The following is a 72,089-nucleotide window of genomic DNA, read 5'->3' as shown; positions in this document are numbered from 1 at the left end:
TCGCTAATGCAACTTTTTACAGGTGTACAACTTATTGACAGCAGTTACATTAGTGGGCTGTGCAACCCTACCCTTAATCAAAGTGAGGTCATGCAATATTTGTCCTTTTGTGACTGACTTATTTCACTCAGCATAATGTCTTCAAGCTCCATCCATACTGTAGCATGTATCAAGACTGCTTCTCCTACTGGCTGAGTAGTATTCCATTTTATGTACGTACGTACCACCTTTTGTTTATCCATTCATCTGTTGATGGGCATTTAGGTTGTTTCCCCCTTTGGGCCACTGTGAATAGTGCTGCAATGGACATTGGTGTACAAGACTCTGAGTTTCTCCTTTCAGGTCTTTTGGGTATATCTGTAAGAGTGGAATTGCTGGGCCATATGGTAGTTCTGTTTTTATTTTGAGGAACCAAGCTTGTCTTTTAAAGGCATGATCAGATTATGGGATTTCCCTGCTTCAAACCGTGTCATGACTTCTCGTCACATTCAGAATAAAATCTAGATTCCTTCCCAAGGCCCAGAGGATTCTACATGCTGTGGCCCCTACTTCCCTTTCTACCCTCCTCTCCTCCGTTCTCTCCCATGCTGAGTCCTGTTTAGCCACACTGGCTTTCCTATTGTTTCTTAAACTCGCCAAGCTCGTTCCTTCCTTCCCACTTCCTCTGCCTGGCACACTTTTGCACCACCTCTTCACATCACCAAACTTCCTCTCTTCTTTCAGGTTGCTGTTTGAACACCACTTTCTCATAGAGGCTTTCCACAACCACCTTATTGTCTAAAATAGGTTCGCTCGCAAACCAATCACTGTTCTATTACCTTTATTTAGTTTTCTTCAAAACATGTATCACTTCCTGACGTTTTATTCATTACTTGATTTCTTTGTTACCTGACTCTCCCAATAGAACGTAAGCGCCACGGGAACACAGGATTCTATCTTATTGACCAGTATATCCCCAGCACCTACAGCAGTGCTTAGTCCACAACAGGCACATGATACGTGTCTATCGAAGGTCTGAGTGATGAATAATTCCCTCCACCTGGAGACCTGTGATTTGTAAAACTGTATCAAGTGATTATGGCCGGTCTCCTCTCAGTGTGAACCAGTGAGCTATAAAAATGTTAGAAATATGTCCTCGTCCAGTACCTTTTAGAAATATGTCCTAGTCCAGTACCTTGTGCTTAAGCATTAGATAAAAATTAACTACAGTTATTACAGAACCAGTTTGTCATATGTTACCCAAGCCACAGACCTTCAGACTAGTTCCCCTGGACCCGCGTCATCCACGATAGTGATGAGTTTATCAGACTAGATTACATTCCCTGCAACTTCTGGACCGTGGTTCCTCTCTGGTTGAACACAGGGTATTCCTGGAAACTTGAAATGTATTTCCATTCCTCATACCTTTTTCATCTTTCCCCTTTGTTTGTTAATTCCCTCAATTGCATATCTACCCACAAGCCCTGTAGAATATAATCCAGATTTTGGACCCAAGATTCTACTCATTTAACCGTTTGGAGTGTCTTAGTTATCTAGTGCTACAGGAGTACCACAAGTGGGTGGCATTAAAAAAACAAATTTATTTTCTCATATTTCAGGAGGGTAGAAGTCTGAAATCCCGGTGCCGGATCTAGGGGAATGCTCTCTCTGTTTTTGTCGGCTCTGTGCGAAGGTCCTCGTCTCTTTTCAGCTTCTGATCCTTGGCTCCTTGGTAATCTTCATATGGCTTGGCATCTATCTTTCCCCATCTCTGCTTGCTTCTCTATGTCTAATCTGCTCTTTTTATATCTCAAAACGTGATTGGCCTAAAACACAGCCTACACTGATAAGGCCTCTTAACATAACAAAGAAAACCATTCCCAAATGGGATTATAAGCACAGGTATAGGGGTTAGGATTTACAACACATATTTTTTTGGGGGGGGGCACAATTCAATCCATAACATGAAGGAAAACAAACAAGTGTGAAAGCATTATTCACTCCTTTTGAAGTAGTCTGGAATTACTGGACCAATTAATTTAGGATGGCTGTTCATGACCTCAAGGTTTTCTTATCAGAACATTAATTTTCCACCCAAAACCTAAAGTGATCTGTTTAGAGCAAGGGAAGAACCATGGGTCCAAGGTTTGTAAGTGTTCCAAGATAATACTGCATAGCTTTCTACAGGTAAGTGGGTAGAGGGAAAATACTCCCTTATAGGAACCTTTACAGGGGCTTAGAATTTTAAAGTTCTAGTTCTGTATTTGATTTCCTTGACATTTCTGTTGAGACAGTTGTAGATTCACATGCAGATTTAAAACATAATACATAGAGACCCATGTACGCTTCACCCAGTTTCCTCCAATGCTAGCAGAATATCACAACCAGGATATTGAAATTGACACAGTCCTCCAGTCTTATTTAGATTTCCCGTTTTACTTGTACTCATTTCTGCACGTATGTATGAATTTAGTCTGTTCAATTTCAACACGTGTGGACATTTGTGTATCCACCACCACCATCAAGATACTGAACTGTCCCATTTCCACAAGCATCCCTCCTGGTGCCCTTTTAGAACCACGTACACTTCCCTATCACACGCTCCTTCCAGTCCTGTCACTAACCCATACCAACCACTAATATTGTATATTTCTAAAATGTTTGCCATTTCAAAACTGTTACATAAATGGAATCATAGAATGTATACCTTTTGGGGTTGGCTTTTTTTCATTCAGCCTAATTCCTTGGAGATTCATCCAAGCTGGTACAGATATCAATAGTTCATTCCTTTTAATTACTGAGTAATATTCCATGGTGTAAGTGTAACACAGATTGTTTAAAGATACACTCCTTGAAGGATACCTGTGCTCTCTCCAGGTTTTGGCTATTATGAATAAAGTTGCTGTCAACATTTGTGTACAGTTTTTATGTAAACAAGCTTTTCATTTCTCTGGGATAAATACACAAGAGTGTGCTTGCTGGTTCATATGTTAATTGCATCTTAGTTTTATAAGAAGCTGCCAAACTGTTTCCAGAGTGTCTGTGCCATCTGACGTTCTCATCATCAATGTATGATTGATTGATCCAGTTTTCCCACACCCGGGTCAACATTTTATATCTGTCTTTTTGATTATAACCATCTTAGTTGGAGCCCAGGTGGTGCCGTGGTTAAGAGCTTAGCTGCTTACCAAGAGGTCAGCAGTTCAAATCCACCAGCTGCTCTTTGGAAAGCCTTTTGGGCAGTTGTGTTCTGTCCTATAGGTTCGCTATGAGTCTAAATCAACTCAATGGCAACGGGTTTGGTTTTTTGTTTTGTTTTGTTTTTTTGGTTAGTGGGTGTGAAGTGGTAGCTCATTATGTTTTTGATTTGCTTTTCCGTAATGGCAAACGATGTTCTACATCTTTTCATGTGCTTATTTGCTTCCTGTATATCCTTTCCAGTGAAATGTCTTTTGACCATGTTCTACTTGGATTGTTTGTCTTTTACTATTGAGTTTTGATAGTTTCAAAATATATTTCAGATACTACTCCTTTGTCGGATATGTGGTTTGGATATTGTTTCTCCCAGTAGACTTTTTTTGACCCTCTTCTCAGGGGCTTCTGCAGAGCAAAATTCTTTAATTTTGATGAGGGCCAAGTTTTAATCTTTTCCTACATGGATCATGCTTTTGGTGTCAAGCCTAAGATTTCTGTGCCTACTTCGAGATCTTGAAGATCTTCTCTTATTTTTTTTCTAAAAGTTTAGTAGTTTGACATTTTACATTCAAGTCTGTGAGCCATTTTGAGTTCATTATTATATAAGATGTAATGTTTAGAATAGTGCATTTTTTTTTTGGCCTATGGATATTCAGTTGTTCAGCTCCATTTGTTGAAAAGGGTATCCTTTCTTAAATGAATTGCTTTTGGGCTTTTGTCAGAGATCAGTTGGGCATATTTGTGTGCATCTGTTCCTGACTTCTCTATTCTGTTCCACTGATCTGTTTATCCCTCCATCAATACCACACCGACTTGATTATTGTAGGTGTACAATAAGCCTTAATATCAGGAAGACTGGAACTTGGCACTTTATTCTTGGTCAAGATCATTTTAGCTATTTTAGGACTGGTACTTTTTCATATATAGGAGCCCTGGTGGTACAGCGGTTAAAGTGTTTCACTGCTCGCTGAAGGTGGGTGGTTTGAACTCACCAGCCACTCCATGGAAGAAAGTTGTGGCAGCCTGCTTCCGTAAAGATTTATAGCCTTGGAAACTCGGTGGGGAGTTCTTTTCCTAGAAATTCCATAATAAGCTTACCTATGTCTACAAGAAACTTTTTTTGTGATTTTATGGTAGGAATTACATTAAACCTGTGTGTCAAATTGAGAATCAACATCTTTACTATGTTGACTTCTAATCCATGAGCACTGTATGATTCTCCATTTATTTAGGTCTTTTTCGATTTAGTTCATCAGTTTTTAAAAATCTTTTAAATTTCCAGCACACAGGTCCTCTACATATTTTGTTAAAAGTATGCCTAAGCATTTCATTTTCATCTGAGCGATTATAAATAGTATGTCATTTTTAATATCAGTTTCCACATGTTCATTGTTGGTATGCAGGAACGCCAGCGATGATTGTGTTTTAATATTGTATCCTGTGGTCTTATGGAACTTATTTATTAGTTCTAGGAGTTTTTAGTAATTTTTTGGAATTTTCTCCATAGACAGTCACATCATCTGCAATGCCTTGTATTTCTTTCTCGTATTATTGCAGTGGTTCAGGCTTGCAGTACTCGCCTTGTTCCCTCAATCATAGATAGCAGTTACTCACCCTGTCTTTCAACATTACATATGCTGTTATCTGTACTGTTTTTATGTTCTTAATCAAGTCGGTATAATTCCCTCTATTCCTAACTTGCTGAGAGATTTTATCATGAATTAATGTGGAATTTTGTGAAATGCTTTTTTTGCACAAATCAATATGAGCATATTTTTCTTTGTTAGCTTGTTAATATAGCAGTTTACGTTGATTGATTTTTAAATATTGAACCAGCCTTATATTTCTGCAATAAATCCCACTTGTCCATGGCATGTAATTCTTCTTACACATTTTGTTTTCGTTTTGCCAGTATTTTGTTGATCTAAGTTAAAGTGAGACATTGGTCTGTTGTTTTCTTTTTTGGTACGGTCTGTCTGGTTTTGCTGTATGGGTGATACTATGTTGAATATACCGTGGACTGCCAAAAGAACAAAGAAATCTGCCTTGGAAGAAGCACATCCAGAATGCTCTTTGGAAGCCAGGATGGCAAGACTTTGTCTCACAAAGTTTGGATGTGTAATCAGGAGGGATCAGTCCCTGGAGGAGGATTTCATGCTTGGTAAAGTAGAGGGTCAGCGAAAAAGAGGAAGACCCTCAAGGAGATGGATTGACACGGTGACTGCAGCAATGGGCTCAAGCATAACAATGATGACGAGGATAGTACAGGGCCAAAAGTTTTTTTCATTCTGTTTTATGTAGAATTGCTGTGAGTCGGAACCAGCTGGATGGCTCTTAACAACAACAGCAACAACAAGGAGTCTCTGGGTGTTGCAAATGGTTGATGCATTCACCTGCTTACCGGATATTGTCAGAGGGACTCCATTTGGTTCGGGGGAGAATGAGCCTTCCTGGGCTGCCATCTATTTCTAGTTTGGGGTTGGGAAATACTCGACCTGGGTCACCGTTTTTTGGGTGCTGTTTTATCGTTCCTCCAGTCCTGGAGTTCCAATCCAGGTTGTCTAATTCTTACCACTTTTCAGAGTTCCCTTTTTGTTGTCTCTCATGTTATTCCCCGGGTTTGTACTTGTGCTCAGTTGGAAAGAGTAGGGAGAAACGGTTCTATACCATTTGTCCAGGACAGACCAGAAATATTTTGTTCCTATATTTTTTTAATTCTATCATTATTGAATATTCTCTCCATTCCTGTGGTTTTCTTGCTCTGGGATACAGACGACTGATTCTTGCGTTTATTTCAACAGGATTAAGTCTCAAAAACGACAGTGGAAATGATCAGCCCGTGTTTCCTTATGAGTTAGAAATACAAGCACCAGGAGGCAAAGTATCAAGAAAAGCCAGAGTGAAAGTTCCCCAGAAAATAACAGGCACAGAAAATCGTGGTGGTACACACAGGGTAAGGAAACGGCATCAAAATTTTCCAGGGAAGAAAAGAAAGAAACATTCAACATGTAAACAAGAGCTGCCAAAATGTATGGATCTTCATAGGAAAGACCACACAGGGGAGAAACCTTTCAAATGTCAGGAATGTGGGAAAAGCTTTAGAGTGAGTTCTGACCTTATTAAACACCAGAGAATTCACACTGAAGAGAAACCCTATAAATGTCAACAATGTGATAGGAGATTTAGATGGAGTTCAGATCTTAATAAACATCTAATGACACACCAAGGAATAAAACCCCATAAATGTTCGTGGTGTGGGAAAAGCTTCAGTCATAACACAAATCTCCACACACACCAAAGAATCCACACAGGAGAGAAACCCTTTAAATGTCATGAATGTGGAAAAAGATTCATTCAGAACTCCCATCTTATTAAACACCAGAGAACCCACACAGGTGAGCAGCCCTATACTTGTATCATATGCAAGAGAAACTTTAGCAGGCGGTCAAGCCTTCTTAGACACCAGAAACTCCACAGGGCAAGGGAAGTTGGTCCTGTGTCCCCCGTCTGAATGAAGTCACTATATTGAGCCTGACCCTAGAGAGCGTAAAAGAACATAAAATCATAAATCACCAATGATAGGAATCTCATCAATGAGAAATTTGGGAGGTGCCCATGCCATGCTTCACAGAAAGGAATACACGTTGCCTGTCTTGTCCAGTGTTATATCTTCAGTGCCTAGCACAAATTGACATATAGGGAGTACCTTATCAATAAAATAATGAAAATATATCAAGTGTATCTATCTATTTATCATCGCCATCTATCCATCTACCTGGGTTCCTTGGATCTTTCTCAGACTCAGTGATCTACTTTCTTCAGGTATCAAGCACTTGGCAAATACATGATGGTCCCGAGTCCTGGTCTCATTCTTTACTGGTAGAGATGGAAGAGAAATATATAGTTCCCCAAAAAGAGAAAATTACTTAGTGGGGAGTGCTTTTATGGCTATTGTTCTATGTGGAGGAACATCCAAGCCCAATGTGTAGGGAGCTTTACCCTGGTACAGAAAGAGAGAATTTAATGTGAGCTCCAGGAGAAGCACCTCCATTCTAGTTGCTACTCCCCTCAGAAGCCACTGCCACAATGTCATCTGTCCAGCAATTCTAAGCAGCAAGGGCCTGAATGCCAACACAGACCTTTGGGCCTTGCAAGCACAAAACATCTGTCCTCTTGCTGGTCCTCTCAACACTGGCAAAGCCTTCCTCTAGAAGGGGCCTTTAAAATCTGGTGTGATCAGTGGGTACCAAGCCGGTCCTTAGAAAAGGCTGTTTGTGAGCTGTTAAGAGGCATGCTAAGAAAAAATGAATTCTTAATCGAAGTGAAGTTGGGATCAGTGTGTTAGATAAAATCAGTGTTTCATTACTAGAGGGCTTCTCAGAGCATTTACAGGTAACTGCACAATGTGCAACTAGGGGAGTCAAGGGAGAGGGGTATGACCATGCAGTGTTTTTCAGCATTATTTAGCCATAGGAGCCTTTCTGGTGGGTATGTTTGTCACGCCTAACATATCTGAGAACAGTGTTGTGCAACACCCATTCGGGAATCACTGACCTAGTTAAACCTTTCACCATTATAGGAACCTGAGGCCCAGAGAGGTTACCTGACTTGGTAGAACAAAAATCAGTTCTCGCATCCCCATATTCACACTGAAATGCCCCTTCCTCCACACTACGTGGCTTATCATTAGACATATTAGGAAGAAGGAGGGGCATATCATTAGACATATTAGGAAGCTGAAGAGTAAGAACTTATGGCTGGGCATTGGTGGCAGAGCAAAAGTTGTCACTGAGTGTCCTCAAGTCAATTTCCATTCATTGTGACCCCTTGTGACAGAGTAGAACTGCCCCATAGGGTTTCCTAGGCTGTAATCTTTAGGGGAACAGATTACCAGCTCTTTCTCCTGCAGAGCCACCGGATGGGTTTGAACCGCCAACCTTTCACTTATCAACCGAATACTTAACCATTGTGCCACCGGGGCTTCATAGAGCAAGAGTAACCAAAGAACACCAAATCCGTTGCCATTGAGTCGATTCCAACTCAGCGACCCTATGGGATGGAGCAGAACTGCCCCATAGGGCTTCCAGTGACCAGCTGCTGGATTTGTACTGCTGACCTTTTGGTGAGCAGCCGAGCTCTTAACCATTGTGCCATCAGGGGTCAAGAGCAGAAGTAGAGCCCATGTATTCCCTTTCCAGGAGATGAGGTGGAGAAATCTCTCACCTCAGGGCCCCTCCAGAGGGATTCACTTCTCCAAGGTCATAGCAACCAATTCTGTTTGGAATTTTCTCCCACATCTGGTAGAGCATCCAAGTGTTTTAGCAAGGAGAGTCTCGATAGCTTCCAACAGCAGCTACAGGAAAGAGTAGATAGGAGGATTCAGTCCTGACTGACCTCTAAACTAGACCACGGCTTCCCCAACCGTGTGTAGTGAAGAACCAGTGATGTTTCTTCATTTGCTTAACTTCCAATCTGTTGCAGACTGACATTTTTGTAAAATGCAATAAAATGAATTATTAGAAAAATGGAATAAAAAAGCCAAAGACACACAAAATGCAAGCCCAATTATTTTTAATTATTAAACAGCCATGAAACGACTGTATCAAATTGCTACAAAAGTTTCTAAATGCTTCCTCTGAATTTCCGTATTTATTTTCCTGCAGATGGGTAACAAATACTTCATGGACCAATGCTAGCCCATGGCTCACGCTCTGAATAGCATTGCATAGACTCAAGTGGAGTTTCAGGCCCCCTTTAAATAAATGTCTTATGCTAGGTAAAAAAAAAAAAGGGCAGAGAAGCTGGGGACTGAACACATTTAAAAAAAAAAAAGACAAAAAAACTGATACTAGTCAAGGACCTATTTGGTTTGACCAATCATACATTATAATGGTATATTTGGGAACTGAAAGAAAAGTTATATAAATAAAAGGACCTGAAATGTTATATTGATCGAAAGGATCATAACCTAAACCAAACCCAGTGCCGTCGAGTCGATTCCAACTCATAGCGACCCTATAGGACAGAGTAGAACTGCCCCACAGAGTTTCCAAGGAGTGCCTGGTGGATCCAAACTGCCGACCCTTTGGTTAGCAGCCATAGCACTTAACCGCTACGCCACCAGGGTTTCCAAAAAGGATCATAGGTTTTAGAAATTAAGAAATAGTGCTCTAGGAGGCCCTGAAATTGAAGAATGAGCAGAATAATCTAATGTCTAAGTCTTTTTGCCATTTCTCGGGCTGTTACAAAGACACACAGACTGTGGAACTCAGAATAACCACATACACACACACACACCACGCACTACATCTAAGATAGTTGTAGAAATAAATTCTCATCATCAAAAACGGAATAACTCAATCAGATTGAGAGATGCGGCTAGCTAACATTGCCCCATAGAAATGTTAACATTGGCTTGGTATTTATTTATAAAATTGGAAAACTTTGTGTCCTTCAGTTAAAAGAACGCTTCAGGCAATTATTGTTTAGAGTTACAAAATCAGCTCTTTATTCTCTTTACATGCTGGTGTGCCCACACATCGGCTTTAGTTACATCAGAACCTCCTCTGTGGATGCCTGGTACAGGATAAGATGGTCTGGTATACATAGCAAAGGGTGTGCACTGGGAGGATGGTAGACTGAGCAACATACATCATTACAACTGCTTGGAATCAAATCACCAGGCCTGTCGTCCAGGTGCCTCGGGATGGGTTCGAATGGCCAATCTTTCGGCTAGTAGTCAAGGGCCTAACTCTTTACACCACCCAGGGACACCCTTGGTGCTAAGATGGGGGAAATCATCCTCCTGCACAAGGTGCCACCCTACTTTGTGTGAATCCATTTGGCAGCACCCTGGATAACTGAGACCACACCACCATTCAAGGGACATTTGTGTAGCTTCTGGAAAGAAGGGATTGACTTAAAAATTTATAGGAGAGCTGCATCAAAGGAGCCAGAAGCTTCCTGCCTTCTTGTGAGATTTGACAAAGTCCTAGAAAATAGAGGTTGGCAAAATGGCACTCCACTTTTACAAAGTGCCCACCCGTTATAATACATTTTAGCTTCAAAGCTTGTCTTACATATTCTACCTGGGCATCGTTCCCAGTGGGGATAAAGAGCAGGGATCATGGGTCCCATTTGAGAGATGAGTTATCTGAGGCATATACCAGGAAGTGATTGCCTGAAGATGTGCTGGGGGAAAGGCAGGGAGAAAATTGTGGTTTCCTGGCTTGTGGTTCAGTTACTCCATTGCTGCTCAAATGCAAGGACTCTAGTATAGGAAGCAAATTCTCACCCATGTGGTTAGGGAACAGGATTTTGGAGTCAGGGCTCCTGGCTGAGTCATCAGTATCCATTCTTCCCATTCACTCTTCTGTGAGCTCAGTGTCATCTCTGAGGCCTGCAGCTCCCCAGTACCTGCAGGTCTGCAGCAGCTTGGGTCCCGGAAGCCAAGAGAGGCCTCTGTAGAGATGCAGTCTGAGGAGCTCAGTCCAGGGTTCGCTTGTGCTTGGGGACGCACAAAGACAATCCAAGTTATACCGGGCATGGATAGTTTTAAAAGAATCCATTTCCACAGCCTCAGCTTCTATACATTGTCATTCCTAAAACTCACCTAATGAAAACCTTGATAAAGATTCTCCTTTTCCACCTCCCTCTCACTACCACAGAGCCCTGGTGGCACAGTGCTTAAGAGCTATGGCTGCTAATGAAAAGGCTGGCAGTTCGAATCCACCAGCTGCTTTTGGAAGCCCTATGGGGCAGTTCTACCCTTTCCTATAGGGTCACTATGAGTTGGGATCACTCGATAGCATTGGGTTTAGTTTGTTTGTTTGGTTTCACCACCTCCCTTTTGCCACTGTTACCTGCCCTAATCTTACCATGGTGCATTGCCCTGATGACATTCAAAATCCACCCTACTTGGGCATGATCTAATTAAAATAACAAAACCCCATTTTCCAAACAAGATTCCATCCACAGGTATAAGGGTTAGGATTCGAACATATATTTTGGGGGCACACAATCCATAACAGGGCCTTCCTTGCTTTGAATTTTTATTCCTTTTTTTTATCATTTGATGTCTGTCTTCCCTCTAGAAGCTGAACCTCGTTTCTCTGTATTTCTTAGCACACTACTTGGACTATGGTCAGATTTCTAGCCTCCAGATTTGCGAGAGAATAAATTTCAGTTGTTTTAAGCCACCGAGTTTGTGGTATTCTATTATGGCAGCCCTAGGAAACAAATATAATTATCCGGGTGGGCCTGACGTAATTCCAAGGCCCCTTATGAGTGAAAGAGGGAAACAGGAGAGTTAGTGCCAGAGTGACGCAATAAGAAAAGCACTGAAGCAGCCGTTGCTGGCTTGGAAGATAGAAGAGTGCCATGAGCCAAGGAATAGTGACACAGGGAAGAAATTGGATTGTCCTGTCGAGCTTCTTTAGAGAAAGAAGTGCAGGCCTGCAGACACTTAATTCTAGCCCAGTGAGACCAGTTTCAGACTTCCATCCTCCAGAACTGTAAGATAATACATTTGTGGGTTTTTTGAAGTCACTAAGGATGTGGCGATTTGTTACAACAGCAATAGGAAACTAATACAATGGCAACACTCCCCAAATCGATCTGCAGATTCAACACATTGCCGATAAAATTACAGCTGACCTTTTTGTAGAAATTGACAATTTAGTGCTAAAACTCATCTGTAAATACAGGTTACCCAGAATGGCCAAAACAATCTTGTACAAAGAAGAACAAAGTTGGAGCACTCATACTTTCTGATATCAAAATGTACTACAAAGCTACAGTAATCAAGACAGTGTGGTACTAGCATAAGGATAGACATCACAGATCAATGGAATAGAATTTGGAGTCCAAAAAAAAATTTTTTTTCATACTTACAGTTAATTGATTTTTGACAAGGATGCCAAAAAATTCAGTGGAAAGAATCCTCTTTCCTATAAATGGATATCCGCATGCAAAAGAATGAAGTTAGACTCCTGTCTCACATCACATAAAAAAATTAACTCAAAATCTACCATAGACCTATATCCCAACCCAGTGCCATCGATATCAAAGCTAAACTATAAAACTTTTAGAAGAAGGCATAGGAGTAAATCATTATGATCTTCAGTTAGGCAATGATTTCGTAGATATGACACTGAAAGCATAACTACTAAGGAAAAAAAATATTGAACATAAACATAGAAAAATTTTGTACTTCACCACGAAGAAAGTGAAAAGATATTGTAAGGAACCAAGGAAACCCTTTCCAAATCATATGTTTGAAAATGCACTTGTGTCCAGAACACACGAACAACACTAATAACTCAACAGTAAAAAAAAAAAGTAGTAAGACAAAAATCCCAATTAAAACTTGGGCAAAGGACTTAAATAGAAGTTTCTCCAAAGAAGACGTACACATGGGAAATAAGCACGTGAAAAAGGTGCTCAGCTTCATTATTGGATAGAAAAATGCAAATCAAAACCACAATCAGATATCACTTCACACACACTCCCACTGCCTTAGAGTGGATTCCAAATCATAGTGACCCTATAGGGCAGAGTAGAACTGTCCCATAGTTTCTAAGGCTGTAAATCTTTACAGAAACAGACTGTCACATCTTCCTTCCGAGGAGCAACTGGTGGGTTCAAACCACTGACCTTTTGGTTAGCAGCCGAGCTCTTTAACCACTGTGCCACCAGGGCACCTTCACACTTACTACGATGACAAAAATTAAAAGGACAAGTGTTGTTGAGGATATGGAGAAATTTGAACCACCGAGCATTGCTATTGGGACTGTAAAATGGTGCGGCTGCTTTGTTAAACAGTTTGACAGTTCCTCACAGAGTTAAACATAGAGTTAACCCTATGTCCAAACAATTCCACTCCTAGATGTGCACCCAAGAGAAATGAGAACTTATGTCTGTACAAAAACTTGTACATGAATATTTATAGCAGCATTAGCAATAATAGCCAAACAGTAGAAACAAATCCAGTGTCCAGCAATTGATGAATGGATAAACAAAATGGAATACAGTGGAATAGTATTCGGCCATAAAAAAGAGTGAACATGCTTCAACATGGAGAAACCTGATTACATTATGCCAAATGCAAGAAGCCAGGCTCAAAAGATCACATATTACATAATTTCATTTAAATGATTAAGTATCCAGATTTGGGTAGATTCATAAAAACAGAAACTAGATTACTGGGTACAAGGGGCTGGAGGTAATGACTCCTAGTGGGTATGGTGTTTCTTTTTGGTGTGATGAAAATATTCTAAAATTAGATAACGGTGATGATTTCACAACACTGTGAGTATACTTGTAAAAATGGCATCGTGTCAGAGGTCCTTTAACTTCATGAGGGGGAAGGAGAATCAAGATCAATTTGAGCGCCGATTCCTACGAGGTGGTGGTCAGACATACCCCCACTTTCTAAATTATTAACCAGTTCTGACAACTGCCTTACCTCCCAGGGCACTCTCTACTTCTCTGCTGGATTCAGTAATTCTTTGCGATGGCTACACACAACTCACAGATCATACTCATGATTATGGGATTTATTACGGGACTAACAGGTTACAATTCAGCATCCACTTGGAGGTAACAGGAACAACTCAGGATACAGTTCTTCAGTCAGGACAGGTTCTCCTTGGCTGTTGCCACCGGGTCCTCCTCTTGGCCTGGGCCTTGCACTCTCAGCCTGACCTCTGCCCTTGCTTGGGTCTGGCCTCTGCCCTGCTTAGGCCTGGCCTCTGTCCTGCTCGAGCAAGTGTTAGAAAGCTCTGTGGCTCTGCTGATAGGTGCCCAGAGGCACCCCACTCTACCCGGAAGCCTCCCGAACGAACATGCTCAGCTTGTCACTGTATGGGTCAGAAAGCCTAGCCTGCTGGTCCTGTGTTGCTGCTGCCTTGTACCATCTTCAGTGTTATAGCTCTCTCTGTCTCCTGGGTCTAGGAGAGTCTCAGTGCAAGGACCCCAGCTCCAAAGGACAGACTCTGTTTCTGGCTCATCTTCTTGATGAGCCCCACCCAAGGATTGGCTCCCTTTAAGCCTAGTAGGATGGCAAAACCGACCAATCCCCTGCGAGGGTTACATGGACCTTATTTGCATGGCCCCACCCCCACAATGCTTTCATTCTTTATGCCTATGTATACTTTAATCTCCAAGTGTGACTGTCCATCTAAGACATTAAAGGAAGTGTTTATACTGAATTTGGAGTTTTGCCATATGTCCTCTCCCAAGTTTGCAGTTTTTTGGCTTTGCTGTTTACTCCAGGAGAAAGTGTCTCATCTGCTGGGTTTATTAAGTTAATGTGGTTATCAATCTGATGACAAATAGCATACTCTGCACAGGTCAGAGTGGGGTCTTTTTCCAAAATAATTTTTTTTTAACTGAGTAAGGTATGCTAGGAGTGGCATTGATCCTGATTCCTTGGTAAAGACTCTTTAGCAAAGAGGAAAAGAAAGTTCCACCACCAGTGTATAGTTAAGTGCAATGGTGATAAGCAGTAGTCTGGCCAATCTTAGAAGGGGCTCCTGAGATTTTAAACTGCCCCAATAAGTCTGTCAGTTTGTCGTACTGTAGGTGGGGCTTGCACGTTGCTGTGATGCTGAAAGCTATGCTACCGGTATTCAAACAGCAGCAGGGTCACTGATGGCAGGCAGGTTTCAGCTGAGCTTCCAGACTAAGACAGACTAGGAAGAAGGACCCATCAGTCTACTTCTGAAAAGAATTAGCCCGTGAAAACCTTATGAATAGCAGTGAAACATTGTTTGATATAGTGCCGGAAGATGAGCCCCTCCGATTGGAAGGCACTCAAAAGACGACTGGGGAAGAGCTGCCTCCTCAAAGTAGAATCGACCTTAATGACGTGGATGGAATAAAACTTCCCAGACCTTCACTTGCTGATGTGGCATGACTCAAAATGAGAAGAAACAGCTACAAACATCCATTAATAATTGGAACGTGGAATGTATGAAGTATGAATCTAGGAAAATTGGAAGTCATCAGAAATGAAAGGTGTCATGGATTGATTTTTGGGGGGCCAAAGAGTGGAATGTCATGCATTGAATTATATCCCCACAAAAATGTGTGTATCAGTTTGGCTGGGCCATGATTCCTGTTATTGTGTGAATTTCCTGTACGTTGAAAATCCTGCAACTATGACGTTAATGAGGGAGTGTGGGCGGCAGTTTTTTTAGTGATACAGGACTCAACCTACAGCACTGGATTGTGTCTTGAGGCAATCTCTTGAGATATAAAAGAGAGAAGTGAGCAGAGAGAGAGGGAGACCTCATACCACCAAGAAAGTAGCACCTGGACCAGGGCACGTCCTTTGGACCTGGGGTCCCTGCACCTGAGAAGCTCCTCGACCAGGGGAAGATTGAGGACAAGGACCTTCCTCCAGAGCCGACGGAGAGAGAGAAAGCCTTCCTCTGGAGCCAATGCCCCAATTTTGTACTTTTAGCCTACTTTACTGTGAAGAAATAAACTTCTCTTTGTTAAAGCCACCCACTTGTGGTATTTCTGTCATAGCAGCACTAGATGACTAAAACAAAATGGAACACATAAACATCGATACTCTAGGCATTAGTGAGCTGAAATGGACTGGTATTGGCCATTTTGAATGAGACACACCTTATGGTCTACTATGCTTAGAATGACAACTCAAAGAGGAATGGCATTGCATTCATCATCCAAAAAAAACACAAAACATTTCAAGATCTATTCTGAAGTACAATGCTGTCAGAGATAGGACAATATCCATACACCTACAAGGAAAACCAGTTAATACAACTATTATTCAAACTTACACACCAACCACTAAGGCCAAAGATGAAGAAAATGAAGATTTTTACCAACTTTAGCAGTCTGAAATTAATCGAACATGCAATCGGGATGTGTTGATAGTTGCTGGTGATTTGAATTCAAAATTTGGAAACAAAGATGAAGAACAGATAGTTGGAAAATATGGCCTTTTTTTTTTAGAAACGGTGCTGGAGATTGCATCACAGAATTTTGCAAGACCAATGACTTCTTCGTTGCAAAGATGTATAAATGCTGATTATACATGTGGGCCTCACCAGAGGGACTACACAAGACTCAAATCAACTACATCTGTGGAAAGAGACTATGGAGAAGCTCAATACCATCAGTCAGAACAAGGTCAGGGGCTGACGGTGGAACAGACCATCAATTGCTCATATGCAAGTTCAAGCTGAAACTGAAGAAAATTAGAACAAGTTTACAAGAGCCAAAGTACAACCCTGAGTATATTTGGAAGACAGCTCTCCTAGGCTGGGTTCTCTAGAGAAGCAAACCCAGTAATGTGTATAAATACGTATAGAGAGAGTTATATTAAGGAAACAGCTCATGCGATTGTAGGGGTTGGAACTTCCCAAGACCTTGGATCAGGATATACTTCTTTCCCAATTCACAGAGTTGCAGAAGCTGGTGAACCCAAGATGAGCAGGTTGGAGAGCAGGGATCCTGCTCACAGGTTGTTTTTCTGGGCAGGGTGGTTTAGCAGACACACATGAAGTAATCTCTTCAGATGGGAGTGGTTCTGCTGGCAGGAGTGATTCAATGGAATTTAGGGGCTCAGTGTCCCCAGCTTTCTGATTGTCTGCCCATATGTCCCCACCCCAAATTTCAGGATTCCATTTCTTCTCAATCAATGGCCTTAATTTAACTTCAGACACCTCTCAAGGGTGGCAATTGAGCTGGCATTGTAATTCAGCCACTCTTACAATAAGACTCTGGGTTTGGTTTTCGGCAATATCAGCTCTGTTACTACAAGAAATAAGGCTCCCTTTCAAAGCACAAGTGGAAACTTTGAAGTCATTTATGTAGCACCTGAGCTTTGACTCTGAAGCCATGAGCACATCTCTTTCTTTCACCAGTTCGTCTAGCAAAAGTAGGACCATCCAACCAGCTTCCTTATACTTCTGGTTCTGACAGAACCGTAGAAAGATATCACACATGTGTTCACCCAGAGCCTCACCTTTTGCCAACACCTGATCTATCGGTGGTGATATTTTGCGTATTTGTATCGCTACCTCATGCCATGGACCGTCGATACCCTCTTTACTGCTGGAAGCAGGGTCATCACCATTTTTAAGACTAGCCAGACTTGAGAACCAATTTAGAAAACTCATCCTTACAATTTTGTTTCTCTAGAATCACTCTCAGTACCAAATGCCTTTGGCTGGGTTCTCTAGAGAAGCAAAATCAGTGAAGCGTATAAATATATACAGAGAGACATTTATATCAAAAAATGCCTCACACGATTGTAGGGGCTGGAACGTCCCAAGTCTGTGGATCAGGATCAAGGCTTCTCCTGATTCATGTAGCTGCAGGGGCTGGCAAACCCAAGATCGGCAGGTCAGAGACCAGGACTCTTGCTCACAGGCTGTGAATATCGACGAATCCCAAGGTCGGCAGGCAAGACTGCAAGGCTTCTCCAGATTCGTGTAGCTGCAGGGGCTGGAGAACCCAAGATCGGCAGGAAGGAGAGCAGGGCTCCACTCACAGGCTGTGAAGATTAACAAAACCCGAGATCGGCACATAAGCTGATAGCGCAAGTCCCAAGAATGGGAGGTCAGATGAACAGGAAGACGCAGCTAAAAGCCTGAATGTCTGCTTATATTCGGATGCAGGCAACACCCAAAGGAAACCCCCCTTCAACTGAGTGGATACTTACAGCAGATGCCATCATGGGAGTGATCACATATAAACACTGAGAATCATGGTCCAGCCAAGTTGACACACAATCTTATCCATCACAAAGGGCATCCCAATTGGTAAAAGAAGTATACCTATTTGCAGATGATATGATCTTATATACAGAAAACTCCAAAGAATCTACAAAAAAATTACTGGAACTAATAGAATAATTCAGCAAAGAATCAGGATAGAAGATAAACGTACAAAAATCAGTTGGATTCCTCTACACCAACAAAGAGAGCATCGAAAAGGAAATCACCAAATCAATACCATTTACAATAGCCCCCAAGAAGATAAAATACTTAGGAATAAACATAACCAGAGACGTAAAGGACAAAGAAAACTACAAAACACTACTGCAAGAAACCAAAAGGGACCTACATAAGTGGAAAAACATACCTTGCTCATGAATAGGAAGACTTAACATTGTAAAAATGTCTAATCTACCGAAACTGATCTATAGATACAATCCAATCCCGATCCAAATTCCAGCGACATTTTTTAATGAGATGGAGAAACAAATCACCAACTTCATATGGAAGGGAAAGAGGCCCCAGATAAGTAAAGCATTACTGAAAAAGAAGAAGAAAGTGGGAGGCCTCACTCTACCTGATTTTAGAACCTATTACACTGCCACAGTAGTCAAAACAGCCTCGTGCTGGTACAACAACAGACACATAGACCAATGGAACAGAATTGAGAAGCCAGACATAAATTCATCCACCCATGTGCAGCTGATATTTGACAAAGACCCTGAGTCCATTAATTGGGGGAAAAGACAGCCTCTTTAACAAATGGCGCTGGCATAACTGGATGTCCATCTGCAAAAAAATGTAACAAGACCCATAACTCACACCATGTACAAAAACTAATTCAAAATGGATCAAAGACCTATGTATAAAATCTAAAACAATAAAGATCATGGAAGAAAAAATAGGGACGATGCTAGGAGCCCTAATACACGGCATAAACAGAATACAAACCATAAGTAACAATGCAGAAATTCACGAAGAGAAACTAGGGAACTGGGAGCTCCTAAAAGTCAAACACTTATGCTCACCAGAAGACTTCACCGAAAGAGTAAAGACAACCTACAGACTAGGAAAAAAAATTTAGCTATGACATATCCGATAAGGGTTTAATCTCTAAAGTCTACAAGATACTGTAACACCTCAACAACAAAGATACCCAATTAAAAAATGGGCAAAGGATATGAACAGACACTTCACCAAAGAAGACATTCAGGCAACTAACAGATACATGAGGAAATGCTCACGATCATTAGCCATTAGAGAAATGCAAATCAAAAGTATAATGAGATAGCATCTCAGCCCAACAAGGTCAGCACTAATCCAAAAAACACCAAACAATAAATGTTGGAGAGCTTGTGGAGAGGGTGGACAGACATACAGAAAGACACAGACACACGGACAGACAAACATACAGACACACAGAGACAGACAGACACACAGAGACAGACAGACACACAGGCACACAGACACAGATACACAGACAGACAGATACAGACAGACACACAGACAGACAAACAGACACAGAGACACACACAGACAGACACGCAGACAGACACAGACACACAGAGACAGACACAGACACACAGAGACAGACACACAGACTCAGAGACAGACACACAGATCCACAAAGACAGACACACGCACAGGTAGACAGACACACGCACAGGCAGGCAGACAGACTCACAGGTAGGCAGGCAGACGCACAGATGGACAGATGCACAGACAGACACACGCACAGAGACACACGCACACACACACACAAACACATGCACACACACACAAACACATGCACACACAGACACACACATGAAGAGAATCTTTTTTCAGCAACATTTTTCAACTATTTTTTTCTAGAAGAAAATATGTATCGGTAATATTTCTCTCACGAGTGTTGGCTTTTCATGTAAATTCAATTTTTTAAATTTCCAAAATCAACAGTTAAATTGATAAATTCTTCCTGAAATGATACTAGCCTGAGAATGAACTTAAACAAGAAAACGCAGACCATCATATAAGTTCTTCTGTTACTTGACAAGATATATACTTGTCATATTTAAAACAATAAATGATTTATTAATATCTTACGAAACATTGCATTGCGGGGGAATAGGAGTTCTTTTTCCCCCCTAGGCAAACTCTCTATTTTTTTTTTAATTTTTATTGTGCTTTAAGTGAAAGTTTACAAATCAAGTCAGTCTCTCACACAAAAACTTATATACACCTTGCTACATACTCCCAACTGTTCTCCCCCTAATGAGACAGCCCACTCCCTCCCTCCACTCTCTCTTTTCCTGTCCATTTCGCCAGCTTCTAAAGCCCTCTACCCTCTCATCTCCCTTCCAGGCAAGAGATGCAAATATAGTCTCAAGTGTCCACCTGATCCAAGAAGCTCAATCCTCACCAGCATCCCTCTCCATCCCATTGTCCGGTCCAATCCCTGTCTGAAGAGTTGGCTTTGGGAATGGTTCCTGTCCTGGGCCAGCAGAAGCTCTGGGGGCCATGACCACCGGGGTCCTTCTAGTCTCAGTCAGACCATTAAGCCTGGTCTATTTACGAGCATTTGGGGTCTGTATCCCACTGCTTTCCTGCTCCCTCAGGGGTTCTCTGTTGTGTTCTCTGTCAGGGCAGTCATGGGCTGTAACCGGGCACCATCTAGTTCTTCTGGTCTCAGGCTGTTGTAGTCTCTGGTTTACGTGGCCCTTTCTGTCTCTTGGGCTCGTAATTACCTTGTGTCCTTGGTGTTCTTCATTCTCCTTTGATCTAGGTGGGTTGAGACCAATTGATCCATCTTAGATGGCCGCTTGCTAGCGTTTAAGACCGCAGATGCTAGGGTGTGGGGCTATTCTTGATCCCTTGTGGTAAAACAGTCCAGCAATATTGAGTCTTAGTTCCTGAGGTGGGATCCTCCCACTCAAAAGCAAATACCTCTTGGGACTTTCTTACAGAGGGACACAAGAAAAAGCATCTTTCCAGTCTAGAACCGTAAACCATGCACAATCCGCTGGAAAGAGTGTCAGCAGAGTGTATGGATTGGGTACCACTGGGTGAATGAATATCCTCTGCTATCTGAGTCATGGCCCGTAGGTCTTGTACAAATTGATACTCTTCAGTGCCTGGCTTTATTATGGGTAGAATAGGGGTGTTGTAAACAGACTTGCAGGAACGGATAAGTCCATGTGCCAAGAAGGTTTTGATTAAATGTTGTAGGCCTTGTTTAGCCTCCTGCTTCAAGGGGTACTGCTTGAAATGTGGAATGGTGTGGTTTGGTTTAAGCCTTACCTGGACTGGGGTTGCTGTCTTTGCCTTACCAGGGATTCTGGTGGTCCAGACCTGGGGTTTAACTTGATCCTGAAAGTGCTGGGGTAGGAGTAGAGATTCCGTAGGGGTGGCCACCTGCAAAAGGGCTGCTTGAAGAGCACAGGCTTTATCCGGTTCTACTCCTACTTGAAGTTGACCTGCTGAAAAGGTGGCTTGAGCATTTAACTTGGTTAACAACTCCCTTCCCAAAAGGCAGATGGGACATTCAGGCACATACAAGAAACTATGAGTCAGCTCTGTACCTCCGACTTGACAGTCCATCTGTTGAAGGAATGGTTTATTGATAGGTTTTCCTGACACTGCAGTAATGGTCATGTTTCTTTTAGAAAGAAGGCCCTTCAGGGTATTTAAAACCAAGTAGGTTGTGCCTGTGTTCACTAAGAATTCAGCAGGATGTCCTCCCACTGTTATTGCAAGCTAGGGCTCCTTGTGGGAGATTAAGATTGGCTGGGTGGGTGGGAGGGGAGCCCCTGGGCTCCGTCAGTCCAAGCTATTGGCTGAGTTTTGGTAGCTGGGTTATGGGTTTCTTCTTAGGCTCTTGCATGGACTGGGTTGGCTGCGAGGGGCACTCCTGTTTCCAGTGGACTTCTTGTTTGCAGTAGGCACACCACCTGGGGTCTAGCTTTAGGGGCCTTTGGGTTGGCCACAGGCCCTTTTGGGGCCCGTAAGAATTTACCTACGAGGTCTACTTGGGTGGTGAGTTACCTCCAAGAGCTGCTGCCAGAAGCGTGGCCTGTTTCATTTTTTTATTTTCCTTTTTTTCTCATACCTGGTCCTGATTATTGAAGACCTTAGAGGCAATCTCAACAAGTTGTGAAGTATCCATTCCTAGACCTCTTTCTAACATTTCAAGTTTCCTCCTGATGTCGGGGGTTCTTTGGCTGGTGAAAGTCATGTTGATTAACCTAACATTCTCTGGGTCTTCAGGGTTTATATCAGTCAACTGCCGGTATGCTTCATACACCAGTTCTAAGAAACTAGAGGGATTTTCCTTGGGGCCTGGTTGTACATCCTGAAATTTTCTAAGGCTCTTCTCTTTTGGGGTCCTTTGCTGCCAACCGACTATCAAACAGTTTTTACAGTGTTCTAGCTGTCCTGCCCCCAGCTGATAACTTGGGTCCCAGTGTGGATCTATGGCAGTCACACCTTGGGCTGCCGGGAGTCTAATACTGTCCTGAGGGTTGAAGTTATGCAACCTGTCATCCTCTTGGCATGCCTTTTCTAAGACCATCCTCCGTTCCTCTGGATTTAGAAGAATATTTAGGAGTGATTGACAGTTGGCCTGATCAGGGTGATGTGCAGCAAAGATGGACACAAACAAAGCTTCTATGCATTTCGGGTCATCTCTATACGCTGGGAGATTATTTTTCCAATTATACAGGTCAGAGGTGGAGAATGGTGTATGGACCCAGATAAAGCCTCTAGGCTGGCCATTGTGATCCAGTCCAGCAGGCATTTGTCTCAGTGGAAATTTCCCTGAGGAGACTCAGGTGGACCCCTGGCCAAATGGCACCCCACTATGGGTGTGTTCTGGGGAGACTATTCCCTGGGCAGGACCGGGAGTTTCTGACTCATGGGGGGCCGGCCAAGCTCCCGCCAAAGGCGTAGCTGTCACCGCAGTAGGCATGAGAGCCACAGTAGCTGGCGCCGGGCCAGGAACCGGGCCTACACCTTCAGGTGGATAAGGAGGAAGGGGCACAAGTGGAGATAAGAGACCGAAGGGGTACAGATTGCCCTCTGAGCCTGGAAGGATTGGGGGCTTCCTATCTCCCATCCCTTTTTTCTCTGCTGCCTGCACCATTAGCTTGCACTGTTTTTGTAGGTTCTTATTCTGCCAGAGAGACATAAAGGTTTGCACATAGGGGGTTTCATCCCAGTTTCCCTCGCTTTTGCAAAACAGATCTAACTGTAAAATGGTAGAATAGTTAAGTGACCCATACTCAGGCCACATTTCACCAGACTCCAACTGGTACTGGGGCTCTCTTTCTTCATAGGCTCATAACTAAAGAAGGGGAACATTTGGGGCCCATATTTAACTCACACACTGACATGCTCACTCAGAAACAGAGGTTTTTATTTAGCCCAAGAAACATCCTTCTCTTTTCTCATAGTTAAGACTCACACACAAACAACCTGAACTTAACTGAACCACCATAAACGAGGTTGCCCATTCTCTGCCATTGGCTAGGGGGAGTGGTGGGGCAAGATAACCAGGATGATCGTAGTAGGGCTTCAATGCCCCCCCCATGGGGATGTCTTAGTCCTATCTCAATCCTCCAGATACCTCCCCACCTCAGAGCCAGAACCGTGGTCAACCAGAAACTAGGGTGCCCATTCTCTGCCGTGTGGCTAGGTGGAGTGGCGGAGTAATGAGGATGGTCTTAGTAGGGTTTCAATCCTTCCTAATGGGGCAGTTCTACTCTGTCCTATAGGGTCACTATGAGTAGGAATCGACTCAATGGCAACGGGTTAATACAAACTTTTACAACTCAACAACAAAAAGACAAACAACCCAATTATGAAAATAGGCAAAGGACTTTGAATAGACATTTCTTCAAAGAAAATATACAAATGGCCAGCAAGCACATGAAAAGATGCTTAATGACATCATCCACTAGGGAAATGCAAATCAAAGCCATGATGAGATACCACGTCACACCCACTGGGATGGCTGTAATAATCATAATAAAAGGAAAATAACAATTGTTGACAAAGATGTGGAGAAATGGGAATCTTCACATATTACTGCTGGGAAAGTAAAATGATGCAGCCACTGTGGAAAATCGTTGAGCAGTTCCTCAATAAGTTAAACATAAACCAAACCAGTTGCCATCGAGTCCGTCCCAACTCATGGAGACCCTTTGCGTGCAGAGTAGAACTGCGCTCCAAAAGGTTCCCAAGACTGTGACTTTTTGGGGGCAGATTAAAAAAAAAAAAGACTGTGACTTTTTGGGGGCAGATTACCAGGCCTTTTTTCTGAGGCACCTCTGGGTGGGCTCAAACCCCCAAACTTTCAGGTATTTGTTGTTATGGATTGAATCCTGTCCCCCAAAAACGTGTGTCAACTTGGCTAGAGCATGATTCCCAGTACTGTGTGATTGTCCATCATTTTTTTTAATTAACTTTTATTGAGCTTCAAGTGAACGTTTACAAATCAAGTCAGTCTGTCACATATAAGTTTACATACATCTTCCTCCGTACTCCCACTTGCTCTCCCCCTAATGAGTCAGCCCTTCCAGTCTCTCGTGACAATTATGCCAGCTTCCAACTCTCTCTATCCTCCCATCTCCCCTCCAGACAGGAGATGCCAACACAGTCTCAAGTGTCCACCTGATATAATTAGCTCACTCTTCTTCAGCATCTCTCTCCTACCCACTGTCCGGTCCCTTTCATGTCTGATGAGTTGTCTTCGGGGGTGGTTCCTGTCCTGTGCCAACAGAAGGTTTGGGGACCATGCCCGCCGGGATTCCTCTAGTCACAGTCAGACCATTAAGTATGGTATTTTTATGAGAATTTGGGGTCTGCATCCCACTGATCTCCTGTTCCCTCAGGGGTTCTCTATTGTGCTCCCTGTCAGGGCAGTCATCGGTTGTAGCTGGGCACCATCTAGTTTTTCTGGTCTCAGGATGATGTAGTCGCTGGTTCATATGGCTCCTTCTGTCTCTTGGGCTCGTAAGCGCCTTGCGTCCTTGGTGTTCTTCATTCTCCTTTGATCCAGGTGGGTTGAGACCAATTGATGCATCTTAGATGGCTGCTTGCTAGCGTTTAAGACACCAGACACCACTCTTCAAAGTGGGATGCAGAATGTTTTCTTAATAGATTTTATTATGCAAATTGACTTAGATGTCCCCTGAAACCATGGTCTTCAGACCCCTGCCCCTACTACGCTGGCCTTCGAAGCATTCAGTTTATTCAGGAAACTTCTTTGCTTTTGGTTTAGTCCAATTGCGCTGACCTCCCCTGTATTGTGTGCTGTCTTTCCCTTCACCTCAAGTAGTTCTTATCTACTATCTAATTAGTGAATACTCCTCTCTCACCCTTCCTCCCTCCCCCGTCTCGTAACCAGGAAAGAATGTTTTCTTCTCAGTTTAAACTATTTCTCAAGTTCTTATAATAGTGGTCTTATACAATATTTGTCCTTTTGCAACTGACTAATTTCACTCAGCATAATGCCTTCCAGGTTCCTCCATGTTATGAAATGTTTCACAGATTCCTCATTGTTCTTTATCAATGCGTACTATTCCATTGTGTGAATATACCATAATTTATTTACCCATTCATCCGTTGATGGGCACCTTGGTTGCTTCCATCTTTTTGCTGTTGTAAACAGTGCTGCAATAATCATGGGTATGCATATATCTGTTCGTGTAAAGGCTCTTATTTCTCTAGGATATATTCCAAGTTGTGGGATTGCTGGATTGTACGGGAGTTCTATTTCTAGCTTTTTAAGGAAACGCCAAATCGATTTCCAAAGTGGTTGTAGCATTTTACATTGCCACCAGCATGTTTACGTCTTCCAATCTCTCCACAGCCTCTCCAACATTTATTATTTTGTGTGTTTTGGATTAATGCCAGCCTTGTTGGCGTGAGATGAAATCTCATTGTCCTTTTGATCTGCATTTCTCTAATGGCTAATGATCGTGAATATTTCCTCATATATCTGTTAGCTGCCTGAATGTCTTCTTTAGTGAAGTGTCTATTCATATCTTTTGCCCATTTTTAAATTGGGTTATTTGTCTTTTTGCAGTTGAGTTTTTGCAGTATCATGTAGATTTTAGAGATCAGGCGCTGATCAGAAATGTCATAGCTAAAAACTGTTTCCCAGTCTGTAGGTAGTCTTTTTACTCTTTTGGTGAAGTCTTTGGATGAGCATAGCTGTTTGATTTTTAGGAGCTCCCAGTTATCCAGTTTTTCTTCTACATTCTTTATAATGTTTTGTATACTGTTTATGCCATGTATTAGGGCTCCTAGCATTGTCCCTATTTTTTCTTCCATGATCTTTATCCTTTTAGATTTTATATTTAGGTCTGTTTATCTGGAAATGTCTTAATTTCACCTTCATATTTAAGACACAGTTTTGCTGGATATATGATTCTTGGCAGGCAATTTTTTTCCTTCAATTTTTTACATATGTCATCCCATTGCCTTCTTGCCTGCACGGTTTCTGCCGAGCAGTCCGAGCTTATTCTTATTGGCTCTCCTTTGCAGGCGACTTTTCGTTTATCCCTCACTGCTCTTATAATTCTCTCTTTATCTTTGGTTTTGGCAAGCTTGATTATAATATGTCTCGGTGACTTTCTTTTAAGATCTACCTTATGTGTCCAGCATTTTTTATCTGATGTGATTTTCCTATGTGTTGTAAATCCTACCTCTATGACGTTAATGAGGTGGGACTAGCAGCAGTTATGTTAACAAGGAAGGACTCGATCTATAAGATTAGGTTGTGTCTTAAGCCAATCTCCTTTGAGATATAAAAGAGAGAAGTGAGCAGAGAGAAGGGGGGGCCTCATACCACCAAGAAAGTAGTGCCAGGAGCAGAGCGTGTCCTTTGGACCCAGGGTCCCTGCACTGAGAAGCTCCTAGTCCAGGGACAGATAAATGACAAGGATCTTCCTCTAGAGCCGTTAGAGAAAGAAAGCCTTCTCTTGGAGCTGATGCCCTGAATTTGGACTTCTAGCTTACTTGGCTGTGAGAGAATAAACCTCTGTTTGTTGAAGCCATCCACTTGTGGTATTTCTGTTAGAGCAGCACGAGATGACCAAAACAGTTGTCAAGTGCTTGACCAACTGCACCACCCAGGTGTTCCCAAGTTAAACACAGTTTTACCATATTACCTGGAATTCCACTCCTAGGATATCCCGAAAAGAATTGAAAACAGTGTTCGAACAAAAACTTGTACACGAATGTTCATAGCAGCACCATTCACAATAGCAAAAAGGCAGAAACAACCTAAAAGTCCATCAACAGGCGAAAGGATAAACAAAGTTTGATATATCCATACAATGGAATATCATTTAGCACTAAAATAGGAATGAAGTAATGATGCATGCTATAACAACGAACGTTGGAAACATGCTAAGCCACACACATAAATGTTGTAAGCTGACCTTACTAATGCCAGTAAATTTCCATTAGTCCTTAAACAGGCCCGAATCAGATTTGGCCTGCACCACATGCACAGAAGGGCCAGCTGTGACCGCTAATTGGCCTGAACAGAGGACACAGCCACAGGAGGAACAAATCAGAAGGAGAATCATCACCCGGACCCTATTTCAAAGCAAGAGGTCCGACAAGAACCACATCACCTCCTGTTTCCGGGCTACCTTCTAGAGTTTTCACTCCACAGAACACCTGCATGGCTGCCATCTTGCTGCTCAAATCACATATAAGCCCTGCTTTGCCGTAGCTTCCTGACCCCGATCAGAGGAACTTCCTCCTGGCTCCTTGCTCTGTGCATTGCAAAAAAGTTACTTTCTCTTTTTCAAAGACTGGTGTCCAGATAATTGGCAAGTCTGAGCACGTGGGACAAGGACCCTCCTTTCCAGGTTTGGTAACAATTTTGGTGCCTGTAGGGTAATGCTATTCAGCTATATACATCCCCTCCCTAATGGAATCAGCTTTGCTCTTCCCCAAAGCATACTGGGGATGAATTCGGGATGGACTTGGGCTAAGGTACAAGGCCGGGAGTGGCATAACTGGGCCAGCAGCCAAGGACGAAGAATGCCTTCATGGCAAGAAGGAAAACATCTGGGCCTGGACCTCAACTCCCTGGGAACGCTAACTACCCAAGGACGTGGGAGAAAAACAATGAGCCTTGGTCCCAACTGGAATGGTATATAAGCTTGTGTCCCTTGCTAGGTGGTTGCGGAAAATACTCCAGCCGGCCGCCACTGGAGAAAGCAGCTGCTTGCCCGTGTAAGCAAGTTTTTCCTGAATAAACGTATGAATGTGGATCACCTTTCTTTGGACTGGGCACAAGTATGCATCTCTTCCAGTCGATTGCCAGCTTGTTGTCTTCCAATTTTCTTGGCATAGATGTGTGAGCACCACCAGTGCTGCATCCATTTGTTGAAACATCTCAACTGGTTTTCTGTCAATACATGGAGGCTTGTTTTTCGCCAGTGCCTTCAGTGTAGCTTGGACTTCTTCCTTCAGTACCGTCGCTTCTTGACCATATGCTACCTCCTGAAATGGCTGAAGGGCAACCAGTTCTTTTTGGTACAGTGTCTGTGTATTTCTTCAATCTTCTTTTGATGTTTTCTGAGTTGTTCAATATTTTGCCCATAGAATCCTTCAGTATTGCACCTCGAGACTTGAATTTTTTCTTCAGTTCTTTCAGCTTGAGAAAGGCCGAGCATGTTCTTCCCTTTTGGTTTTCTATCTCCAGCTCTTTGCACATGTCATTATAATACTTTACTTTGTCTCCTCGAGCTGTCCTTTGAAATCTTCTGTTCAGCTGCTTTACTTTATGATTTCTTCCATTTGCTTTAGCTACTCTATGTTCAAGAGCAAGTTTCAGAGTCTCCTCTGACATCCATTCTGGTATTTTCTTTCTTTTCTGTCTTTTTAATGGCCTTTTGCTTTCTTCATGTATGATGTCCTTGATGTGATCTTACAACTTGTCTGGTTTTTGGTCATTAGTGTTCAACATGTCAAATTTATTCTTGAAATGGTCTTTAAATTGAGATGGGATATACTCAAGGTTGTATTCTGGCTTTCGTGGACTGGTTTTAATTTTCTTCATCTTTAGCTTGGACTTGCATATGAGCAATTGATGTTCTGTTCAGCACTGGGCCCCTGGACTTGTTCTGACTGATGATATGGAGCTTCTCCATTGTTTCTTTCCACAGATGTTCTGGGTTTGATTTCTGTGCTTTCATCTGTTGAGGTCTACGTGTACAGTCGCAATTTATGTTGTTGAGAAAAGATATTAGAAAGGAATAATTCATTATTCTTGCAAAATTCTATCATGTGATCTCCAGCCTCGTTTCTATCATCAAGGCCATATTTTCAAGTAATGATCTTCCTTTGTTTCTAACTTTCACATTCCAATCACCAGTAATTATTTCTGCAGCCTGAAATGGACCAAAGAGGCAATCAAGATGCACGGATGCATTGATAACACTACATGCAAGGTATTTATATTAAATAGATTTGTATCTGAGGATTCTCAGTTGTCATGTGGTTTGTCAGGTCTGACCCTAGGCAAATACAAGACTTACCTAGAAGGCCCCAGCGGGGAAGCTGCCCCTCCCCAACCAGACTTGGTTCACAGCCAATTCATGGCAGTCTCTGAAGGGAGTTGCAGTCAAGAATTCAGCTATGATCCTCTCCCGAACTAGCCATGCTCTTGCATTTCTGCTGCATGGTGGTCTGTCTATGGGAGGCCCTCATACAGGCCTTCCTCAGGGATCTGTGGGAAAATAACAGAAAACCCAACACTCCTTTCTAAGAAATCCCAGAAGGAGAGGAGAAAGAGAGTGGGGCTGAAAGAGAATTGGAAGAAATAATGGGTGAAACTTTCCCATATTTGGTGGCAAAGAAGTTCACCAATACGAGAAGTTGTTGAGACCCCAATCAGGAGAAATACAAAGCAATCTGTGAGTCAGGGTGTCAGAATTTGGCTGAGAATTCGGAAATTTTAAGGACTTCTCCCAAGAAGGTTCCCCACTCAGGGAAGCTACAGTCGCACTGAGCCCTCAGAACACTTGGAATGAAGTTTGCACCTGCTCCCTTACGCTGGGGCGGAAGGGGGAAGAGCCTCACCTGAGTCCAACCCTCGGCCCCACCCATTCCCGCCCTTTGGGCCTGGGGGCGGGGCCGGGTCCGGCGCATTTCCGTTTGCAGTTTGGCGCCCAGAGGAACCCTGAGGGAGCCTCAGCCAATCCTTCCTCGTCATCCACGTGAGTCCCGGGCAGGCGAGCGCGGGCTAGAGAGCTGTGGGCGCTGAGTTAGTGAGTTCTGTGGAGGCCGGAGGGTGTAGCCGACCTTGGGGCACGGGTGGTGGTGTCCAGGCTCCCTCCAGGCCAGGTGCGGACCACGCGAAGCGGCCCTGCCTGTCCTACCCCGGGTGGTCGGGCCTTCCTGGGATTCCTCCAGGGCGGGTGGGCGCCCGGTTCTGAGGCGGCGGGAGGCCACCGAAGAGCGCGCGGGACCGCGCCAGGCAGCAGCGTCCGATCTTAAACCAGATTTCCAACTTTTCCGGGACGTGTGCCGTTCGCCGTCCATCAGGTGCCGTCTCTGCGCACAGTGTTGTATTCCTCGGTCCTGTGAGGGGGTTTGGAGCAGAAAGCACCGGACCCGCGTGAAGGGGACTTTCAGTTCGGAGGGGAAGGAGCCCTGGGAGAGTCCAATCCCTAGTGGACGTGGTCCCCGCAGGCTTGGGTCGGTGAGGGGAGGGCTGGCCAGCTGTGAGGCTGAGCGGGCTAACGGGTGGGTCCACAGCCCAGGTCGGCACAGTTCCGAGATGCCCTCAGGCGACAGTGAGGTGCCTGGGCTTAGGGAGATGGAAGCTTCGGAGGAACAAGCGATAACCTTACTCTGTGCCAGGCAAGCCGCTATTCGCTTCCATGCAATTGCAGCCAGACGGCAAATTTTATGAAGTACATGTTGTTATCGTGCTCATGCTACAGCCTACTGGCACTGCATGTGAGCTAAGTCACTTCCTAGGCCACGCAGCTACCGGGTAACTGAAAGCTGGTTATCGCTCTATCCTTAAAGTTCAGGCTACCTTCATGGAAAGGGCAAAATGGGGGCAGTACGTCGATTTTGGGTGAATAGGTACCGAGAGTCTGGAGCACCTTCCCCACCCCCACACCCACCCCACCCCCACCCCATCCCCCCACCCCACCCCCACCCCATCCCCCACCCCACCCCCACCCCATCCCCCCACCCCACCCCCACACCCCACCCCATCCCCCCACCCCACCCCCACCGCATCCCCGCACCCCACCCCCACCCCACCCCACCCCACCCCCACCCCACCGCCTCGCCCTACCCCCCACCCCCGCCTTGATTTCCACTGGAACAAAGAGGAAAGGTGCACAGAAAGTCATGTCAAATGCAGGTCTTGAGACCTGTTGAGACGTGTGTGACCTGCCTCTATGACCTCAGAGATAGCCCTAAGAATATTTTAATGAAAGCCTCTTGGAGTGTTATTGCAGGGAGTCTGTAAGGAGATGTTAGGGGAACAGCACATACCTGGAGTTGAGAAGAATGAGGGGCTGATGATTTGCTGTTCTTGCAAAGCATTGCTCCAGCTAAGGTCCCTTTGATTGAAGGCTATTAAAGGCTACTTGATGCTAGATGGGGAGCCATAGTGGCACAGTGGTTAAGCGATTAGCTGCTAACCAAAAGGTTAGCACTTTGAATCCACCAGCTGCTCCTTGGAAACAATGTGGGGCAGTTCTACTATGTCCCATAGGGTCGCTATGAGTCTGAATCCACTTGATGGCAATGGGGTTTTAATGCTAGATGGACATTCACATTATTTAAATGTATTGTTAGTATCCCTCCTCCATTTTTTTTTTGAGGCCAATCTATACTCAGAAATGCGAAAGTGTTGGAATTAAATTGGTAGTGGGGATGCAGTCATGTATACGGGGCTCTGGAAGGGCAGGTGTTCTTCACCAGAGGTCCTTGGAATTCTAGAGCAGAGCTACCGAGTAGAACGTTCCAGTGGTGAGCACTTGAGATGTGGCTAGCGTGACTGAGGAACTGAATTTTTATTTTAAATTTTGCCTTAAATCATCACGTGGGTCTTGTGCAGTTCTAAAAGATCCGTGGATCGCCTTGGAGATTTTGTAAACCTTATGGAATTATATGAATGTTTGTAGAGTTGGATATGGAGGTCTGTTTTTTGGGGAAGTGTGTCCACACCTTTCATCAGATTCTGAAAACCACCAGAAAGATGAAGAACTTCTGCTTTAGGGCTTTGGTGAAAAGTAAGGCAAGGGAGTGAGTAAGTATGCCCTCTGGTAACCACTGCTGTTTCTACTTTCTTGTGTTTTCCTGTCCTCAGCTATAGGTGACTCCTGGACTGTTAGATAAATTCTCAGCTGCTGGAAGGGAGCAATGGCTGTGGCCCTGGGCTGTGCAATCCAGGCCTCCTTGAATCATGGCTCCACGCTTAAAGAGTACGATACTGAGTGTGAAGTCTTCCATCAGCGCTTCAGGCAGTTCCAATACCAACAGGCAGCCGGGCCTCGTGAAGCTTTCAACAGCCTCTGGGAGCTTTGCTCTCAGTGGTTGAAGCCAACGATCCATTCTAAGGAAGAAATCCTGGAGCTGCTAGTGTTGGAGCAATTCCTGACTATTCTGCCCTCAGAGATAGAGACCTGGGTAAGGCTGTACCGCCCAGAGAACAGAGAAAGAGTTCTGGCACTGGTAGAAGACTTACAGAGAGAACTTGAGATACCAGAGCAGCAGGTGAGAAAAGAAGGTGGGATCTCTGTTGTCAGAGAAAAAGAAGTAGCAGAGGCAGCTGGGGCCAGCTCAGATGTCTGGTCTTTGTGTTATCCTTCAGCCCCAAGTCCGTTTCACTTTTTTCTTCTGCCAGACTCAGCATATGAGTCAGTGGTTCTGAACTCTCTGACCCAAACCCGGCCTACAACCATTACTTGGTACTGTCCCTTTAGCTATCCTGAAGTGAATTTCAGAGCAAATGTAACCTGTATACATACATGCAATTAAAAAAAAAAAACCCGTTGCTACCGAGTCAATTCCGACTCATAGTGTGACCCTATAGGACAGAGTAGGACTGCCCCATATGGTTTCTAAGGAGCACCTGGTGGATTCGAACTGCTGACCTTTTGGTTAGCAGCCATAGGTCTTAACCACTACGCCACCAGGGTTTTCAATAAAAAAAACATCAATTTAATATGTATTCCAATGCCTTGGGGCCTAATTCAACCCAGGGCCTGTTTTTGTGCAGTCATGAGCTAGGAAGGGTTTTTACCTTTTTAAGTGTTTATTTAAAATAGATATATTTGACAGATTGAATCTGGCCCACAAAGACTGAAATATTTCCTGCCTGGCACTTTCCAGAAAAAAGCTGGACAACGCCTGAGTCAAGAAGATTCGAGCCGAAATCTAAAGCAAGAGTTAAAAAAAAAAAAAAAAACTAGCTTAGTATACACTGATAAAACTAGTTTAGTATACACTGATGGTGTCAGTGTGAGTCGGAATCGACTAGACAGTAACGCCCACCACCAACAGTGTGTATGTCGGTATATACTTGTTTGAGCTTGACTCCGCTGTTAGACCTAATGAAGTTGTCAGATGCTTGCATGTGTGCATAGAATCACTGTGAATGCAACAGGCAGCAATTCAGGCTGATACAGCTCAAATACTATGATCACTGTTGCTGCTGGTCATGTGATTTTCCAAACAAGTCTTGGTAAAATTCTGAGCGAAAATAGTATAGCCTTCCTCTGGTTTTCACAGTAGTGCATTCCTCGAAAATTCAAGTTATGCTAAAAGTATAAAGATATTTCTATTTATATGATGAAGAGAGTGAGGTTCTTGACAGGTCCTTTTCATCTATATGGATGCCTGAGAGGGAGAGTCCAAAGTTGTTTGGGATGTGCGACCATTGTGCATTGTGAATATTATATCCCTGGCCCCCTAGACTCCAATAGCCACCACCTGCCATCACATCCAAGATGTCTCAGAGAGGTGGGGAAGGCAGTGTCCTCTGTTGAGAACCCCCCTGTGAAACCTCTGTCTGGGGAGGCTCCTGGCTGAGCCCAAGCCAGGATCTTTGGGAGAAGCACGCAGTGCTTCTAGGTGGGCGTATGGGGCGCTGCAGCATGTGGGTTGGTGGGGCTGTGCAGTAGCTGTGAGCATCAGGGCAGGTGTCCCGCCCTAACAGGGGTCTTCCGAAGTGCTCTGCTGCCCTAGGAAGGACGGAGTTTGTAGTTCCCCACCTTTCCGTCTCTTCTGGGATTTGCCGATTAATTTAGATTTTAGCATCGTATGGTCTAGACTTGTGCTGCCCGGTACAGTAGCTGCTAGCCACGTGTGGCTCCTGAGCACTTGAAATGTGACCAGTCCACACTGATGTATGTGTAAGTGTAAAATGCACAACAGAGCCCAAAGGCTTAGAATGTAAGATACCTCATTAATAATTTATATTAATTACATGTTGAATTGATGACGTTGTGGATATACTGGGTTAAGTAAAACATGCTATTAAGATTGACCTCTGCTGTTTCTTCCTATTGTTTTTGTATGGCCACTAGAAAATGTAAAATTACATGTGTGGCTCCCATTATACGCCCACTGGGCAGTGCTGGTCTAGACGTCAGAGTGATGGGTTCTGTCATTTCCCCCAGGTTGGTAGGCAGGAAATGCTCTTGGAAGAACTGGCACCAGTGGAAACAGCACACATACCACCAAACATCCAACTGGAGTCACCTGAGCTCCACGTCCTGGGACCTTCCCAGGAGGCCACCGTGGCAGAGGAGCAGATCCCACAGGCAGGGCCACAGTACCCGAGGGATGGTGATGATAGGGAATGCCAGCCCTTTTCCGAGCCAGGTAAGGCAAGGGGCTTATGTTGCTTCTTTTGTTTCTGTTCTGAGAGAGCAAGAGCTCTCCAGGGTTGGGCCTGGGGTTAGAAACAGTGAGCACCCAATGGAAATGGACCTGTCTGAGAAAGAGGAGGAGGAGCAAATGATCTCTGGGAATAGCAGGGAACAAAGCAGTTAGAGAAAATGGGATTAGGAACCCATTAAGCTAAGGACCCTGCTCAGAAGATTCTGCATCAGGAATTTGATACAGGCAAACTGTGTGAAATTGGATACCCTGGCTAAGGACTCATTTCGGGCAGCAAATCTTAAACATTTGGATGTGTGATGTTGTGGATCCTAAGGGCTCTCTGTCACTCTTGGGCCCTCCTCACTTGCTTTTCTGTGATAAGAGCTTCAGCTTAATACTTGGAGCAATATACGCCGTACTCAGAACCTTGAAAGGGGCTTCACTGCTTACAAAGTTATGAAACCCCTTGCTGTTGGGTTGATTCCAACTCATAGCCACCCTATAGGCTTTCCCAGGAGAAGCTGGTAGATTCAGACTGCCGACTTTTTGGTTAGTAGTGGGGCTGTCAACCACCATGAAGGACACAGCTATATCATTAAATGAAAACCTTTGAGAATCGTGTTTCTCAAAGTGCAATAAATGGACTGCCAAGATTCAAATCTCCTGGGGTGCGTGTTTCACAAGGGCACAGGGAATAATCTCACCTCTCAGGGGAGACTCCTCCCTGTGTTTGGCGAGGAGGGCTTGATCCCTTCAGACCTAACTAGAGCTTGTTGGAGACTGAGTGGAAAGCACAAGATGCTGATAGTGGAATAAAAAAGAAAAAAAATTAAAATCATTGAAGAATTCTATTGATTGTGAAAGTTTGGATTGTATTCCCTGTGGGTATATATGTAATGAATATATATGAATATATGTAATGCATATGTGAATATATATGAATATATGTATATAGTCATTGCAAAAGACAGAACAGAGACAAGTATACCTTTTGCATTTTAGGAACACTTTCTGTTAACTAATAACTGACAAAATTGCATACCTATTGATGGACTGCAAACAAAAGTTAAATCCCTTTTTCAAACATGGCATGGTATAAATTAAAATATGACTGAGAACTGCATGTCTGTAAATCACTTTAACAGCCCCTTGAGAAAAGCTTTGCCAGACTTAGACTCCTGTCACTGGGAAAGGAGCTAATGGAGATAATCAAAACAAGGTTGAATAGAGGCAATTGAAGGCAGCTACTGCAATATGAGGGTCTACACTGTTAAAATAATGAATTTGCCTTCAATGAGAGGATAAACAAATGAAACCTTCAAAGAGAGGTCAGAAATGAAGGTCAGATATCAGATAGTATTTGTTTATGCTATTAAAATTGGATTATCACTTTCCTCCTGATCTACAGGGAATACATGTAAGGTAGAAACAAGATCTTGGAAATATTGCAGGATGAAAACTCCTGTCAGGTCAAGGAAATGTTGGAGATGAAAAAAACATATTCAGGAGTTTGCAGGGCTCACTAGCAGGCAACCTATAAAATGTAGAATAGAAAACAAATTTGCATAGTGAAAACAGCAAACTGTGAGAAGGAGCTGAGCTGAATGTTATGAAACCTGTGAAGAAATGTGTTTCTGCAGTGGAATGTGATCTAAGAAAGAGGTAAGCTTAAAAAAAAAACCTTCATTTGAATTCAGACCAGACCTTTCCAGATGCCAGAAGTAGATAATAATATTAACATTTCCATAGGTGTAGTGGTTAAGAGTGGGACTGCTAACCAAAAGGTCAGCAGTTTGAATCTCCCAGCTGCTCTTTGGAAATCCTATGGGCAGTTCTGCTCTGTTCTATAGGGCTGCAATGGCAACAGGTAGGTGTGAAGTGGTATCTTCCTTGCGGGTTTATTTGCATTTTCCTAATGACAACTGATGGTGAGCACCTTTTCATGTGCTTATTGGCCATTTGTATTCTTATTTTGGAAAAATGTGTATTCAGTGTTGGGAGGTTTTGATTATTGATTCAGCCTCGTGTTTTAGGTCTATTGAGATTTTCTATTTGTTCTTGAGTCAATTTATGTAGTTTGTATTTTTTTAGGAAATTGTCCATTTCTTCTAGATTATCTAATTTGTTGGAGTATAGTTGTTCATAGCATTCTTTTACAATCCTTTTTATTTCTGTAAGGTTGATAGTAATGTCCCCAGTTTCCTTTCTGATTTTAGTTGTTTATGTCTTCCCTCTTTTTTCTTCTTCAGTCTATCTGGAGATTTGTCAATTTTATTGATCTTTTTAAAGAACCAACTTTTGTTCTCCTTAATTTTCCCTATTGTTTTTTGTTCTTGTTCTCTACTTCATTTCTCTCTGCTCTAATCTTTATTATTTCCTATCCTTCCAGTACCCTTGGGCTTGGTTTGGTCTTCTCTTTCTAGTTCCTCAAGGTGTAAAGATCGTTTATTGTTATGAGATCTTTGTTTTTTTTTAATGTTGGTGTTTACAGCTATAAATTTCTCTCTGAACACTACTGTCTTGGTTATCTAGTGCTGCTATAACTGAAATACCACAAGTGGATGGTTTTAACAAGGATAAGTTTATTCTGCCACAGTCTAGGAGGCTAGAAGTCCAAATTCAGGGCATCAGCTCAGGGGAAGGCTTTCCCTCTCTGTCGACTCTGGAGGAAGGTCCTTATCCACGTTCCCATGGTCTAGGAGCTTCTCTGCACAAGAACCTCAGGTCCTTGCTGCTTTCTTGGTGGTATGAGGTCCCCCTGTCTCTCTGCTCACTTCTCTCTTTTATATCCCCAAATAAATTGGCTCAAGACACAATCCAATCTTGTAGATTGAGTCCTGCTTCATTAACATAACTGCCGCCTGTGCCCCCTCATTAACATCATAGAGGTAGGATTATAACACATAAGAACATCACATCAGATGAGAAAATGGTAGACAATCATACAATGCTGGAAATGATGGCCTAGCCAAATAGATACACATCTTTTTGAGGGACACAATTCAATTGATGACACTGCCTTCCCTGCATCCCATAAGTTTTGATATGTTGTACTTTCATTTTCATTCATTTCCATGTATTTTCTAATTTCTCCTGTGATTTTTTTCTTTGACCCACTGGTCGTTTAATGGTGTGTTGTTTAATTTACATTTATTTGTGAATTTTTCATTTTTCCTCCTTTTATTGATTTCTGGTTTCGTCCATTGTGTTCGGAGAAGATATTTTATATGATTTCAATCTTTTTAAATTTATTAAGACTTGCTTTGTGACCTAACATATGATCTGTCCTGGGGAATGATCCATGTGACTGGAGAAGAGCGTATATTGTGCTGTTTTTGGGTAGAATGTTTTATATATATCTGGTGGATCTGGTTGATTTATAGTGTTGTTCAGTTCCTCTAGTTCCTTATTGATCTTCTTTCTAGATGTTATGTCTGTTACTGAAAATGGTATATTGTGTACTTCCTATATTTTTATATAGTGTTCTGAAGTTAAAATTTTCCTTCAGATTAACATTAGCCAAATTAATGTTCTAATACTATTTTAATAATGATATTAATCTTTAAAGATTGTCATATATATGGCTCTTAAATCAGTATTTTCCAAACTTATGCCAGAGATAAGGAAGAGGGAGGGATGTGGAAAGAGGATTCAAACTACAACTCCTCTCAATAAGGAGAGAGGTAGTAGGGCACAGGGAGAGAGAAATATTCCTTGAATTTCAAATCAATACCCTTCTGAACTTGAGCTGAATCAAAAATGTGAAGACAGTTTTTGCTGGTTGCCAACCCAGTTTAGTTACCATTTTAATCTGAACATCTCTTAACTGAGTTTTGGAGCCCTGGTGGTGCAGTGGTTAAAGAGTTTTCGGCTGCTAACTAAAAGGTTGGCAGTTTGAACCCACCAGCGGCTCCACAGCAGAAAGATGTGGCAGGCTGCTTCCGTAAAGATTATAGCCTTGGAAATCCTATGAGGCAGTTCTACTCTGTCCTATAGGGTTGCTATATGTTTGGAGTTGACTCAACGGCCATGGGTTTTTAACTGAAATTATTCCAGTAAACCATTTCAAAATTACCACTTCTGCCTCTCTCTCTTCACTTGGTACTGAAGAACACAGTGTTTCTCAGTTTTAATACGCTAAAGCTTTAGGTCAAATTTACTTCATTTTTTTTCTAACCTAAATAGTTGATTATCAAAATAGATATAGAACTAATGCAGTGCATTGATATCAACACGGAATCGATTTACTCCACTTCCATAGATATTGGAAAGGTTCTCTGAGTTGAAGAGGAAAGGATCTTCCCTTCATTTTGGTTTTGTTCTTACAGTTATAAAAACAATTGTCAGGGCCTCCAGATGAAGTAAACCTAATGGTGGAGGTTTAGGTACGGAGAGACTATTTTCTAAGAAATCACCCTGAATTGCAGAGAAACCAGTAGTAACTCAAACCATCATGGCCCCGTCTCTCTTTTGGCCAGAATATCCAATACCAAACCCTGACCTGAGCTTCCCATTGGAATATAGAGAAGAAGATCCACGGGTGAAGGAATTACAGAGCTCCGAAGGAGTGAAACAATTAGGTTTCTCCAAGATAGGTAAGTAATTGCTAATTGAATAAGAAAAATTCAGCTTTAATCAGAGTAATGAACTTTGAGATTCTGTGTAGTGTTTTCTATCTTCCCACTAGTGGTTTACTCTAACACTTTTTATTTTCCTTGGAACACTGTGGCATCTGAAATATCTATTTCTTCTCTCAGATTTTGATATTGGGAGAGAAAATGAAGATTCGTCAGAACAGAATAAACTAGAGAATACATGTGCATTTATTTTTCCTTTTGAGGAGAATATTCTTCGTGGTCCCACTTTACAAAAAGTCTGTGGACAGTTAGAAAATCAATGGGGACATCCCCCAAAGGAGTTACAGTTATCAAAGCTTTTAGATGATCAGAAACACTCTCCAGGAGAGAAATGTGAGAGCAACAATGCGGAAAAACCTCTCAGACTTGGACCCCATCAACAAAAGAATGCAGGAAAGGAACCTCACCGATGTTCTCAGTGTGGAAAATGTTTTGCTCGGAAGTCACAACTTAATGGGCACCAGAAAATTCATTCAGGAGAGGAACGTCACAAGTGCCCTGAATGTGGGAAAAGCTTCCTTCGTAATTCAGACTTGTACAGGCACAAACGATCTCATACAGGGGAGAGGCCCTATGAATGTACGATATGCAAAAAGCGATTCACTCGAAGGTCACACCTTACAGGGCACCAGAGAGCCCATTCTGGAGAAGCAGCATTTAAATGCCTTGAGTGCAGGAAAAGCTTTTGTTATGGACCAAACCTTAAAAGACATCTGAAAACTCATACAGGTGAAAAACCTCATAAGTGTTGTACTTGTGGGAAAGGCTTTATTCAACAGTCAGCTCTTACTTTGCACCAGAGAACTCACACTGGAGAGAAACCTTTTAAATGTAATTACTGTGAGAAAAGCTTTAGACATAAGCCAACTCTAGCTATTCACTTAAGAATTCATACAGGGGAGAAGCCATACAAGTGTAGCCATTGTTCTAAAGTCTTCAGACAGAGATCAGGCCTTATTATGCACCAAGTCTCTCACTTTAGCCAAGAATTCTCTAAGAAATGTTGAGGGAAACAGGTCCTACAGAAAGTGAAACTAACTCATAAAAGTCTTAACCTCCAACAGCTTGTTTGTCTTCAGCGAAAAGTTTTGTTTGAGCTATAGGAACAGCTCTCCCCCCTTTTTTAAACCCATCTTCCAAGGCATATGAGTTCTAGAGTATCCACCTACTTTTGCAACTGTCCTAGAGTTGATTTGTTATGTCTCTAGAGCTCTTATTTCTTCATTGCAATGAAAATTTTTGTGCCCCAAGCCAACCATATCATAGGTGTAATTGTAAAACATATAAATGATGACATTCCTCTCAGGTCTGCAGTCAATATAACATATTCCCAGTAACCGTAGATGTGACCAATTGGTGTGAATCTATGTATTATTTTAATTAAGTGTGACTGTATATGTCCTTCTTGTTTCAATCTCATTAACTAATAGTTTGAACAATTTAGAAGTGCATCCCTGAACTAGCAATAAGCACTGCAGTTGACTCCCCCTACCCCAAGTCAGGGTCAGTTTACTCCTTGCAGCCATGATGCTGTGTTTATTCATTATTTTTCAGCATTTAACACAGTCCATTTTAGCTCGTAGGATTACTTGCAATTATAATATGAGCTGCAACCCCCCAGTCCATATCATAAACACACGTGACTGGGTTTGTGTAGGATCGAGAACATCTATTCGTATCTTCATCTGTTAGCCCCCAAGAAACCTACTGCTGTCAAGTTGATTCGAAGTCATGGCGACCTCATGTGTCACAGAGTAGAACTGCTGCATAAGGTTTTCTTGACTGGAATCTTTACAAAAGCAGATCGCCAGGCCTTTCTTCCACAGCACCGTTGGGTGGGTTCAAACCACCAACCTTTAGGTTAGTAGTCAAGTGCAAACCATATGTGGCACCCAGGGTCATCCATTAATTACGGTGCCCTGTACATACTGAAGGGGAGCTCTGGTAGTGCAGTGGTTAAGTGCTCAGCTGCTAACCAAAAGGTCAGCAGTTTGAATCCACCAGTCACTCCGTGGGCGAAAAATATGGCAGTCTGCTTCTGTAAAAATTTACAGCCTTAGAAACCCTATGGGGGCAGTTCTACTGTGTCCTACAGGGTCACTATGATTCAGAATTTACTCGACAGCAATGGGTTTGGTTTTGGTTTGGTATATACTAAGCTTTAATAGATATCTGCAGCATTGGATCTAGAAACATATGAAATATTTCTTGAAAATGAGTAACATAGAATGTTGTATAGTTATGCCCGGTTATACTTTTGAGTATTTCAAAAAGATAAGGGCAAAAAACATACCCATCTCATAAGTACTATGAAGGGCAAAAAAGCGCTCACCTGATAATACTCTCAAAGCTTTCCACAAATGTTTGTATATTGTATTTTCATTCTTTGTTGCTTAATGATACAAGCATTTAAGTTTGTGAATTTTCGTCCAAGTCTAGCTTTGGTCACATTCCATAATTTTATACACACACACACACACGCACACACACACACACGAAGCCAAGTTGCTGTTGAGTCAGTTCTGACTCATGGTGACCCCATGTGTGTCAGAGTAGAACTGTGCTCATAGGGTTTTCAATGGCTGATATTTGGAAGTAGATTGCCAGGCCTTTCTTCCGAGGTGCCTCAGGTTAGCAACTGAGTAGGTTACCATTTGCACCACCCAGGGACACATACACACTCTCTATGTATATATGTTTGTATATCTATGTATGTATAATGTTCTTATTATTGATGATTTCAAGATCATTTATTGTTGCAATTTTCATTGTATTCTCTTTGACCCAAGAGTTAGACAATGCTGACATTACTATATTGTGATTAGAAATATCAAACTTCTTAACACGTGATTTTGAGAATCTGTGCTTTTATGAGGTACTATTCTTTCCTACTAGAATACCTTCCCCCATCTTTCATCCCCTTGTACTAAGCCTAGTATATTCCTTTTTACCCTTGAGACCCAGTTTAAGGGTCATGTCTACTGGGAAGTCCTTTTTTTTCCTTCCAAATTTGATTTAAATATGGTCTTTCTGCCCTAATGCATTCTTTAATAAACTCTCTAGTAGCACTTTTCCCAAACTGTAATTGCTAGTTTACACGTCTGCCTCCATTTACAGTATGCTGTTTTGTACTCAGTGATTATGTTTGCATCCTCGGCACTAGTCCCAGAACCTGGCTCATAGCAAGAACGTGGAAAATGTTTTAAAGAAATTAACATCCAGCGCTTCTCAGGCCCCTGTACCGTTAAATCCAAAAAGACCAATTGAACCATCTTTGTTTTCAAAACAATTTGTGGAGGCCAGTATTTTTCGATTTAGTTTTATGAGACTTTCTACTTGTTGCTATCTTATTCAAGTTGGATGATTAATAGGTGGCACTGCTATTGAAGTACATATGAAACTGACTTATACTGTTTATTCATTCGCTGTGACCTCGAAGTCGTCTACTGTGAGGTTCCAGAAGGCAGGGATGACATTTCATGAATTGTTTCACGCCTAGTGCCTGGCACACACAGGAGAATGTTTACTGAATAAATACACATACACGTACACACATCCTTGTTTGTCTAATTTCCCTCTTGTAAAAGAGCTGAGGATATTTCTCTTTTTTTGTCATATATCTTGGGTCCCTTCTCCTTTGCATCACCTCAGTCCCCTGTTTTCGCATTTATCCTCTTCAGCTGTTTCTGAATTTCCCGTGTAGTCATTCGGAGGAAATATTTGCAAAACCTTTATATGATAATTTCTCTGCTGTAATGTCCCTAATATATAAACATCTCTAAGAAAAGGAAAGTTGCTGAGTCTCACTAACAGTTACAGAAATGCCAGACTAAGTTATGAGACTGCGTTTCACTTGTCAGATGGGCAGAGATGTCAAAAATTGGTAGTCTTCCCATCCTTACCAATATTGGCAACCTACTGCTGACAGTGAAAATTAGTACGTTAGAACCGATGGATAATTTCATGATATTCTTGTAAAATGGTAAATATTAAAACTGGTGATTGTTGCACAGCTCTGTACCTTTACTAAAAAATTCATTGAATTGTACTGTTATGAAGGAGAATGTTATGATGTGAAAATTATACCTCAATAAAGTTATTTTAGAAATGTTTACAATGCATGTGCTTTGACTTAAAAATTCTACTTCTATGGATGCATACTATAGAAAATGTTTTTTCACCTGAAAAAGGAAGTTGCAGGATAGTATAGAGGGCCCTCATCTCCAGATTAGTTTGATGAAGAAATGTGTGTTTGACACTACTCAGATAAGTCATTCATTCTCAGATGACTGTGCCCCAACGTCCAAGCAGAACCAAGCCCAGCCTGAGTTTTGAGGCCCTGGTGGAAGCTCGGCTACTAACCAAAATGTGGACAGCTCGAATCCACCAGCCGCTCCTTGGAAACCCTATTTAGGCAGTTGTACTCTGTCCTACAGGGTCGCTATGAGTCGGAATCGACTTTACGGTAATGGGTTTTTTGTTGTTTTTTAATGAAAGCAAAAGCTAGGGTGGTCCACAATACCTCAGAAAAAAAAATACCTAAGGTACCATCTAATAGTCGACAGGAAGCCCTTACTCAGAGGAGATCCTTGAACTCTACCCTGGGGAGTTGGGTGCCGAGGCAAAGGGAGAGAGGAAAGTCCCTGAGCCACTGAAGTGCAGGGGCTAGACCCCGGGAGCCAGAGCCTGGCTCACCTCTAGTCTATGGGCAGGTTGCTCACCACCTCCGAGATCTGGCGTCAGGCCCTTCCCGCGGAACCCCACAGCCCGGCCCCTCTACTCTGGGGGCGCACACATGAGCCTCAAGCAGCAGCAATTTCCCGAGGCCCACCTAGGTTCACCCTAGCCCTTGGTGGCAGGAGCCATGACACCCACATGTCCACCCAGTGCATCTCAGTGGCAGATGCTGGATCGCAGTGCCCCCTTTGGCTGACGAGGGTGAGAGGCGGAGCCAGGGGCCCTCGGCAAGCGCTGGCTCCCCAGGTGGCTCCTGAGGTGTGTGCAGGCCGTGGCGGTGTCACTAGTGAGGGCCACTGACTAGTGGTTGGCGCGCAGAGGCTGAGGTGGAGAAGCAGGCAGTGCGCGTCCAGAGCGCCTGCTGTGAACTGAAGGATGCAGGCAGGTGGCGAGTGCACGGGCCTGGAGCACACTCTCGCGTGGTACCCAGGCCAGTCCTGACGGCGGACCAAGCTCCGCTACGTACCCAGGCCGCAGGTCTTCTTGTACAGAGGGCGAATGCCCGGGAGAAGGAGTGGCCACAACAGCCCAGGCGCTAGAAAGGTACCCACTGCAACCTCTTCTCCCTCCACTCAAGGGCCTGAACATATGTACACTCTAACTCGAAGCCCTGGTAGCGCAGTGGTTAAGTGCTACAGCTGCTAACCAAAGGGTCAGCAGTTCAAATCCACCAGGTGCTGCTCGGAAACTGTATGGGCCAGTTCTACCCTGTCCTGTAGGGTCGCTATGAGTCGGAATGGACTGGACGGCAACCGTTTTTAACCCTCGGTCAGAGGAATCCTGGTGGCTGCAGTGGTTAAAGTCTTGGCTGCTAAGCTAAAGGTTGGCGGTTCAAACCCACCAGCAGCCCCGCGGGAGAAAGATGTGGCAGTCTGCTTCCGTAGAGATTACAGCCTTGGAAACCCTATGAGGCAGTACTAGTCTGTCCTATAGGGTCACTATGAATCGGAATCGACTCCAGGGCAGTGGCTTTTTTTTTTTTAGTTAGTTGGTAATTAGCATCCGGGACTCCAGTGGGTGCTGCACACCGGAACGAAGCCATCTCGTGTGTGCTGCGGGATGTGTTGTCCCCCTAGTCACTGAGTGCCCGAGAGCTGAGCCTCAACTCACTCCCCAGACTCTCCTGTCCAAAGTAGCAATGAGGTCATGAGAAACGGCCTCTGGGGAGTTGGGCCCTACCACTGCGTTTCCCAGATGACTTTGGAAATTATCTGTGCAGCCTCTGTGCTAACGTGCAACAGATTCCATTTTTATACTTCCAGTAGTCGTGGAGCTCTCCGATGTGAGGGTCGGTTTGATTTAGTTTCTGAAACGGATGGGTCCTTTGAAGTCAAGTGGGTGAGTCATATATCTGTAGTCCTGTGGCAGACGGGAGTCAGTTTCACCTGCTCACCTTTGTAGCTTAAAATCCTGCCCCAGAGTCTGTCACTGCGGGGATGCTCAGTGAAACTTGTGAAGACATGCAATTAGTTGGTCAGAGTCAGTGAAAATGTGACAAAGTTTTCTGTAATGGATCACAACCCTGCCCTGAATTGCACTGAGGTCTAATATGTGTTGAGTGCTTGTATGTGCCAAACACTGGGCTCAGGGCCTTATGGACATTAATGCCACTTAATCCTCACCGAAAGATCCAGTGAGTGAGGTAGTATTGTCAAGTCCATATTACAGCCCAGGCAGGGAGACACAGAGAGTGAAGGAGGGCACACAGCTGGTATGTTTCCAAGGAGAATTCACACCCAGGCAATCAGGCCCTGCGTCCACGTTCCTAATGAACCCTATGAACCCTGCCTGTGGAGGTGGTTCCGTGCACGACAGTAAATTCCCAGTGTCTTCAGGATGGTACTTTGGAAGGGACACCACTTTGGTCAACACTATATTGTAAGCAGAGGTGCCTGTCTTCCTGGAGCTTGAATCTGTCTGGGGTTTTTCTGCCAGGTGAGTCTTAGCACACCTTTGTTTCAGAGGGCTGCTCAGGTTTTGGCTGAAATCCCTCAGGTAGCATCTACTAATTAGCCTAATTTTACCGAAAGGGCTCCATGGAAGAGTCTTTGGCAGGTTTCCACGTCCCTTCCATTTTTTTCACTTGATCAGTATTTTCTTGGCTTCCGATTCTGTAATGTAGTATAATCAAGGTATCCCCCACCTATCCTGTCAATTCACCTGTCTTTGGGAGGCAGCTGTGGTGTTGCGGTTCAGAGCATGGGCTCTGCAGGCAGATTGCCTGGGTTCAGATCCAAAACTTCCCCGGTGATTCCGATTCACCTTGGGGCTAGATTTAAAGCCCCAGACCCCAGATCTCTGTGAGAGCTTTGCTTGGTGTGATGTTTAAGAATCTCCAGATGCTGCTGCCGAGGCTGTTGGTGGTAATGATTAAGTTATATAATAATAAATAGCAGATGTTTAAAAGATAGGATGATAACAACAGTTACGACTGAACATGTGTGAGACCCACTTCTAAGCAGGTTACGTGTGTGTGTCACTTAACACTCAAAAGGACCCAATTAAGCATAAAGATGAAAACAGGTTCAGAGAAGTTAAGCAACGTGCCCAAGGTGATACAGACGGTGAGCCTACCCTCTCATCCCCTGACCCCCTCATCAATTGTCATGGATTGAATTGTGACCTCCCAAAATATCGGTCAACTTGGCTAGTCCGTGATTCCCAGTAGTGTGTGAATTGTCCACCATTTTGTCATCTGATGTGATTTTCCTATGTGTTGTAAATCGTATCTCTATGATGTTGATGAGATGGGATTAGCAGCAGTCGTGTTAATGAGGCGGGACTCAATCTACAAGATTGAATTGGCCATTTGGACATCTTCCGTGGAAAACATGTGAATTGAATGAAACTGAGAATGACACCAGCACCCCAGACACAAATGGTTCATTGAGTGAGGAGGGTATCAGAAACCCAAAGAAGTGCTTCAAGAACATTGGGATGTTTTTATGCCATTGTTTGTAGGAAACCACCAAGAATTTGGAGACATGACAGAAGACAAAGGGCTTTGGTGGTGAAAATCCACTGTCCCTTTTATTTTGGTCTGTTTGGCATTCTTTATTAAAAACGCTTGTATAGTAGTAGGAAGGGTCAAATTGGCTTTTATAAGGACTAGCCAGAGGGGCAAAGGTATCTTTGGCTGTCCAGCAGCAAAAACCTGGCAATACAAATTTCATACCAGATGCTGCCTAAAATAAATAGAACTAAAGCAGCAGCAACGTTGTTGTGGAATGGGATGGGCCCCTGACCCAAAGTTTGGTTCGGGGATCAAGATGGTGCAGTACACACACCAAGACTACATTAAAGGTTTTATTACTCACATAATGAAGTTTTCTGGGGGAAAGAAGGGTAAGCTCCCAAGTTCTTGCAAAATTGGCTTGAGAGAACAGGGAAAGGAAATCGGAAATGGGATGTTATTTTATTGTGCTTAGAGAGTGGGCGTGGGGTGGGGGTTCCTGCTTCAGCTGGCTGAGTCTTATATGGTTTGAATTTGCCGCAGGTGCTAAAGGAGGGGACACTCGGGCTTTGTCGGATTGGTTAGATGTAGGGCAGAAGGGGAGGGGGTACGGTGGGGCTTGAAATCTGTCAGCAATCAAACATCAAAAATGAAGTCCGACTATTAAAATTCACCTCTGATGTTTAACTGATGACTGAAACGTGCCCTGTTTCATTTCATTGAATTCGAATTTCAGTAAATCATTCTGGTACTTTATGAGACCTGTACCCTAAGGCCTGTGAGGGAGGTGAAATTTCCATTGAATGACTTCTTTAGGAGCCCAGCATCGTATATAATTAAAAGTGAAATGAGCACCTTGTTGTTGTTGTTGTTTTCAGGTGCCATCGAGTCGGTTCTGACTCACAGCGACCCCGTGTACCACAGAACAAAACCCTGCCTGGTCCTATTCCATCCTTACAGTCATTATGCCTGAGCCCATTGTTGCAGCCACTGTGTCAATCCACCTCGTTGAGGGTCTTCCTCTTTTCTGCTGACCCTGTACTTTACCAAGCATGATGTCCTTCTCCAGGGACTGATCCCGCCTGACAACATGTCCAAAGTATGTAAGACGCAGTCTCACCGTCTTTGCTTCTAAGGAGCAGTCTGGTTGTACTTCTTCCAAGACAGATTTGTTCGTTCTTTTGGCAGCCCGTGGTTATTCAATATTCTTTGGCAACACCGCAATTCCAAGGCGTCAAATTCTTTTTCGGCCTTCCTTATTCGTTGTCCAGCTTTCACATGCATATCGTACGCACGTGATGAGTACTTTGGTCACTCTCAATAATACGTGGAACTCTGAAGAAGATAAGGAGCTCCTGGTTGGGTCTCGTGTTGTGGATATAGTATGTGCAGAGACACGTATGATCTCGATTTATGTTTTCAGCATCTCTGAAGCAAGAAGTTCCCAGAGTTGTTTACCCAAAAGATGGCAGCCTTGGATAAGGACTTCATGAGGCTGTCATTGGCCAGATCTGATGGCAGTAGCTCAGGAGTCTGTAAAAATGTGTGGATTTGGCAGATTGTTGGCCAGGGCAACCAGTGCTAAGCTAACTGCCAAAGATTGGTTCAGATATAGAAACCGATGATGGCGCACACACACACCAAGAGGGTACTAACAGGGTTATTATTCACCTCTGGGACTTTCTGGGGAGAGCAGGGCATGCTCCCCAAAATGACCTGAAAATGGCTTGATAGAGCAGAGAGGTGAGATGGGTTTTGGGTGTTTATTGTGTTTAGGTGACGGGGTTAGGGTGAGGGCTCCTGCGTGGGCTGGCTGGCTTGTCTTGGGTGTCCGGCGTGCACTAAAGAAGGTACTACTCAGGCTCACTTCTCAGCCTGTGCGGCAGAAGGAGAAGGGGGAGTGATGGGGCTCAAACCTGTCAGCAGTCAAACCTCAAAAATGGAGTCAGACACTTTACTACAGATATTACCTTGACAAACTCGGGGGGAGAAGCGATTATGACCCCCGACTTGATGGATGAGGAAATGAAGCTTAGAGACATCAGTCAACACAAATGGCTCACGCTCTCCTAGCCTGTGTCAGTGGTGGGAGTTGCACACGCGGTTACCTTATGCCAATGCTGTGTTAACACGGGCCAAGTCATGTGGGAAAGATTTGATCTATTGACAAGTTGATTTCCACAGCAAGGAAGGAGACTGTCCTTAATACATTTGAATTCCTGTCAACTGATGATGAATGCCATGCCGGGTATTTGCAATATACAATTACCCTTTAAATCTCGGGCTATTGCAGCTAGTATTTTCACCCTTATTCCAACTGGGCATGAGGATCACCTTTACATCAGTGCCTCTTACTGCATTAATAAAAATGCATTTCTTTCTGGATGCACACACCTCCCTGTCACCAGCAGCACTGTAGACAGAGACCGAAGTTCAGTGTGTTTGTAGGACATGAGATCTTGTGGTCTGTTAACCTCCTTGCCTGAACACCATCAGCATTAGCAGCAACAGGCCTTCAGGCTATCTTCCCAGACTGGAACCTGTTGAGTCGCAAACAGAACTCGAAATCTCCAGTCCCAGTAAGAGCTGGGATTGATCCACGCATGGCTACGAGGGTAGCTGCCTTAGCTCTCTGAGAACACGGCACATGCTGAGTTATCCCAGCTGACGTTCTCAACAGCAGATGCTGGGAGGACTTTCCGGGACACAAACAGAATGTCTTCTTCGTGAACAGATATAGTTGCATAGCCAAGAACCTGACCATCAGCCATGGTCTTTGGAGACCAGCTTGAGGCTCAGAGCCCTGCCCCTTCTGATACTGTGAGACCATGAGATTTGCCTTACCCCAAGACCTCATGTTTGGAAATGGGAGAGAGAGAGGAGGAGGGCAGCAGCTCTACTGGTGAGGTGAATTTTGAATGAACTGAGTATGCATCCAGCTGAGCCTGCTTAAGTCAGAAGGAATTGGCTGAAATGACTACACGATAAACGCTTAAGATCACTCAAGCACCCCCTGCACGCCAGCCCCTGTTCTGGGGGATTTAGTAGTATCGTCCATTTAATCCTCACAGACCTCCAAGTGGGAAAGTGCTGTTGTTATACCCACTTTACAAAAGGGAGAACTCGAGGATCAGAGAGGTGAAGGGACGTGCCCAACGTCCCACAGAGCTGGGGTTGGAAAGCAAACAGCCTGTCTCTTGAGCCTGTGCTGCTCACCACTTCTCTTTGCAGCTTCGTTTTACTATGGGGAAATGGCAATCCCTCACCCAACCATTACCCAGAGGGGCTGGGGTTTATCAGTTCGATTCATTCGTGATGGCAGATAAAGATGCTCCATCATGTTTATCTGTATGTTTTGCCTCCCAGACCACTGTGGTTACTCTGAGCAGCCACAGTTTCTGCTGGGGTAGCAATTGGTCTGGGCAAGGAAGGAGAGGGAGAAATTCGGCCAATTTTGCTGACTCTTGGAAGAGAGAACAAGGAAGGAGAGGAAAAATGCTTTCTCCTTCCCCCAATTTTGTTCCCTAAGTCCCAGCACATGATTGCGTAAGCACCCAGAGGAGTCATGATGACTCACAATGGCCTTCAGAACCTTGTGACCACACCTGATGTCAAGCTCCAAACACTGGCCACTACCACCTGGGATGCTTCTGATTCAGGACTGAATAAGGTGAGAGGGAGGGGCCGGAAAAGGGGGCGGATGTTACCCACGGATGGGTGCCATCTGCATATCTGTTCCCTGGGCAGTCCTTGGGCTAGGAGCTCTTCCTCGGCTTGTGAAAAACCTCTGACTAAAACTCCTCCTGTGGGAGGGGTTACCAGAATTTACTGACAGTGGTTCTTGCATTTCGATAGGTTCACTGGGCAATGGCCAGCGATTTTGACCTCAAGATCCAATCACCCAGCAAGAGTTTCAAGGGAACTCAATCCCAGGTAGGATTCTCTACTCTTTCTCCATCTCTGGATCCAGCCCTGGCCTTGGTTCTGAAATTTATAAGCCACGACGCACATCATAACTGCTTAATCGTAGAGATTTTGGCTGTGAGTAGTTGTACTTCTCATGTCATGTTACCTTCTAAATCTTTGATATAGTACAGCTGTATTTTTAACGTTGCCGTGTGATCCATTTGGGTATTTTCCAGAGATAGGACATGGATTTTTACAGCATGTCAGAAGGATAACAGTGACGGCAAGGCTTTGTATTTGTTTAAAGTGCTTTTTTTCTGAGGGACTGCAATGACTTATGATGAGATTTGACATGCCCCCACACTGGCTGCCCCACTCAGTCTCACATGACAAGTGAAGACATTGAGGCACAAGTTGAGGCCTGTAAGAGGAACCCAGGCCATCGTGAGTGGCCAAGAAGGCTCAGACACCCAGGCTTCCTCCTTCCCCATATATAACCACATAAAGACACTCTGATACTGTGTTCAGTGTCCCAACAAATTGCAGAAGGGTGAGAATCATTCACTTGCCTTCTAGGAGGACCAAGAGGAGGTGGCACCTTGAAGGCGTGAGAGGCTGGGGCTGTGAAGCCAGACTAACTGCGTTCACATCTTGGCTTTGCCACATACTAGCTGTGTGACCTTGAGCCATTTACATGACCTTCCTGTGCCTCCTTGTCCTGCCCTGGAAAAGATGGAATGAGAGTGGTACCCACCTCCTAGTGCTGTTATGAGGTTACGTGAACCACCGTGTATAAAGCCCTTAGACAAGTGCCTGGCAGGCAGACGGACCTGAGCAGAGGTCTGGTCGTGCTGCTGCTGTCATGTTATCATTACTTGTGAAACAGAGAGGCCAACGGGAGCCCAAGAGACTAGAGAATGGCTGTCATCACCTTTTCTTCTCTCCCTGCTGGAGGAGAACTTGTTAAAGTCGCAGAGAAGGGAAAGAATCTTCTCTGGCCGAGTCTGCTCTCTTATCTTGGAGTCCATTTCAGGTGCATTCTTGCCTGCTCTGTATGTTTGGTTGTTTGTTTTCAGGCTTTGGTGCCTTTCCTCAGACCACACTCCTTTCTTGTGCTCCAGTGTTTTCCCCTTGGAGGAAATGGGCTGCTAAAGTGAGTCTGGGGCAACCTGCATTGGGTTTGTGCCTCTCTGTGTGTCAGATCTATGCTTCCGAGGAATATCGTCTTATTTAAAGAGCTTTTCTAGAATGTCTTGCATGTATTACATGCTTCTTGTAGAAAATGCAAGGAAAAATTATGCTTATAGAAATTAAACTGTTGTCCCGCTCCCATCTCCTTTCCTCTACCCCTCCATCCTACACCCCTAGCCCAGAAGAGCTGCCACTAACAGCTTGTTATAAATTTTTCCAGACCTCATTCTCTGCATTTACTTTTATCCATATAGATGGCTCTGAGGGAAAACACAAATGGGATGAAAAATACATAGAGTTTTGCAATTTTCTTTCTTCAGTTACCATTTCTTAGAGATCCTTTTTATGTCAGTACATAGAGGACACCTTCATCTTTTCAATAGTGGTATTTTATTTCACATTATTGGTAGGCCATAATTTATTAACATAAAACCAAAACCAAACCTGTTGCCATCCAGTCGATTCCAACTTCTAGTGACCCTATAGGACAGAGTAGAACTGCCCCATAGGATTCCCAAAGAGTGGCTAGTTGATTTGAACTGCCGACATAGCTCTTAACCACTGTGCCACCAGGGCTCCTTATTAACGTAAGGAGGTTGTCAAAATGGCTCTTGTCTTCTTAAGTGTTTGTCTCATTACAAAAGCCAAGTCCATCACCTAGATGTTTGACAAATAAGTTAGATGGATACAAGTTAAACACATAAAAGAAGATTTGTATACCACTCTAATAATAAATTATGAAATTATAAACAGTATACCCAATACACAAAACACACGTATATACGATTTTTTGAAAATAGAGGGAAATATGCATAAAACATTTTTTATGAGTTTCCTGTTTTGACACAAAAATGCCATTGTTTTCTGGATACGAAAATTAATTCTTGTGATTGTATCAATTCTTCCCCAATCTCTGAACTCAGAGCAATCCGAGTCCTGAACCTCAAAATGAGCTGATTATTCAATTAACTGGAAGAGAATATCCATGGGAGTAGCCATAAGAGTGAGCTTCCCCCACAAAGATATGGAGACCTACACTATAGATTTAGTAATTGAAATGGGCATTGAAAATATGTTAGTGAGGAATAGAGATTCTAGGCACAGATCCTTGTATATGACAGGATCCAAGAAATGATAATCTTGGCATTTCACATCAGATGACTCCCCCAAGCAGAATCTTAGCACTACTGCTGGTAACAAGTGTGCGCTGGTTAGGGGAGAGAGGGTAGGGAGGTGGCAGTGGGGAAGAGGCCCACGGATCCACTTGATTATTTGGGTTCCATCTCCTTTTTCAGGCTTTCTGTTTTGAGCTGTCTTCCTAAAGCCATCTGTAGAGTCAACCATTCATGGATAAAAGATGCTCTGAGGTCAGTCCCAGCACGCCCACACCAAGCATCAAGAGGAAGGCAGATGAATACTTAAAACCCAACCTGGCCCCCCAAAACATGCTGAACTTTTTACTTGGTAGACAACTGGGGAGACACAGTAACGATGTGGAACTGACAAAGTGGCTGTGGATGCTGACACGAGCAACACCAGGGTGGAGGTGGCCTTTACCAAAAAATCATGTGACTTACCTGCTTATGCCTGTCCAGAGATATGAAAAATCAAAAAAAAAAAAAAAAAAAGGATTAGAACAACAAACTCCTCTCCTGTTTGAGCCATTAAAACAGAAGCTGTTTCAGTCCTTCCCATTTGATATGTTTTTGTTGACACAGCCTTCTGGGGTTACACTGAACAGGGAATTATATTCACTATACACATTCTATGTAGGAGCTTTCAGACACAGGAGATGATGGGATCACACCACATATCGGATTATTTCCAACATTACTCAGAAAAATAATGTGAGGGAATACTTGCATAGTACTTATTCATTCAGGGACCCAAGACTCATCTCTCCCTAGCCATTTTGGAGACACACCCAATTGTATTAAACTCTAAACTCTAATTGCTTACCCTGGTGAAAAGTCATTGATTGTTTAAGAGCAGACTATGAGCTGGATGGAGGGTTTAGGATATCTTGTTATACACGTGCCAATGACAGCATCATCCAGAAATTACAGCGTTGTGTCTTTGTCAGTTCTATTTAATTCTGAGAAATGAAATCACATCATGTCCGCAGAGCCTTCTAAAGATAATTATTCTGCTTATTATACTCAAAGAAGTACAATCCCCAGATCACTATTTTTTTTTCCGTTGGTTGATTGGTTGGTTTGTTTTGTTATATGAAATAAAATTTCTCATGCCACAGGTGTTTGAACAAGAGAATTCATTTGACCAGAGTCAAGTCAGCCCATCAGTCAACAAGTCTTTTTAGATGGATCCCACCAAAAAAGCTCCTCAAAGGAATGTGCAGGGGAAATCAGATACTCACTCTGAGAAATCTGAACAAGGAATTATGAAGAAAACTTGGCATTCAGAAGTGAGAACTAAAGGTGAAGGACCGTGTATTTAAGAAAGCATCATGCTAACTAAGGGTATCCAGAAAGTGAGCATCACAGCCCTTCCCCTCACCCCAAGGTCTTTGCTGTGGTAGCTCACTTGCCTAGCCAGGTATTAGACAAGTTTCCCGGTGACCAGGCTCTCCACCATCCATCAGAGGCAAATACTTGAGACTTACTTTCTGAACAACGTTCCTACCTAGATTAATGTTTAAATATGTTCTGAAGCTCTGAAACCTGAGCTGGACCTGACAATCAGTGAAGTACAGGGTTGAATACCCAGACTGGGCTCAAAAAGTCCGAGATGCCCATCCCAGCTCTGTTAACTGGATATTTCCATGAACTTGGAAAACTGATTTTACCTCATTTTTGTCATTTTTAAGATGCAGATTGTGAGAATACCAATTTCTTATTGTAAGGACATATTAAAGTAATGAATGCAAAGCCCTTAACACCTAAGGATATGTTGATATAATAGCTAGTGGATGATGGTAAGGAGTAGCAGTGGGTATCTCCCAAACTTGTATATGTGCGTGTTTGGTAAATTCTAGAACCCAATACTACTTTGGAATTGGTTAGAACCAATACAAACCTGAGTCACTCTGATGGCAAGCTGTCTTAGTCATCTAGTGCTGCTATAACAGAAATACCACAAGTGGTTGGCTTTAACAAGGTGAAATTTATTCTCTCACAGCCTGGTAGGTCAGAAGTCCAAATTCAGGGCGTCAGCTCCAGGGGAAGCCTTTCTCTCTCTGTCGGCTCTAGAGGAGGGACCTTCTCATAGACCTTCGCCTGAACTAGGAGTTTCTCTATGCGGGAACCCCGGGTCCAAAGGACGCACTCTGCTCCTGGCACTACTTTCTAGGTGCTATGAGGTCCCCCACTCTCTACTTCCTTCCGTTTCTTTTCATCTCTTGTAAGATAAAAGGTGGTGCAGGCCACACCCCAGGGAAACTCCCTTTACATTGGATCAGGGATGTGACCTAAGCATGGGTGTCACTTCCCACCCTAATCCTCTTTAACCACAAGCAGAGATTATGATTTATAACAAACACATAGGAAGATCACAAAATGGAGGACAACCACACAATACTGGGAATCATGGCCTAACCAAGTTGACAGGTATTTTGGGGGACACAATTCAATCCACGACACAAGCCCAGGCCAGTTCCTGAGTGAGAAGTAAGTCCCAGGTGCTCCTCCAAGAGAACAGTCATTTATCTACTCAGAGTTGGAAGTATCTTGAATTTCCTCACCTTTGCTGTCTGAGAATCTACATCGATTGTGGCCCTGGATTCCATAGTTGGGCTGGGGGTAGGGGCTTAACATCACTTGAATTTTATTGTAAATTGTGTTATTTGGGCTTACTTCTCTTCAAAGGAGGTCTTTGGTATTCATCATATTCTTAAATATGGTATCTTCCACAATTGACAAAAGGTTGAGAAAGAGAAAAACAGCCCCTGACATCCAGGAGCTTGCCTGATACTATCAGGTAGGCCTTGGTGTTTCTTTGAGCTGGCCTGGCACTAACGCCTAGGCAAATGTTTTTCCAAGGGACTACAGTGCTCTGTTAAACATAAACCATGTCACAGAACATCAACATCAGATAAGGCCACTCCGTGACCATGATGGATGGATCAAGACAAAAACAAGATCACTCCATAATCAGATCAAAACACAGACAAAACAGGAACATTGGCTAAGATACAAAAATGTTCCCTATGGAAAACTGTATGGCACTTCCTCAAAAAGCTAGAAATACAAACACCATATGATCCAGCAAACCCACTCCTAGGTATACACCCTACAGAAATAAGAGCCGTGACACGAATAGACATATACACACCCATGTTCATTGCAGCATTATTCACAATAGCAAAAAGGTGGAAGAACCTAAGTGCACGTCAATAGATGAATGGATAACAAACTGTGGTACATACACACAATGAAACGTCATGCAACGATAAAGAATAATGATGAATCCATGAAACATCTCACAGCATGGATGAATCTGGACGGCATTACGCTGAGTGAAATAAGTCAACCACAAAAAGAGAAATATTGTATAAGACTTCTATTATGAAGTAATAACAAAAGGTTTACACCCACGGGGGGGGGAATAAAACCTCTTTGATGGTTACCAGGGATGGGAGGGGGAGGGAGGGAAAATTACCAAAGAGATAGTAGACACGGGTTAATATTGGTGAAGGGAAAGGTAGTATACAATATGGGAGAAGTCAGAACATCACCAAAGTAAGAGAGGACACTGAGAGGAACGTGGGAATAAAGGACGAAAACTGTAGTAGCTACTATAGCATAGACGATCTTGCAAAATATTAGTATTAACAAACAACAACCTATGAGTGGATAGATAGATAGATATACCAAGAGGTAAGGGAGGTTACGTGTAAGGGAGGACATCCACCGGCAGATACAGGTTTAGTGGTGGAAATTTCTAAACGCATGACTGTAGGTGCTCCTCATTTATTAATATAGACAATAGAGCACACAAGTAGCACAGTCAGGGATACCTCTTAGACATAACGAAACACCTTGTGGAATGAAGTTCCCAGGCTCGAAGGCAAAGAGCCATAGACATCTACGTCAATTGCCACGACATAGTTCTTAAAGACAATGTTTTACATCGTACTTTGGTGAGTAGCGTGTAGGGTCTTAAAAGCTTGTAAGCAGCCATCTAAGATACAGCTACTTGTTTCTTCTAGTCCGGAGGAAAGGAAAGTGAAAAAGACTGAAGACTCAAGGGAGCATTTAGTCCAAAGGACTAATGGATCACATGAACCACAGCCTCCACAACCCTGAAGCAAGAAGAAATAGATGGTGCCTGGCTACCAATACCAACCGCTCTGACTGGGATTACAGCAAGGGGGTCCTGGACAGAGCAGGAGAAAAATATAGAACGAAAGATGAAATTCACAAAAGACCAGAATAACTGATCTGACAGAGATAGAGACTGGAGGAACCCCTGAAACTATAGCCCCTGGACACCCTTCCAACTCTGAACTGAAGCTACTCCTGAAGTTCACCTTTCAGCCAAAGATTAGGCAGGCCTATAAAAGAAACGGAAGCCCTGGTGGCGTAGTGGTTAAGTGCTACGACTGCTAATCAGGAGGTTGGCAGTTTGAATCCACCAGGCGATCCTTGAAAACACTAGGGGGCGGCTCTACTCTGTCCTATAGGTTTGGTATGAGTCAGAATCGACTCCAGGGTAAACGAGTTTGGAGAGAGTTTTTTTGGTATAAAACAAACAATAATGTACATGAGGAATGTGCTTCTTGGATCAATCAAGTATACAAGACCAAATGGGCAGCACCTGCCCCAAAACAAGGACGACAGAGTGTGAAGGGACAGGAAAACTGGACGAATGGAACTGGGTAACCTGGGGTGGAAAGGGACAGGGGGAGAGTGTTGACATAATGCAGGGATTGCAACCAATGTCACGAAACAATTTATGTATAAATTTTTTAATAAGAAACTAATTTGCTCTGTAAACTTTCACCGAAAGCACACACAATGTTTGAAACATTCTCTATCCTGGCTAATGTGAGTGAATGCTGCTTTTGTTACCAATTACAACTTTAGCCTCCTTCTAGTCTTCATCCCTTGTGAATAAGATTTACTAAGACACCTAACCATAAAATTACCCCTGCTTCTTGACAGCAACCAATATAGATCAAAGGCCCGCTTCCTTAAACCCACCCCAAATTCACCTAGCGGAAGCCCAAATTCTCTAAGTCTTTCCTAACACCCTCTTTCTGAGAATCCCTGCATTTCCCCCATGGATCTGGCTGCATCAAGATAATAAACTCAATTTATTCAACTACAGATGTATTTCTGATGGTCTTTGATTGAGAGCACTGACAAAATTAAGAGTAACTGCTCTAGGCCCTTGAAGAACCATTTGCTTCCTCCCTAGAGACTTCTTCACCCTGCATCATCCCTCCACCCTCATGCAGAATGTTCAACCCCTAATCTTGAACCTGTTTCCCAGGTCGACTTTGTTCTTTTGGCATCAACTTTGCTCCCTCGGGAACTTTATTGCTGTCTCAATGAGAGGAATCATATGCAAAACTTATTTAACCTGTGGAAAAACTCCAGCTAGGCTCTATTGACTCTTTCACTACGCCGAACCTCTGTTACTTTCATCTGTTTTCAGAGTTATTTACTGTTTCTTGCCTAAAGGATAATGTGATCTCAGAAAGAAAGAAAGCTCCTTCCTTAACATCCCTGGCCCTGAAGCACTCCTACCTTTCAGAGAACAAAGTGACTCATACAGAATGAAGTACTTGAATGTATCTCTGAGAATAGAGGGAAAAGTGGTACCTGAGCGAACAGCCTAGGATCCCAGTCACCCTTCTTAATATATATCTGAGGAAGATCAGGCAGTTCCACCCACAACAGAATCACTATGTGGTGAAGTTTGGTCCAATTCCATCAACAGACAGACATTAGGGAGAGAGCAATTGGGAGTATTTTTTTTTAAGCAAGGTGTATGTAAGTTTTTGTATGAGAGACTGACTTGATTTGTAAACTTTCACTTAAAGCACAATAAAAAAAAAATCTAAGCACTGGAGTCAATAAAAGAGTTAAATAAAGACATTGATTTCCTTCAGAGTTAGTCAAACCTAAGAGGCATGACTGAATATTCAGTGTATGTAACTACTACATTCTTTTTATTCAACAAAAAAATGATTCGGCTCCTACTAGGACCCATGTACTGATCTCGACACTGGAGAATTAGCAGCAAATTGTTGTTGTTAGGTGCCATTGAGTCAGTTCTGAGTCATAGCGACCCTATGTACAACAAAACGAAACACTGGCCGGTCCTATGCCATCCTCACAATCACTGTTATGCTTGAGCTCACTGTGGCAGCCACTGTATCAAACCATCTCATTGAGGGTCTTCCTCTTTTTCCTTGACCCTTTACTTTACCAAGCATGATGTCCTTCTCCAGGGACTGATCCCTCCTGATAACATGTCCAAAGTACGTGAGAGGTAGCCTTGCCAGCCTTGCTTCTAAGGAGCATTCTGGTTGTATTTGTTCCAAGACAGATTTGTTCATTCTTCTGGCAGTCCCTGGTATATTCAATATTCTTTGCCAACACCGTAATTCAAAGGTGCCAATTCTTCTTTGGTTTTCCTCATTCATTGTCCAGCTTTCACATGCGTATGAGGCAACTAAAAACACCATGGCTTGGATCAGGCACACCTTAGTCTTCAAGGTGACATCTTTGCTTTTCAATATTTTCAAGAGGTCTTTTGTAGCAGATTTGCCCAATGCAATGTGTCTTTTGATTTCTTGACTGCTGCTTCCATGGCTGTTGATTGTGGATCCAAGTAAAATGAAATCCTCGACAACTTCAATCTTTTCTCCGTTTATCATGATGTTGCTCATTAGTCCAGTTGTGAGGATTTTGGTTTTCTTCATGTTGAGGTGTGATCCATAGTGAAGGCTGTGGTGTTTGATCTTCATCAGTAAGTGCTTCAAGTCCTCTCCACTTTCAGCAAGCAAGGTTGTGTCATCTGCATAAAGCAGGATTTTTATTAGTCTTCCACCAATCCTGATGCTGTGTTTTTCTTCATATAGTACAGCTTCTCAGATTATTTGCTAAGCATATGGATTCAATAAGTATGGTGAAAGGATACAACCCTGGTGCACATCTTAGCTGACATTAAACCACACGGTATCCTCTTGTTCTCTTCTTGATCTATGCACAGGTTCCTCATGAGCCAAATTAAGTCTTCTGGAACTCCCATTCTCCACAATGTTATCCATAATTGATTATGACCCACACAATTGAATGCCTTTGCATAATCAGTAAAACACAGGTAAACATCTTTCTGGTATTCTCTGCTTTCAGCCAGGATCCATCTGAAATCAGCAATGATATCCCTTGTTTCATGTCTTCTGACTCTGACTTGAATTTCTGGCAGTTCCCTGTCAATGTACTGCTTCAACTGCTTTTGAATGATGTTCAGAAAAAAACTTTACTTGTGTGATATTAATGACATTGTTCAATAATTTCTACATTCTGCTGGATCACCTTTCTTTGGAATAGGCATAAATATGGATCTCTTCCAGTTGGTTGGCCAGATATCTGTCTTCCAAATTTCTTGGCATAGATGAGTGAGCACTCCCAGTTCTGCATCCGTTTGTTGAAACATCTCAGTTGGTATTCCGTCAGTTCCTAGAGCCTTGTTTTTTGCCAATACCTTCATTGCAGCTTGGAATTCTTTCAGTACCATCAATTCTTGATCATATGCTACCTCCTGAAATGGTTGAACGTGGACCAATTCTATTTGGCAAAGTGACTCTGTGTATTTCTTCCATCTGCTTTTGATGCTTCCTGAGCCATTCAGTATTTTGCCCATAAAATCCTTCAGTATTGCAACTCGAGGTTTGTATAGGTATGTATATTTGTGAGTATGTGCAGATGTATGGCCCTGTACATCTGAGTCTGTCAGTGACTGTGGCAGCTTGTGTGTTCCTGTGGTGCTGGAAGCTATGCCACGGGTATTCAAATAGCAACAGGGTCACCTTTGGTGGACAGGTTTCTGCTGAGCTTCCAGGCTAAGACAGACTAGAAAGAAGGACCCAGCAGTCTACTTCTGAAAAGAGTTAGCCAATGAAAACATTATGAATAGCAGCGGAACATTGTCTGATATAGTGCCGGAAGATGAGCGCCTCAGGTTGGAGGAACTCAAAAGAAGACTAGGGAAGTGATACCTCCTCAAAGTAGAGTCGACCTTAATGATGTGGATGGAGTCAAGCTTTCAGGACCTTCATGAAGATGGTACAATGCCCTGTTTACTGCTGGAAGCAGAGTCATCAACATTTTTAAGACTAGCCAGACTTGAGAACCAATTTAGAAAACTCATCCTTACAACTTTGTTTCTCTAGAATTACTCTCGGTACCAAATGTCTTAGGCTGGGTTCTCTAGAGCAGCAAAACAAGTAAAGTGTATAAATACATATCTGAAAAAAAAAAGACTAAACCCATTGCCGTCGAGTCAATTGTGACTCATAACAGCCCTACAGGAGAGAGTAGAACTGCATCTCAGGGTTTCCAAGGAGCACCTGATGGAGTCTAACTGCCAACCTTTTGGTTAGCAGCCATAGCACTTAACCACTACACCACAAGGGTTTCCAAATCTATACCTATATACATAGAAAGAGATCTATATCAAATAAATGGCTCATGCAATTGTAAAGGCTGGGATGTACTAAGTCTGTGGATCAGGACAGAGCCTTCTCCCAATTCCCGTAGCCACAGGGGCTGGTGAACCCATTATCGGCAAGTCGGAGAGCAGAGCTCTTGCTCACAGGCTGTGAATATACATGAATCCCAAGATCGGCAGATTAGCTGATAGCTCAAGCCCCAAGAACGGGAGTCAGAAGAACAAGAGGCAGCTGTAGGATCCAGAGCGAGTTAAAAGCCAGAACATCTGCTTATATTCAAATGCAGGCCACGCCACCAAGGAAACTTCCCTTTAACTGATTGGATACTCATAGCAGATCCCATCATGTGAGTGAACACATATAAACACTGTGAATCATGGCCCAGCCAAGTCGACACACAATCTTATCCATCACAAAGGGCATCCAAATTTGTAAGGAAGATGTAAAAGTATCCCTATTTGCAGATGAGATGATCTTATATACAGAAAACCCCAAAGAATCTACAAGAGAACTACTGGAACTAATAGAAGATTTCAGCAAAGTATCAGGATACAAGCTAAATATACAAAAATCAGTTGGATTCCTCTATACCAACAAAGAGAACTTCAAAAAGGAAATCACCAAATCAATACCATTTACAATAGCCCCCAAGAAGATAAAATACTTAGGAATAAACATAACCAGAGAAGTAAAAGACAAAGAAAAGTACAAGACACTACTGCAAGATATCAAAAAAAGACCTACACAAGTGGAAAAAAGTACCATGCTCATGGATAGGAAGACTCAACATTGTGAAAATGTCAATTCTACCCAAAGCGATCTAGAGATACAATATAATCCTGCTCCAAATTCGATGACATTTTTTAACGAGCTGGAGAAACAAATCACCAACTTCGTATGGAAAGGGACGAGGCCCCAGGTAAGCGAAGCATTACTGAAGAAGAATAAAGTGGAAGGCCTCACATTACCTGATTCTAGAACCTATTATACTGCCATGGTATTCAAAACAGCCTGGTACTGGTAGAACAATAGATACGTAGACCAATGGGACAGAATTGAGAATCCATAAGTAAATTCATCCACCTATGACCAGCTGACATTTGACAAAGGCCCAAAGTCTGTTAAATGGGGAAAAGACAGTCTCTTGAACAAGTGGTGCTGGCATAACCAGATATCCATCTGTCTGTCAGGTACTGTGGCAGCTTGTGTGTTGCTGTGATGCTGGAAGCTATGCCACCCATATTCAAATACTAGCAGGGTCACCTATGGCGGACAGGTTTACGCTGAGCTTCCAGGCCAAGACAGGTTAGGAAGAAGGACCCAGCGGTCTACTTCTGAAAAGAATTAGTCATTGAAAAACCTTATGAATAGCATCGGAACATTGTCTGATATAGTGCTGGAGGATGAGCCCCTCAGGTTGGAAGGCACTAAAGAAGTGACTGGGGGAGAGCTGCCTCTCCAATTAGAGTTGAGCTTAATGAGGTGGATGGAGTCAAGCTTCCGGGACCTTCATGTGCTGATGCGGCACGACCCGGCATTTCTCGAGATAAAAGAACTGAAGAAAAAATTCAAGCCTCAAGTTGCAATACTGAAGGATTCTACGGGGATAATATTAAATGACACGGGAAGCATCAAAAACAGATGGAAGGAATACACACAGTCACTATACTAAAAAGAATTGGTAGGCATTCAACCATTTCACGAGGTAGGATATGATCAGGAAGTGATAGTACTGAAGGAAGAAGTGCAAGCTGCACTGAAGGCATTGGTGCAAAACAAGCTCCGAGAATTGACAGAATACTAATTGAGATGTTTCAACAATCGTCTATAGCGCTGCACATACTCACTTTCTATGCCAAGAGATTTGGAAGACAGCTATCTGGTCAACTGACTGGAAGCGATCCATATTTACACCTATTCCCAAGAAAGGTGGTCCAACCGAATGTGGAAATTATCGAACAATATCACAGGCAAGCCAAATTTTGCTGATGATCATTCAAAAGTGGCTGCAGCAGTATAGCGACAGGGAACTGCCAGAAATTCAAGCCATATTTAGAAGAGAACATGGACCCAGGGATGTCATTGGGGATTTCAGATGGATCCTGGCTGAAACAGAGAATACCAGAAAGATGTTTACCTCTGTTTTATTGACTATGCTGAGGCATTTGACTGTGTGGATCATAACAAATTACGGATAACGTTACGGAGAATGGGAATTCCAGAACAATTAATTGTGCTCCTGAGGAATCTGTACATCGATTAAGAGGCAATCATTTGAACAGAACAAGGGTATACTGCATGGTTTAAAGTCAGGAAAGGTGTGTGCCAGGGTTGCATTCTTTCACCATACCTATTTAATCTTTATGCTGAACAAATAATACGAGAAGCTGGACTATATGAAGAAGAATGGGGCATCAGGATAGGAGGAAGACTCATTAACAACCTGTGTTATGCAGATGACACGACCTTACTTGCTGAAAGTGAAGAGAACTTGAAGCACTTACTGATGAAGATCAAAGACCACAGCCTTCAGTATGGATTACACCTCAACATAAAGATTACAAAAATTCTCACAACTGTACCAATAAACAACATCAGGATGAATGGAAAAAAGATGGAGGTTGGCAAGGATTTCATTTTACTTGGATTCACAATCAACAGCCATGGAAGAAGCAGTTAAGAACTCAAAAGACTATCGCATTGGGCAAATCAGCTGCAAAAGACCTCTTTCATGTGTTGAAAAGCAAATATGTCACCTTGAGAACTAAGGTGCTTCTGACCCAAGACATAGTGTTTCCAATCGCCTCATATGCATGTGAAAGCTGGACAATGAATAAGGAAGACCGAAGAAGAATTGGTGCCTTTGAATTGTGGGATTGATAAAGAATACTGAATATACCACAGACTGCCAAAAGAATGAAAAAATCTGTCTTGGAAGAAGTACAACTAGAATGCTCCTTAGAAGCAAGGATGGCGAGGCTAGTTCTCACATACTTGAGCATATTATCAGTGGGGATCATTCCCTGGAGAAGGACATGGTGTTTGATAAAGTAGAGGGGTCACGGAAAAAGACGATGACCCTCAATGAGATGGAGTGACACAGTGGCTGCAACAATGGGCTCAAGCATAGCAACAATTGCAAGAGTGGCGTGTGACTGGGCAGTGTTTCATTCTGTTGTGCATAGCGTCGCTATGAGGCTTGTATGGTACATATATTTATGAGTATATACAGATGTATGCACATATATTCATATATATAATAAAGCACATATGGGGCACAGTTATGGGTACATCTTAGACATAACCAAACACTTTCAGAATTGGATTTCTGAGTTTGAAGAATTGGGATCATAGTGCCATGGAACATCTCAGTCAGTTGTCATAATATAGTTCATAAAGTTATGTTCTACATCCCAGTTTGGTGAGTAGTATCTGGGGTCATGAAAGATTGCGAACAGCCATCTAAGATACAACTATTGGTCTCTACTTGTGTGGAGCAAAATAGAAACAAGGAAACCAAAGACTCAAAGAAGAAACTAGTCTACAGGACAAATAGTCTGTAAGAACCATGGCCTCATCTACCCTGAGACCGCTCATCTACCCTGAGGCCAGGGGAACTAGAAGGTGCCTGGCTACCTTTACTGGCTGTTCCAATCAGTGCCACAATCGATGGACCCTGATAGAATGGGAGAAAAATGTGGAACAGAACTTCAACTGCCTAAATGAAGACCTACTGGACCGGTTGAGACTGGAGAACTCGCCGAGACTATTATCCTGATCAGGATACTCTTCAAACTTTGAACCAGAACTAATCCCTGAGGTCACATCTGTAAGTACTCTGCTCTTTAAAAAAAAAAAATCACTGAAATGGTCAATGATTACTTTAAAACAAAGATGAGCATGTGAGGGGGCAGGGAAACTAGATTCATGGAAATGGAGCAACCAGCATGGAAATAATGAGAATGTTCAAGCATTGTGATGAATGTAATGAATGTCACTGAATAATTGGTGTAGAAATTGTTGAATGGAAACCTAAACTTTTGTGTAAACCTTCCCTGAAAACTGGATAAAATATTATTAAAAAAAAAGGGGGGGGCGGAGCCAAGATGGCGGACTAGGCAGACGCTACCTTGGATCCCTCTTACAACAAAGACACGGAAAAACAAGTGAATCGATCACATACATAACAATCTACGAACCCTGAACAACACACACAGATTTAGAGACAGAGAACGAACTAATACGGGGAAGCAGCGATTGTTTCCAGAGCCTGGAGCCAGCGTACCAATCAGGTACGGCACAAGCACAGAGACCTGCTCCACCCCCCTGAACTAACCCCGCGAGGGGGACCAGCCGGTTCCATGGGCGGCGTGGGACGCAGCCGGTAGGAGAAGTCCCGGGGAGGCAGTGACTGATCTTGGAGCAGAAAGAGCAGCACCCGAGCCGGGGAACCGTCCCGCAGGGATTTAGACTGGACGCAGGTACGCCATAAACACGGAGAGTTGCTCCACCCCCCTGAACTAACCCCGGGAAGGGGACCAGCCGGGTCGCGCGGGCGGCGTGGGACGCAGCCGGTAGGAGAAGTCCCCGGGAGGCAGCGACTGGTATTGGAGCGGGGAGAACAGCGTCCCAGCCGGGACACTCGGTCATGGCACAAGCACGGGGAGCTACTCCACCCATCTGAACTAACCCCGGGAGGAGGCCCAACTGGTTTTCGGGGGCGGCACGGCCACGTGGCTGGAGGGACGAGAAGTCCCCGGGAGGCAGCGACTGATTTTGGAGTCGAGAGTGCACCGTCCCAGTAGGGGAGCCTTGATGCTGGGCGTGGGGCTGGAAGCGGAGGATCTGACCGTGACTCCAGCGGGCCAGACCCCCCGGGGGCAATCTCCACACAGCCAGCACACATAGGCGACGCGCCCGCGGGAATCTCAGATATAATAGTCATTCCAAGCAAGACAAGCAACTCTGGCTATATTCTGAGGTGCTACTCTCCTATCTCTCTGTTCCCTCCCCTACCCTCCCCAGGCGGCTTCATTAACATCTGAATAGCCTGAGCCAGAGGGAGAACTCTGATAGGGATCTGACTGCAGTTTTTTTTTAGCGGATTTTCTGGAAAAACTAGTTTCCCAGTGATGGCTCAGAGACAACAATCCATATCAAACTACTTAAAGAAGCAGACCGTGACAGCTTCTCCAACTCCCCAAACAAAAGAATCAAAATCTTTCCCAAATGAAGATACAATCTTAGAATTATCAGATACAGAATATAAAAAACTAATTTACAGAATGCTTAATGATATCACAAATGAAATTAGGATATCTGCAGAATAAGCCAAGGAACACACTGATAAAACTGTTGAAGAACTCAAAAAGATTATTCAAGAACATACTGGAAAAATTAACAAGTTGCAAGAATCCATAGAGAGACAACATGTAGAAATCCAAAAGATTAACAATAAAATAACAGAATTAGACAACACACTAGGAAGTCAGAGGAGCAGACTCGAGCAATTAGAATGCAGACTGGGACATCTGGAGGACCAGGGAATCAACACCAACATAGCTGAAAAAAAATCAGATAAAAGAATTAAAAGAAATGAAGAAACCCTAGGAATCATGTGGGACTCTATCAAGAAGGATAACCTGCGGGTGATTGGAGTCCCAGAACAAGGAGGGGGGACAGAAAACACAGAGAAAATAGTTGAAGAACTCCTGACAGAAAACTTCCCTGACATCATGAAAGACGAAAGGATATCTATCCAAGATGCTCATCGAACCCCATTTAAGACTGATCCAAAAAGAAAAACACCAAGACATATTATCATCAAACTCACCAAAACCAAAGATAAACAGAAAATTTTAAAAGCAGCCAGGGAGAAAAGAAAGGTTTCCTTCAAGGGAGAATCAATAAGAATATGTTCTGACTACTCAGCAGAAACCATGCAGGCAAGAAGGGAATGGGACGACATATACAGAACACTGAAGGAGAAAAACTGCCAACCAAGGATCATATATCCAGCAAAACTCTCTCTGAAATATGAAGGCGAAATTAAGATATTTACAGACAAACACAAGTTTAGAGAATTTGCAAAAACCAAACCAAAGCTACAAGAAATACTAAAGGATATTGTTTGGTCAGAGAACCAATAATATCAGATATCAGCACAACACAAGGTCACAAAACAGATCGTCCTGATATCAACTCAAATAGGGAAATCACAAAAACAAACAAATTAAGATTAATTAAAAAAAAATACACATAACAGGGAATCATGGAAGTCAATAGGTAAAAGATCACAATAATCAAAAAAGGGACTAAATATAGGAGGCATTGAACTGCCAGATGGAGAGTGACACAAGGCGATATAGAACGATACAAGTTAGGTTTTTACTTAGAAAAATAGGGGTAAATAATAAGGTAACCACAAAAAGGTATAACAACTCCATAACTCAAGATAAAAACCAAGAAAAACGTAACGACTCAACTAACATAAAGTCAAACACTATAAAAATGAGGATCTCACAATTTACTAAGAAAAACGTCTCAGCACAAAAAAGTATGTGGAAAAATGAAATTGCCAACAACATACATGAAAAGGCATCAAAATGACAACACTAAAAACTTATTTATCTATAATTACGCTGAATGTAAATGGACTAAATGCACCAATAAAGAGACAGAGAGTCACAGACTGGATAAAGAAGCACGATCCATCTATATGCTGCCTACAAGAGACACACCTTAGACTTAGAGACACAAACAAACTAAAACTCAAAGGATGGAAAAAAATATATCAAGCAAACAATAAGCAAAAAAGAAGAGGAGTAGCAATATCAATTTCTGACAAAATAGACTTTAGACTTAAATCCACCACAAAGGATAAAGAAGGACACTATATAATGATAAAAGGGACAATTGATCAGGAAGACATAACCATATTAAATATTTACGCACCCAATGACAGGGCTGCAAGATACATAAATCAAATTTTAACAGAATTGAAAAGCGAGATAGATACCTCCACAATTATAGTAGGAGACTTCAACACACCACTTTCGGAGAAGGACAGGACATCCAGTAAGAAGCTCAACAGAGACACGGAAGATCTAATTACAACAATCAACCAACTTGACCTCATTGACTTATACAGAACTTTCCACCCAACTGCTGCAAAATATACTTTTTTTTCTAGCGCACATGGAACATTCTCTAGAATAGACCACATATTAGGTCATAAAACAAACCTTTGCAGAGTCCAAAACATCGAAATATTACAAAGCATCTTCTCAGACCACAAGGCAATAAAACTAGAGATCAATAACAGAAAAACGAGGGAAAAGAAATCAAATACTTGGAAAATGAACAATACCCTCCTGAAAAAAGACTGGGTTATAGAAGACATCAAGGAGGGCATAAGGAAATTCATAGAAAGCAACGAGAATGAAAATACTTCCTATCAAAACCTCTGGGACACAGCAAAAGCAGTGCTCAGAGGCCAATTTATATCAATAAATGCACACATACAAAAAGAAGAAAGAGCCAAAATCAGAGAACTGTCCCTACAACTTGAACAAATAGAAAGTGAGCAACAAAAGAATTCATCAGGCACCAGAAGAAAACAAATAATAAAAATTAGAGCTGAACTAAATGAATTAGAGAACAGAAAAACAATCGAAAGAATTAACAAAGCCAAAAGCTGGTTCTTTGAAAAAATTAACAAAATTGATAAACCATTGGCTAGACTGACTAAAGAAATACAGGAAAGGAAACAAATAACCCGAATAAGAAATGAGAAGGACCACATCACAACAGAACCAAATGAAATTAAAAGAATCATTTCAGATTATTATGAAAAATTGTACTCTAACAAATTTGAAAACCTAGAAGAAATGGATGAATTCTTGGAAAAACACTACCTACCTAAACTAACACATTCAAAAGTAGAACAACTAAATAGACCCATAACAAAAAAAGAGATTGAAACAATAATCAAAAAACTCCCAACAAAAAAAAAGCCCTGGCCCGGACGGCTTCAGTGCAGAGTTCTACCAAACTTTCAGAGAAGAGTTAACACCACTACTACTGAAGGTATTTCAAAGCATAGAAAAGGACGGAATACTACCCAACTCATTCTATGAAGCTACCATCTCCCTGATACCAAAACCAGGTAAAGACATTACAAAAAAAGAAAATTATAGACCTATATCCCTCATGAACATAGATGCAAAAATCCTCAACAAAATTCTAGCCAATAGAATCCAACAACATATCAAAAAAATAATTCACCCTGATCAAGTGGGCTTTATACCAGGTATGCAAGGCTGGTTTAATATCAGAAAAACCATTAATGTAATCCATCACATAAATAAAACAAAAGACAAAAACCACATGATCTTATCAATTGATGCAGAAAAGGCATTTGACAAAGTCCAACACCCATTCATGATAAAAACTCTTACCAAAATAGGAATTGAAGGAAAATTCCTCAACATAATAAAGGGCATCTATGCAAAGCCAACAGCCAATATCACTCTAAATGGAGAGAACCTGAAAGCATTTCCCTTGAGAACAGGAACCAGACAAGGATGCCCTTTATCACCGCTCTTATTCAACATCGTGTTGGAAGTCTTAGCCAGGGCAATTAGGCTAGACAAAGAAATAAAAGGTATCCGGATTGGCAAGGAAGAAGTAAAGTTATCACTATTTGCAGATGACATGATTATATACACAGAAAACCCTAAGGAATCCTCCAGAAAACTACTGAAACTAATAGAAGAGTTTGGCAGAGTCTCAGGTTATAAAATAAACATACAAAAATCACTTGGATTCCTCTACATCAACAAAAAGAACACTGAAGAGGAAATAACCAAATCAATACCATTCACAGTAGCCCCCAAGAAGATAAGATACTTAGGAATAAATCTTACCAAGGTTGTAAAAGACCTATACAAAGAAAACTACAAAGCTCTACTACAAGAAATTCAAAAGGACATACTTAAGTGGAAAAACATACCTTGCTCATGGATAGGAAGACTTAACATAGTAAAAATGTCTATTCTACCAAAAGCCATCTATACATTTAATGCACTTCCGATCCAAATTCCAATGTCATATTTTAAGGGGATAGAGAAACAAATCACCAATTTCATATGGAAGGGAAAGAAGCCCCGGATAAGCAAAGCACTACTGAAAAAGAAGAAGAAAGTGGGAGGCCTCACCTTACCTGACTTCAGAACCTATTATACAGCCACAGTAGTCAAAACAGCCTGGTATTGGTACAACAACAGACACATAGACCAATGGAACAGAATTGAGAACCCAGACATAGATCCATCCACGTATGAGCAGCTGATATTTGACAAAGGACCAGTGTCAATTAACTGGGGAAAAGATAGCCTTTTTAACAAATGGTGCTGGCATAACTGGATATCCATTTGCAAAAAAATGAAACAGGACCCATACCTCACACCATGCACAAAAACTAACTCCAAGTGGATCAAAGACCTAAACATAAAGACTAAAACGATAAAGATCATGGAAGAAAAAATTGGGACAACCCTAGGAGCCCTAATACAAGGTATAAACAGAATACAAAACATTACCAAAAATGATGAAGAGAAACCCGATAACTGGGAGCTCCTAAAAATCAAACACCTATGCTCATCTAAAGACTTCACCAAAAGAGTAAAAAGACCACCTACAGATTGGGAAAGAATTTTCAGCTATGACATCTCCGACCAGCGCCTGATCTCTAAAATCTACATGATTCTGTCAAAACTCAACCACAAAAAGACAAACAACCCAATCAAGAAGTGGGCAAAGGATATGAACACACATTTCTCTGAAGAAGATATTCAGGCAGCCAACAGATACATGCGAAAATGCTCTCGATCATTAGCCATTAGAGAAATGCAAATTAAAACTACGATGAGATTCCATCTCACACCAGCAAGGCTGGCATTAATCCAAAAAACACAAAATAATACATGTTGGAGAGGCTGCGGAGAGATTGGAACTCTCATACACTGCTGGTGGGAATGTAAAATGGTACAACCTCTTTGGAAATCTATCTGGCGTTATCTTAAACAGTTAGAAATAGAACTACCATACAACCCAGAAATCCCACTCCTAGGAATATACCCTAGAGATACAAGAGCCTTCATACAAACAGATATATGCACACCCATGTTTATTGCAGCTCTGTTTACAATAGCAAAAAGTTGGAAGCAACCAAG

The 72,089-nt window shown here is 42.8% G+C and overlaps 2 protein-coding genes across 4 annotated transcripts in view; both read left to right on the top strand.

The window, feature by feature from the left end:
• Positions 1–8,348, top strand: part of LOC135228799 (zinc finger protein 75A-like) — a 17,207-nt gene extending 8,859 nt beyond the window's left edge. For all 3 annotated transcript variants that reach the window (XM_064277628.1, XM_064277626.1, XM_064277627.1), the window contains exon 4: positions 5,976–8,348. In XM_064277628.1, coding sequence (XP_064133698.1) covers positions 5,976–6,685 — 710 coding nt within the window. In that variant the 3' untranslated portion in view covers positions 6,686–8,348. The remainder of the gene's footprint in view (positions 1–5,975) is intronic.
• Positions 8,349–31,931: 23,583 nt separating this feature from the next.
• Positions 31,932–40,473, top strand: LOC135228798 (zinc finger protein 449-like). Its single transcript, XM_064277624.1, has 4 exons — positions 31,932–32,675; positions 34,583–34,787; positions 39,266–39,382; positions 39,545–40,473. The coding sequence occupies exons 1-4, from the start codon at positions 32,322–32,324 to the stop codon at positions 40,429–40,431; spliced, it is 1,563 nt and encodes a 520-aa protein (XP_064133694.1). The 5' UTR covers positions 31,932–32,321; the 3' UTR covers positions 40,432–40,473.
• The last annotated feature ends 31,616 nt before the right edge of the window (positions 40,474–72,089 follow it).

Source organism: Loxodonta africana, chromosome X, assembly GCF_030014295.1.
Source record: "Loxodonta africana isolate mLoxAfr1 chromosome X, mLoxAfr1.hap2, whole genome shotgun sequence".
Classification (NCBI taxonomy): Eukaryota; Metazoa; Chordata; class Mammalia; order Proboscidea; family Elephantidae; genus Loxodonta; species Loxodonta africana.
The sequence above is the reverse complement of the archived record's forward strand: the minus strand, read 5'-3'. Positions and strand labels throughout refer to the sequence as shown.

Bases quoted from the DNA above. Each gene is read 5' to 3' on its own strand.
- LOC135228798 (XM_064277624.1), top strand. From the start codon at position 32,322: ATGGCTGTGGCCCTGGGCTGTGCAATCCAGGCCTCCTTGAATCATGGC. The intron at 34,788-39,265 runs GTAAGGCAAGGG...TCTTTTGGCCAG, and splicing joins CCAGCCCTTTTCCGAGCCAG to AATATCCAATACCAAACCCT. The intron at 39,383-39,544 runs GTAAGTAATTGC...TTCTTCTCTCAG, and splicing joins ATTAGGTTTCTCCAAGATAG to ATTTTGATATTGGGAGAGAA.